Source organism: Brachyhypopomus gauderio, chromosome 3, assembly GCF_052324685.1.
Source record: "Brachyhypopomus gauderio isolate BG-103 chromosome 3, BGAUD_0.2, whole genome shotgun sequence".
NCBI classification, from domain to species: Eukaryota; Metazoa; Chordata; class Actinopteri; order Gymnotiformes; family Hypopomidae; genus Brachyhypopomus; species Brachyhypopomus gauderio.
In genome coordinates this window covers 30,159,933-30,231,873 of record NC_135213.1, presented here as the reverse complement: position 1 = coordinate 30,231,873, position 71,941 = coordinate 30,159,933, and the positions used below count along the sequence as shown (strand labels likewise).

The 71,941-nt window shown below is 41.4% G+C and overlaps 3 protein-coding genes and 1 long non-coding RNA gene across 8 annotated transcripts in view; 2 read left to right on the top strand and 2 right to left on the bottom strand.

Moving 5' to 3' along the window:
• The window catches only part of pdzd2 (PDZ domain containing 2), a 66,496-nt gene extending 48,088 nt beyond the window's left edge, over positions 1 to 18,408 (top strand). For 4 of the 5 annotated variants that reach the window (XM_077001066.1, XM_077001067.1, XM_077001070.1 and 1 more), the window contains 14 exons: positions 1 to 20; positions 1,551 to 1,668; positions 3,333 to 3,465; positions 6,509 to 6,590; positions 6,970 to 7,073; positions 7,492 to 7,663; positions 7,757 to 8,658; positions 8,863 to 9,007; positions 10,673 to 13,439; positions 14,163 to 14,280; positions 14,750 to 14,851; positions 15,000 to 15,273; positions 16,682 to 16,816; positions 17,076 to 18,408. The exon at positions 1 to 20 is cut by the window's left edge and continues 197 nt beyond it. In XM_077001066.1, coding sequence (XP_076857181.1) covers positions 1 to 20; positions 1,551 to 1,668; positions 3,333 to 3,465; positions 6,509 to 6,590; positions 6,970 to 7,073; positions 7,492 to 7,663; positions 7,757 to 8,658; positions 8,863 to 9,007; positions 10,673 to 13,439; positions 14,163 to 14,280; positions 14,750 to 14,851; positions 15,000 to 15,273; positions 16,682 to 16,816; positions 17,076 to 17,242 — 5,239 coding nt within the window. In that variant the 3' untranslated portion in view covers positions 17,243 to 18,408. The remainder of the gene's footprint in view (positions 21 to 1,550; positions 1,669 to 3,332; positions 3,466 to 6,508; positions 6,591 to 6,969; positions 7,074 to 7,491; positions 7,664 to 7,756; positions 8,659 to 8,862; positions 9,008 to 10,672; positions 13,440 to 14,162; positions 14,281 to 14,749; positions 14,852 to 14,999; positions 15,274 to 16,681; positions 16,817 to 17,075) is intronic. The other variant, XM_077001068.1, reaches the window with a different exon arrangement.
• Positions 18,409 to 33,781: 15,373 nt separating this feature from the next.
• Positions 33,782 to 64,213, top strand: parp8 (poly (ADP-ribose) polymerase family, member 8). The gene is made up of 26 exons (XM_077001065.1): positions 33,782 to 34,391; positions 35,055 to 35,109; positions 44,396 to 44,433; positions 45,994 to 46,083; positions 47,338 to 47,408; positions 47,532 to 47,600; positions 50,501 to 50,595; positions 55,746 to 55,806; positions 55,941 to 56,031; positions 56,206 to 56,272; positions 56,403 to 56,531; positions 57,343 to 57,925; positions 58,291 to 58,344; positions 58,464 to 58,559; positions 59,444 to 59,536; positions 59,649 to 59,774; positions 60,051 to 60,116; positions 60,258 to 60,325; positions 60,444 to 60,492; positions 60,847 to 60,959; positions 61,898 to 61,970; positions 62,142 to 62,211; positions 62,363 to 62,436; positions 62,548 to 62,617; positions 62,703 to 62,787; positions 62,963 to 64,213. Exons 1-26 carry the CDS (start codon positions 34,301 to 34,303, stop codon positions 63,063 to 63,065), a joined length of 2,580 nt encoding a protein of 859 aa, XP_076857180.1. The 5' UTR covers positions 33,782 to 34,300; the 3' UTR covers positions 63,066 to 64,213.
• Positions 64,214 to 66,228: 2,015 nt separating this feature from the next.
• LOC143511050 (uncharacterized) lies at positions 66,229 to 68,730 on the bottom strand. The gene is made up of 4 exons (XM_077001063.1): positions 68,482 to 68,730; positions 67,239 to 68,186; positions 66,848 to 67,065; positions 66,229 to 66,661 (listed from the first exon to the last, which is right to left on the bottom strand). Exons 1-4 carry the CDS (start codon positions 68,503 to 68,505, stop codon positions 66,592 to 66,594), a joined length of 1,260 nt encoding a protein of 419 aa, XP_076857178.1. The 5' UTR covers positions 68,506 to 68,730; the 3' UTR covers positions 66,229 to 66,591.
• Positions 68,731 to 71,316: 2,586 nt separating this feature from the next.
• Positions 71,317 to 71,941, bottom strand: part of LOC143511049 (uncharacterized) — a 4,363-nt gene continuing 3,738 nt past the window's right edge. Inside the window, exon 4 of the long non-coding RNA XR_013130135.1 lies at positions 71,317 to 71,941. This exon is cut by the window's right edge and continues 587 nt beyond it. This is a non-coding gene — a long non-coding RNA (uncharacterized LOC143511049).

Genomic DNA, 71,941 nt, shown 5'->3' with positions numbered 1-71,941 from the left:
GGAGGTCACGTTAAATAAAGGTAGCTCAATGGCCGCATCATTATGGAGGTCACGTAAAATAGGAGAAGCTTCTGCATGTTGATTTCTGTTCAGTTGTCCAGTTCTCAAAGAAAACTCTGGTAAACAGTTTTCTGGTGAGGGTAAAAACTGATGTGAAGTTAATTTGAGTTCAGTGCCTCTTCAGACTCATGCCAAATTTTGTTGGAAACCAAAGCTTGATAAAATGTGCAGTGAAATGCTTTTGCTCTTAAGTGATTTATTTTAAGTTTGACTTTAGTGGAATAACCTCACACTTGGGTGGTTATAATGACGACACACTGCACACACAAACCAATCTTACTGCCAAAGTCTGAACTTCTATTATTGGGGACTTTACTCTGAACTGAATAAATAAATAAGAAAATAAATAAATAAAACTTCATAAGCCATTGCTCATTTTATAGGCTGTAAGGAACTAAAGTTCTTATGGAGTTGTTCTCCTCTACTACACTTGAGAACTTCAGTCATTTTATGGATTCAGTCGAGAGTGTTACTTCTAACTACTGATTTGAAGAAGTGGACGCATGCCAAATTAACATGGTTGCAAATCCCTTGGCTGCCTTAACTTCAGCATGTGAATGCATGCTCAATGGGGTTCAGATCAAGTGACTTGGACAGTTAAGAACATTCCATAAGAACTTGTAGGCCCTGAAAAATGCCACAGTTGCTTCAGCTGTACGTTCTGGGCCACGGCCTTGCGTGGGAAGCACTACACACGTAACTGTAAAGCATTTATTTGTGTGGGTGCGTAGTTGTGACGCAGAAGAACGAACCTTCGGAGTGACATCATCGATGACATCATTATCAAATGCATTTATTCGTTTTGAGGAGCCTTTGACTAGAAACAAACAGTGTTTACCAATGTTATAGTACAAATAGTATTTCTAATAGAATTATAGTGTTTCATATATATTTTTCATACATATACTTTTGGTATTGGGTCTGTATAAATTTGACCGATTTACTGGTAGATTAAGTGGAAATAACAATGTTATTTCTGGCACTTTTTCATTGTGGGTGAATGTATAAAATGGGCTTATCTAATAAGCCCCAAAAGCACTCACTCCTAGCTGGTACCTTTATTGAATGCACATGGGGATCTATTGTGTCCACTATAAAAGCCAGTGAAATTTGCATCAGAATTACTACATGAACATAACTACCAATATTTTGCTGCATTTTCATTAAATGGTTTTGCTAAACCCCTCACAATGGAACGTATTCCTGCTCTAGACACCATTAAAACCTTTTGGGCCTTTTGGACTGTTGGTACTATTGGTGAATGTTTTGCACAGATTATGCAGCACACCTGGTAGAACATGATGCTAAGAGCACGAAGGTCATGGGTTTGGTCATAGGGAGCATGTACTGTCTTACTGATGAATATGTCACTGTCGTGTGTGTGTGTGTGTGTGTGTGTGTGTGTGTGTGTGTGTGTGTGTGTGTGTGTGTGTGTGTGTGTGTGTGTGTGTGTGTGTCTGTGTGTGTGTGTGTGTGTGTGTGTGTTGCAGAGGCTGGCGTGGGGCTGGGCATCGGGGTTTGTTGTTTAACACTGGACAACAGTTCTCCCGGGATCTACATTCACAGTCTGGCACCAGGCTCCGTAGCCAAGATGGACAGCAGACTCAGGTGGGTCTGCAATTCCACAACAGATTCACTCCAGAGTCTGCTAACACACAGTGGTTCAGAGTCTGCTAACACACAGTGGTTCAGAGTCTGCTAACACACAGTGGTTCAGAGTCTGATAACACACAGTGGTTCAGAGTCTGCTAACACACAGTGGTTCAGAGTCTGATAACACACAGTGGTTCAGAGTCTGCTAACACACAGTGGTTCAGAGTCTGCTAACACACAGTGGTTCAGAGTCTGCTAACACACAGTGGTTCAGAGTCTGATAACACACAGTGGTCCAGAGTCTGCTAACACACAGTGGATCAGAGTCTGCTGACACACAGTGGTTCAGAGTCTGCTAACACACAGTGTTTCAGAGTCTGATAACACACAGTGGTTCAGAGTCTGCTAACACACAGTGGTTCAGAGTCTGCTAACACACAGTGGTTCAGAGTCTGCTAACACACAGTGGTTCAGAGTCTGCTAACACACAGTGGTTCAGAGTCTGCTAACACACAGTGGATCAGAGTCTGCTAACACACAGTGGTTCAGAGTCTGCTAACACACAGTGGTTCAGAGTCTGATAACACACAGTGGTCCAGAGTCTGCTAACACACAGTGGATCAGAGTCTGCTAACACACAGTGTTTCAGAGTCTGATAACACACAGTGATTCAGAGTCTGCTAACACACAGTGGTTCAGAGTCTGCTAACACACAGTGGTTCAGAGTCTGCTAACACACAGTGGTTCAGAGTCTGATAACACACAATGGTTCTTGAGCTTGTCTGTACACACACGTTTCTGTTCAGTAAATTGGTTGCAGTCCTTCCTACTGGCAGTGCTATATTAAGTGCTTTTCTGTTTGTCATATGTGATAATTCCATTATCTCTAATACCATTGTAATGAGAAATAAGTGTCCTACTAGTGCAGTTTATTAAGAAAATGTTCATGCCTGCTAAGGGGTGGTTAAGACAGAATGGCACAGGTCTCGTGGAGGAGATGCTGCTTCTCTGTGATCTGTCAGCTGAATTCCATCAGATCTTAATTAAGGAAGGGAGAGGCAGGAATCAGTCCCCACAAGGGAAAAACTCCCAGCTGTGTAAATGTCTGTATTCCCTCTAGAGCCCACAACGTGCTTGTGTGTGTGTGCACATGCCTGTGTCTACATGTGTAAGAGCATATCTGCATTGTGGTTCTCCTTATGTTGGGTGTGTGCGTGTGCGGGTGTGGGTGCACACGTGTGTGTGTGTTGAAGTTGGTGCGCCTGTGCATGTTAAGATGAAACATCTCAAAGACTGTCTTTTTTTTTACTTAACAAGAATGCGTCTGGGTTGCCAGGCAGGCATGAATGGGTCCTTTATGGCTGTAGATAGAGACTCAGGCCGCCCGAATGTTCTCGCTGGGAAAGTGTTTGCAGCTGTCCGTGGGGGAAGATAAGAGTGCAATATACACATTCAATCGTGTCTCCCTTTCCCCACCAAGGGCGGAAGGACATTCTAAAATCTTCAGCATCCTCAGCAACATTAATCAGTATCAACCCTTTTGCACACGTTTGAGATCTTACAATTATTTTCTTTAGCAGCAGTGGAAAGCTCATGAGTGTGTGTTCTTGCATGTGTGTTCATGTGTTTGTGTGTGTGTGTGTGTGTGTGTGTGTGTGTGTGTGTGTGCGCACGCACAGTCGAGGGGACCAGTTGTTGGAGGTGGATTCTGTAAGTCTGCGCCATGCTGCTCTAAGCGAGGCTTACGCCATTCTGAGTGAATGTGGACCCGGCCCAGTGAGCCTCATCATGAGCCGACATCCCAACCCTAAGGCAAGTGTGAACGACACACGTACACACATCGTTGTATGTTTGTAAGTTTGTTTATTTATTTGTTTTTAATCTCACCCCGTGAGATCATCTAAATTCACGGGCCATGAGTCTTACGAATGCGTAGATGACTGAAGCTGTGGAGTTTGCGTAACCACCCTTGCTGCAGTAGCAGTCTGCTAGCTGCCGGATCTTTTCCCTCCCCACCGACATATGAGGCAAACTCAAACGGTCCCATCCACCTGCTAACACCCTAATTATCCCTTAGCATGCATCATGAGGTCTGCCAACAAAGTAAACAACGTTAGTTTGCCTGCGTGCTGGCGCCATGACTTTTCCTCCGCCGGCCCACACGCGTGGTGGGCGGGGCTAGCCACCTCGCTCTCACCGTGAGAGAACTGCTAATGCTAATGGAGCGTGCGTCTCAAGCTTGCCTTACCACGTGCCATGTGACAGGAGGAAAGACGTCAACAACCTCTCTATCTCAAGGGTCATTAACACCTTAAAGGCACAAGGGTGTTGGTGTGTGTGTGTGTGTGTGTGTGTGTGTGTGTGTGTGTGTGTGTGTGTGTGTGTGTGTGTGTGTGTGTGTGTGTGTGAGTGCGTGCGTGCATGTGTGCGTGCATGTGTGCGTGTGTTGGTGTAAGCTCTCATTTTATGATACACTGTGATGTATCCGTGATCCATGATATTTTGTTTGTAATAGTGGTCAAAGCTCGCAGTGTATACCGCACTGCATCGGTCATAGTTGCAGCTTGCAGCTCCTGTTTCATTTGTGTCCGTGTATCTGCAAAATGTTTGACAGGTTATCACCTTAATAGGCACAGATAGTAAAGAGAGCTCGACCTGAAAGGGAACTTTAGGTAACTGAGGAAATTTTCCTCATAGTGGACAACTCGTGATTGCACATGACACCCGCCAGCTTGTGGTACTGACATTAAAAGCTAGGTATGTCATGTCTGTCAATATGTCTCTTCCAGCTATACATTAAAGACAAAAACATCAAATGTAAAGGATGTTATGAAATTTCAGTCTGAAACTGGTTAGTGTTACCAAATGATTACCTCCCTCAAATGATTCAAATCAAACTATAAGAAGTAATTCATTTTTAGTTTTAGTTTAGTTTTCTAAGAAATATTCTAATACCATAATTGATACCATATTTGTAATGAGTACTTTTATATTTATCAAAAACAGACCAGCACTGAGATCGTATGGGCTTGTAAGCATCCTTTTATGTTATAATAGGAATATATGAAAAAGGCCATAACTACTAGTTACACTCAAGAACACAGGGTACATCACTCTTTAGATTTCTGTTTGGACATGAGTACCCATCTCATTCAGTCGCTCTTTAATTGCTGATGTATTTAAAATGATAAAGTTTATAAAGCGCCATCTAGTGGCCATAGTGCCTAATTGGCAATTCTGTTTGAAGGGAATCCCCTAAGGTGCTTTTCGACCTCTCTCCTTTGGTCTGGTTATTTCAAACCGTTTTGAATTGTTTGGGCAGGTATGAACATGTCATTCAAAGACTCGTGTTCACCAGTCCGCCACACCTAGACACAAGCCCAGGTGTGGTCGTGATAGTGTGCCAGACAAACTTGGGTGTGGCTTTGTTCAGGTGTGAATGCCGTTCAGAACCAACAAAGTAAGTGCTAAGCTTACCGGACTCTGTTTGTGGAAGGTGAGGGACTTGCTAGACAAGTTAATCGTTGATAACCCAAGATTGCCAATAGTTTTCGCAAAATGATTTAATGTGAAAATGATTGTTAGTAATTATAAGTATTCATCTTCTAACTTAGTCTATGTTATTACAGCGATATAGTGATCAATCAGAAAGAAAAGTAGATAACAGCAAAAATGACTTGATTGGGAATATTATTGACCTTTTGCAATTTACAGTGAAGTTCCAATACTTTAGTCAGTGATGGACTTCAGCATAAATATTCCACAAGGGCTGTTAACGGTAATCAAAATGATGTGCATTCAAGCCCAAGGGGCAACAAGTATTTTTCATTTTTGTTGCCAAGTAACCTGGTATAGTTTAGTAATGCTGCTTAATATAGTTCATGAAGGTAATGAGTTGCTAATGTTACCTAATGAATCTTACTAACCTCTATAAGTTAGTTAGCCTCTCACTAGAACTGATTGCATTCACCATTCATTAATATTATTATAATACTAATATAGGCCTAAATATGCTAATATCTTTAGCATATATGTTAGGTTAATATTGTGGCATGCGCAAGGAAGACTTGACAGGAGGCAGCATATTCTTATCCAACGAACACTCTTTACTGGCTTACACACTCTACAGCTCTTAAAAGCACAGAGTGAAAAACTGAATCCCTAGTGTGAAAATAGCAGAGAGGTGAATAAACATGTTAGTAACCCACTCCAAGGTACTTACCATTTTAATGCGCTAACACTATGGTAACAACTACTACCTGTAATACTTAAACAATAACACAGAGTAATTACAGCGATAGCTGCAGTTTTAGTCCAGAGAGAAACCAGCAGTGCATGATGGGAAAGACACCATGCCCTCCTTTCACACACACACACACACTGAAACTGCAGGTGCTGAGACTACAGGACGAAGGTCACCACAACATGAAGAGGTTATAGCAACTTGTTTGTGTTAGAGCAGTTCTCCCTCTAGTGCATGCACAGGATTTGTCTCAGCTGCCAGAGGACAGTTAGAGACCAGTGAAAATGTACCTTCACTCAAACAAAGTGTAGTGCAGCTAGCTCAGACGGTCCCATCGGGGAAGGCAGTTCGGTATAGTTTATTATGGCTTACAAATGTATATGGCTTACAAATATATAAATATATTACAAATGTAGAAGCACAATTTAGATTCAGATCCTCACTTTGAAGGTCTAAGAACCATAACACTCATAATCATATTGTTTTTCTCTGTAAGAGATTTTTGTTTTTTGTATAACCTTTGGTGTGTGTGTGTGTGTGTGTGTGTGTGTGTGTGTGTGTGTGTGTGTGTGTGTGTGTGTGTGTGTGTGTGTGTGTGTGTGTGTTTCTCAGGTGTCAGAGCAGGAGATGGATGATCTCATCTCTCGCTCTACCCACAGAGACAGTATGCCCAGTCACACCTCACACAGTCTGGGTAAGCTGTTCCTTATAGTCTTAAATCACCTAAAAATGGAATTGTATTTTGAACTCTAAAATGGTCTCAATTGCATCGAATTGCCCTTTAGCTTGTGGAACTTATTTAAAAGCTAGTGTGGCTGTATCTCAGGCTATTTGCATCATAAATTGTGCAGTGTGGAAATTTGGTTTTCAAAGTCTTCTTCAGTTGTCATGGTCTTATGACTGAATGGCCTCATAAAGAGGTCTGTCAGAAGTGTTTACCATTTCTTTCACTGACTAACTGGTTCGTCAGTTACTGTAAATTTCAAATGCATACTAGTTTTGTAGCGTACCCCTACATTCCATAAACAACATTGCCAATTTGTAGCTCATTTCCGTGTGCTTTGTCTACACAGGCCTGCCGTCCAAGAGCCCCTCCCCCACTGTGAGGGCTAGGCCAGCTGAGGGCAGTCCGGCTCTGAGCTGGACCATGAAGAGGTTCTTAGAGCCAGCCAGCCGGGTAAGGCACCAGCTCACACACTAACACCATAAGTTCATGTACTGCTGGAATGTGGGGAAGCCTGGGCATTGTGAGTAGTCTTATTCCTACAAATACATCCGTATCTACAGAATATAATGGACTGAAATTGTTTGCATTGACCTCTAGTAGTTTTCTCAGGTATGAAGGAAGCTTCATATTAAGAAACGTCTCAAAACAGACCAATAATAAATATTTTATGCTTTAATACATAATTTTTGGTGGATTATTAGAATGTAGATTAACTCCAGTATCCATATCATGAATGCAATGTCCTCACTTATCGTTAACATAAAGTTTTAATGTCACTATTTTCTCCAATTCCTTAGTCAATGTCAGTGTCTGAATCCCAAGCGTTATAGTCATATAGTCATATAGTATTTTGCCACCTTTCTCTCAGCAGGGATCCCTAAGCTCTGAGGCTGAGCTCTCTCAGTACTTCTCCCAACATGTGCCAAGCCAGTCTTCCCTCTCAGAAACCATGGCAATGGGCTCCAGTGATGACGACACGCTTCACAACAGCAGGAACTGCGATACTTCACTGGATGATCCGACAGCACCCCATTCACACGGCAAGCTTAGAAACCTTCTCTTTCACTACTGAAAAGAGGCTCTACTGTTAAGCAATTCCACTCAAGGTCTTTGCTGTCTCTCCTTGCTTACAGCATATAAAGAAAGCCCCTGTGCCAATGGTGGTCCTGCACACGGAGACAGCTGTGGTAAACCGTCCGACCCCGTGAGCCGCAGCGCGGACCCGGGCCGGCCGGCCAGCGCGGGGGGCAGCCCGGGATCCGTCCGCAGCCCCCTCCTCCGGCAGCGGCGGGTGGTGTACTACGAGGACGAGCCCAGCGATGAGGAGGACCTCCACCCCGACGAAGACTCGGTGCCCTTACGAAGGTTCCAGCACACCAACAAAGAGCGCAGCCACCTCCGGGAGGAGAACCCGGCCAGCGCTTCGCTGGAAGTAGACGACCAGAGACAGGACGGCAGTGTGGGGCAGAGAGCCGGTGCCGCCGAGACAGCCATCCCGCTCTACGCCAGTGCCACCTCACTCTACGGCAGTTCCCTGGAGCTGGAGGAGGCGCCTAGCGGCTCGTCCTGCGGACCGCCTCGCGAGCCGCCCGGTGCCGAGTCGCCCTTCATGCCCATCCGCAGCCTTGAGCTCAGTGCCGGAGGGGGCGGAGCCAACCTGGGCGTGAATAAGGAGCCACACCGTGACGGGCAGGAGTCGAAGCGCTCGCCCAAGCTGGAGCACAAAGCTGTGACACGGGTCAAGAGCATGATGAGTATAGAGTGTCCCAGCCTGCCACAGAGGCCCAAAGGCGAGGAGTCCTGCCCGACCACTGCTGCTTCCGCTCAGGCCAGCCAGGGCAAGGCATTGGCCCCGGGGAGAGCACATCCTCACTGCAGGAGAGGAGAGACCAGTGAGCTGGCGGGGATCTGTACGATTGAGACTGTGGTTCTGACGCGCGGCGAGACCGAGTCCTTCGGGCTGGATCTGGAGATCAAGTCATCTCCTCTGAAGGTACTGATCACTGGACTGAGACCAGGGGGCGCAGCTGAGAGGGTAAGTGTTGGTTATGAAAGAAAAGTTCCATTGCATTCTAGGTTACTTACTCTTTTGGCAGCATTTTATCTGACACAGCCCTCTTTTCATCTCTCTTTCTCTGTCTCTCTCTGTCTCTCCTTATCTCTGTCTCTCTCTCTCTGTCTCTCCTTATCACTCTCTCTCTCTCTCTCTCTCTCTGTCTGTCTTGTTTCGCTCCATTAGGAAGCCAGAGGGAGAATGAGTGTAGGAGATGAAATCGTAGCGATCGGCGACACCCCTGTGTGCACCTCATCCTATCAGGAAATCTGTGATCTCATGCATGACCTGCCTGTCAGTTTGACCTTAGAGATTAAGAAGCCAGTCTCAGGTAAGTGGGGGATGGATGTCAGTACTGCTTCTGTCCTTTGAAGTTGAGTCACTGCTTTCAAATGGCAACAGTGATGGACATTTCCCCTTTCATATGTGGAAAGACATTTGCCATTTCATTTATTACACTGCACAAATCATAATAGTGGTGTTGCTCGCACCTCAAAGGAAGCTTCACTCTATAACACAGCAGCCTGGTTCATTTCACCAAGAACATCTAGAGACTATAGCGGCTGCTGTTTAAGTTCACATGTATTCTCATGCGGCTGTAGATGTAGGTTTGTCCACTCTTTCTTAAGAGACACATTTAAAGAAATGTAAAAAGGCGAATAAGTACGTGATCACGAAAGTCTACAGTCTGCATCACCACTATAACTGTAATAAAGAGAAGAGTCTGTCTTTCCCCATGCTGCCTTTAAGATGTAGGAGTGCACCAGGCATACGCTTGCTGGCAGTCCCCCCCTCCACTTCAGCAGGAACAGCACTCAGCTGGCTTTGTATCAATGGTGACTATTTATTAATGTACTACCCTAGTGACCATAGAATCCCAGTACATACTCAGTGTGCTTTAGCCTGGGCGTAGTATGTAGACTTAGAGTTATTACTGTGAGTATGTTGAGCAGTATGTTGAGTGTCATTTGTATGTAAGAATCATTTGTGTTAGTGATATGTCTGTCAAATAAGTAATTTGTCCTTGGTGTTATACTCACAGTAATAACTCGAACAAAGAACACTAACAGAATAGTCATTTGTGCTTGACTGTAGTATGACTCTCTGTTTGTATGTATATTTTCATACATACGTTGTCCATCCTATAAATTAATAACTAATTAATAAAAATAATGCATATGCGTTAAAGTATATATATTTAATGCATGCTGAATTGTTATACATTGGGCTTTAAAATGTTGTAGTGTTGCCATTACAATATGTTGAATCCCATGATTATGTTGTAATATATATGTAATATGTAAATATTAATTTTGTTATTTTTTAAGGCATGCGCTGGAATGTCTTTAATTAGACTACTGCCTATCTATGGCTGCTTTAAAGTAACACTAAAGTTACTTTTTTAAATTAAATAAAAGTAAAATTACCCTGGAAAAGTATTTTTGATATCATATGAAGCAATACAAATATTTATCCTCTCTTAATATTCTGGCTTTGAGATGAAGTTCCACTCATTGGATTTCACTGCATATTCTCACTTAGTATTTCTAGAGCAGGTACAGGGAATTCAGGTGTTCATGTGTTGTGTACAAGAGTCCCATACACCTATGTTGGCTTTCATTCAGTTGAATCTTTTGAGTTATGACCAACACATGTGCTTTGAATTGTAAAAATGTCCAACTGTGCTGTAGACTGCAGGGGCTATGGAGTAACCTAAACAATATGTTGATATATGAGTTTGGAAGGATTTCTGAAAAATGAGAAAATATTGGCTCATTTTTTTCAGTGGAATGTTGATTAATAATATACATTGCATCAGTCTATGAATTAAATTGCGAATTTGGTTTAGATAGAAAATATAAAAATATTGCTCTCAAGTATTCTTTTCCCTTAGTACAACAATATATAATGTATATAATACAGCAGTGATGATCTAAAGCTGTACATATGTGCTGTACTTTATCTAAACCCACCTTACCTGTTTTAATGTTTGTAGCTGTAGATCAGCTCTCCAGTCTGATGATGTCTTCCGGCTGTGAACATTCAGAGAAGGTTGAAGAATCTAGAGCACCTTTCGAGGAAAAAGTCACTATTGACAAAACTTTGGTTGCAAATGAAAGAAGTTCCTTTCCAGTGCCAAACTCAAAACAGTTGCAAGCAAACCACACTGATGAGGTACCTGTCACTAATATTGATGATGTAGTAGCTGAGCTGAACATGGTGGACAACAGCGATACCTCAGCACAGACTGTTCCCAATATCACAGAGACAGCTTCATGTGTAGCACAGACCAGGAGTTTTGAATCTAAGCAGAGTCCAACTGCTATGTCACTCCAGTCCAAACCTTTGGATTTTGCTGCCTTAGATGCAGGGAACAGAGGTTGCCTTTTGCAAGTAGGGAAAACATTTCTAAACAGTTACTCCAGGAACTTCAGTCAGTTCCCACACGATGACACAGCACTTTTTGTGAAAGGGTGTGACATGAAACCAAGCATGTACGATATGTTGCATGATAGTGACTCTGAGAGTGACTCAGCCACTGACGGTGCAGTGAAAACAGAGTTGCAGGATCACGGCCGAGATCCCCGAGACACTGACTCGGATGAGGATATCGAGCTGTGCTACAGCACCGTCACTCAGCTCAGTTCGAATCAAGTGAAAGCAGAATCTCTCTCAGACACCCAGACCGATAAAGCAGTGAGCACTCATGAAGTTCTTCAGATGGCATCTGCCTCCCCCATGCAGGACATGGACTCAGAGCCAGCAAACCCTTCTGCTTCCCTGACAGTGTCTCAGGCTCTGTCCAGTCCCCAGTCCTCAGGTCTAGAGTCTGTTTTTAATGGGGACACGAAACAAATTCTTGAAAAAGAGGAGGCAACGTGTGTGACTGAAAGAACGCTGGCAAGCTCAGACCCGCTGGACTGTAAAACTGATGAGAAATGTGAAATGGCTTTGGCACATGTCACAACAAGCCAGATACCACCAGGTGTCAGTAGTGCTCATGATGCTCACCACATCACCCCACTGAGTCAAGAGAGGAAATCTAAGACGCACTCAAATGCATTGCTGACCTCAGATATCTCCACTGTTACCGAGCCCAAGGCTTTAAATCACAATAATGGCACTGGGAAAGCCTCTACTGTTCTGACTATGAAAGAGAAAGAGAGAGAAAAAACTAAATCACTTCTTTCTCAGAGTCAGATTAAATGCACCACTAACTCTCTTAGAACTTTGGGACCCAAGACCTTAAACGATAACCCAGTCTCACCTTTTCTAAGTAGCAGACTTAAACAGGATGACAAGTCAACCACCTCTAGCAAACTTAAAGGTTTAAGTATTAAAAGCAAATGTAAAGGCCAGGAGCAGTCAGTGTGCAGGCCTGCCAAGGCTGAAAGTCCATTGCCAAAAAAAGACAATTGGTCCCCCATTCAGTCTCCTAGACCAGTGGCCAAAAAAATCACCCCTACAAGCAGTCCAAAAATGAGCAGATCTCTAGAGAAGACTTGCGCTTCCTTAAAAACAAATGATCAAAGCCAAGGAAAGAGTGCTACAAATGTGCCCGGCGCATTAAAGATCAACAGTCTCAAGGCAGAACTTAGTTCTGGAACACAGGAAGGGAGTTCTTGCACAAAGAAAAATGATCTAACATCTAAATGTGAGACCACCACCACAACACAAAGGACCTTCATTGAGGTGCGACTCTCATCATGTTCTTCCCCTTCCTCTTCCTCATCTACACCCATTCTGGCACGCAAGGAGATTTCAAATAATGTTTATTCAAGCCAGCTTCAAGGAAGTTCTTCAGTGCTCAAAGACCCAGAAGAGAAAACACCAAAACCTTCCTTCGGAACTCATATCATGTTATTAGACTCTTCTGTGTCTAGACCAGAGCAAAATAATTGCAAAAATACAAATGAATCTGCTGATAACGTAAATAGCAACGTGTGCAAAGTAGACCTTTGCCTCAGGAGCAGCACCCTTGCAGAGAATACTTCTAAACCAGGCACATCTAAACTGTATCTAAGGACAGTGGACCGCAGGAGCTCTATAGGTACCAGTGGAGCTCTTGATCCTAACCCCTTTTCTGTTCGACAAAGAATCAAGTCCTTTGAGAACTTGGCGAGCTTTGATCGGCCAGTCATAAGATGCATAGACATACGGTCATATGCGACTAGGTCTAAAACTCCTCTTAACAGGAGGCTATCTGGTTACATGGATGCCGTCAACACCCAATCCAGTGACTGTCGTTTCTTGAGAAGGAGTTTCAGCTCATGTGTAGACAGTGTAAACATAGGACATTCTTCAGCTCTGCAACCACACAATTCCTCTTTGAATGTGGTTCTGAACAACTTTGAACCAACAGCATCAACTGGAACCACTGGGCCACTCACAAAGGAGACCACAACACCTGAAAATGCTGTACCTCAGTCCACTCCTGTAGCACCCGCTCCGCCAGTGTTGCGATCGCGGAATGCACGTGCCCATGGTGGTTTGTCACGCTTAAAGCTGCGGGAACTCAGGGCTCTTAGCATGCCCGAACTGGACAAACTATGTCCTGATGATTTCTCACGAGACCCTGGGAATGTCACGTTCAAGACAGAGCTGGAGATCCATCCTGCAAGGCCAACAGACCTGCCATCACACAACCTTCAGGGAACTATGGTAACCACGGATAGAATGACTAACTCTGAAACACCTGGCACTATTAGCAATGGTGGTCACTCTTACGAGCAAATCATGAAATGTTCAAGTTGGTCCATTAGGTGAGTGGCAGGGTGCTCTTTTTACTCTTATAAATATTGAATATCAGTATTTGATGGTTGATGCCCAGTGTTGTGTGAATGACTGTGTATGTGTGAGTTTATGTGATATGTATGTGTAATAGTATGTATATTGATGTGTCTTTGGTGCATGTGTGGGAAAAAAGGGATGTTCCAATATGAAAATTATATTGAATAAATGTCAGTCATGGCATGATGTCTTGCATTTAAAGAGCATCTAATGTATCACAATTCCTATGAAAATTAGTTTAAAGACTCATTTTTTAAAACCACATTAATTTGCCACTGAAGTTTGTTTGGAATGATTTAAAGTATTGTTTTGCCCCTCTAAGACCAGCTGTTCTGTTTTGTAACAGCTGTTCAGTTTTTCTTTTTCTATCAACCACACTGATGCTTCATAGGAGTAATTTTCTTGAGGAAGACTAGAACTAAAATTCTCTCTGGACGCATTGACACAATTGGTTTTGTTTATACTAGCAAATGCAAATGGTACCATATACATTATGGCTTCTTTGTGTAATTGCTTGAATGGCCCATTAAGCTTGTCAGTGTTTTGTTTTTAAAAATTCCCATGTCCTGTGCAGGTTAGCTGTTTATTTGTGCTGCTTCATACCAGACTGTTTATCAACTCTTACTGTAGACGTTTGTTGTATGAGACTCGTGGAAAGCTGCCTTCTGACTCCCATGTTCTTTCTCTCTTCACAGTCTGAAGGACCTGTCATCTTCTCCACTGGACCAGAAGAGAGTGCAGAAGGTCCTAAATTCTCTCATGGCCAATGTGGATGTCATAACTCTGATATCAGAGTTCAACGGTATTTCCGAGGTAATACTGTGTGTGGGGTCTTACACTGCGTCTAAGACATAACTGATTCTGCAGTGTTCCAGTAGGCCTGTCTCTGCACACACAGTAACACAATGCTGCATATCTTTTCATCTCGAATTATACTTTTACTGTCAGCCAAGATCAAAAGCTTGCTCGTAGACAGCTAGTACTTTGATCTTAAGAGTGGCATGATCACACACATTTGACAATCATCACTTCCTTTTGTGATGCAAGGAAGATGTGTCAGGCACAAGAAATCACATTGTAAGTGTAATTTCACTGTATGCCATCCTGATTATCGTTTGTATTTTACACTGTCCTAAGGCTTTCATTATGTGGTTTTGATTTTGATTATTTTGTTTCTCTTACAGAGAGATGTTAAATCTTGTAAATGTAAATGACAGGAAGAGATGTATTGTTGAAACTCATGCTAGAGAAAGCTAGCTAATGTTTAGACATTTTGTTTCAGGTTAAGGAAGATGTTTACTTTGTGGTGTTGGTGAAGGAAGAGGGCTCTGGACTGGGCTTCAGCATTGCTGGAGGAGTGGACCTAGAGCACAAAGCAATCAGGGTAAACTCCACAGTTTGGTTTTCAAACAAATTCGATTTTTTTTGTCACCCTCTTGTGGTTGGCATAGAAATTTCATTCTGAGGGAACTTAAATGTTAAAACTAGTCGGATGAAGACAAAGAAGTGTACAGCCTGCTTGTTTTGGACAGGTTCATCGTGTGTTCACTCGAGGCGTTGCTGGAGAGGAAGGTACCATTCATCGGGGAGATGCTGTGCTATCCATAAATGGGAGAAATCTAAGTGGGACAACCCATGGTGAGGCTCTGTCCTGTCTACATCAGACCAGGCTACCCAAGCAGGCACTTGTAGTCATCCAGAAAGGGACTGACAATGACCCTGACTCAGCCAGGACTGAACAACCCTTACAGGCCCCATCCTCTCCCTACCCAACTTATCGGAACAACAGCAGAGAGAACGGAACAGGTAGGTCACATTCACAACATTCATAACAGCACTTTGCTGTGCAAGCTTATTATATATATGGTCCACCCTTTGCAGCTAGAACAGCTTCAACTTTTCTGGGAAAGGTTTAGGAGTGTTTTATGGGGATTTTGACCATTCTTCCAGAAGCGCATTTGTGAGGTCACATACTGATGATGGACTAGAAGGCCTGGCTCTCAGTCTCCGCTCTAATTAATTCCAAAGGTGTTCTATTGGGTTGAGGTCAGGAGTCTGTGGTGGCCAGTCAAGTTAATCCACACCAAACTCTGCCATCCATGTATTTATGGACCTTGCTGGGGTCATGTTGGAAGAGGAAGGTCCAGCTCCAAACTTTTCCCACAAATTTGGGAGTATGGAATTGTCCAAAATGTCTTGGTATGCTGAAGCATTCTTGGAACTAAGGGTCCAAGCCCAGCTCCTGACAAACAACCCCACTCCATAATCCCCCCTCCACCAAAGTGTGCACTTGGCACAATGCAGTCAGACAAGTACCGTTCTCCTGGTAACCGCCAAACACAGACTCGTCCATCAAATTGCCAGACAGAGATGCACAATTAATCACTCTTCTAGAGAATGTGCCTTCACTGCTCTAGAGTCCAGTGGTGGTGTGCTTTACACCATTGCATCCGACACTTTGCATTGCACTTGATGATGTATGGCTTGGATGCAGCTGCTCGACCATAGAAATCTATTCCATGAAGCTCTCTGTGCACTGTTGTTGAGCTAATCTGAAGGCCACATGAAGTTTGGATGTCTGTAGTGATTGACTCTCAGCATCTGATGTCTCTGCTCCGTCAGTTTATGTGGCTGAGTTGCTGTCGTTCCCAAACACTTCTATTTTCTTATAATTCAGCTGACAGTTGACTGTGGAATATTTAGGAGCAAGGAAATTTCATGAAAGGATTTGTTGCACAGGTAGCATCCCATCACAGTTCTATGCTGGAATTCACTGAGTACCTGAGAGTGACCCATTCTTACACAAATGGTGCTTAATTTTATTCACCTGTGGCCATGGATATGAACATCTGATTATGATAATTTGGATGGATGAGTGAATACTTTTGGCAATATATCGAGCAATCAAAATTTATTTATATAGTGCTTTTTACAACAGTTGTTGTCACAAAGCAGCTTTACAAGTGTCCGAGTTCAAGCCCCCAGTGAGCAAGCCAAGGGCAACAGTGGCAAGGAAAAACTCCCTAATATATGTGTGTGTATATATAATTTTAAATTTGTTCTATTAATAATAATCTATATTGTTTTAAGCTTTTTTATAATATATATTTTGCTTACACAGTACAGTATATTTTATACATATACTCTTTTTTTTACAAATTTTTTTACTGTTTGCCTGTTGATTGAACCATTGATGTGCTTTGGCATATTATAGCAGTGGAGATTGGGCCAGATGGTGCGTTAAGTGTGGAGCTACGGAAGACTGCAGCAGGTCTGGGTATTAGTCTAGAGGGAGGCAAAGCTTCAGCCCACGGAGACCGACCCCTCTACATCAAACGCATTTTCAGAGGTAACTTCAGTCCATTCCAATCCACAGACCTCCAGTAGGGGGAGACATTGCAGTTGCCCAAATGGTCAACAGATCTTAATGCATCAGACATAGTACTGCCGTGACAGAAGAAAGCTAATGTCACATTAAAAAGTAGAGATATGTCATTAACTAACTTAAATGATTTGCAAGAATCTCTGGTTGTGGCTCACATTGATTTTGTAAACATGCACAGGTCCAGGGAGGATCTTACATGGTATTGTTCTTCCATGTTCCTCAGGAGGTGTTGCCGAACTGTCGGGGGTTATGGATGTGGGAGATGAGGTTCTAGCTATAAATGGAAGGTCCTTACAAGGCCTTAAACACTTCGATGCCTGGAACGTCATCAAGACTGTCTCTGAGGGCCCCGTCCAGTTAGTCATTAGAAAACCCAGGACTTCAGTATGACAGCCGACAAGTCTGTGCTCAGTCGACGTATTCTCCAAGGAAACAGAGTGCCAAATGCATTGTACATAAGAGAATCACCATCACTCCATTTTATACTTTCTTTTTTTTTTTTTTTTTTTTTTTTTTACAGCAAACCTGTGGTGCATTTTTGCTCATGGGTTTTTTACTGAGTTATCGGCCCTTTTGAAGTGATATTTACAATATTTGTAGGACTAAGACTGAGGACTAAGTGTTGTCTTGTTTTGATTGAAATCAAATCATATGAACCTGTTTATGCTTTCATTTCATTTGTTTCTTACTGGTGATTTGCTATGTGTGTGTTCAGTGTAGAGAAGTGGAGCTAAAGACTCATTCACACTAAATAATGACAAGAAACTTTCACTTGTCAGGACATTCCATTTACACATTGTTTCAAAGGAATATAATGATTTTTTATTTAAACAAAATGCTGAATAAGAATTTCCTGTTAATGGGTTTTATTTTTATTTTCAAGTAGATTAAAAGTCATCTTAACAAAACAAACAAAATTGAAATTTTGTTTGACCAGATATAAAAGCTTTGAGACTCTTAATGTGTAGTCTCTTCACTATGTCTTTTTTTATTATTTCCAGCCAGTCCCCATGTGGGAAGCCAGTAGTTTCTGCTTTCGATAGATGCTTGTTTTATTCCATCTGTTCTGCAAATTCTGTAATGTAAGAAGTGGGTTGCACAATCTATATTAGAAATATACCATACTTCAAATGGACCTGGAAGGTGTTGTTCAAGGTAACTCATGGTTAGATGAGCAAACATCTTTCCAAAAACATATTGTGAATTGCAGGCTGAGCTTCTTGAGATCTCGCAGGACTACTTCATTGCTACTTCATCCCTCCAGCTGTGAACATTTATCACTCGGAAAGACTCTTCAGTGAGCTATAACCCTGATATAGTGTATCAGTAATTCATCAACGCTATAACTGTATTTTACTTGAATTGCTATGTGTAAATATTGCTGCCTCCTCAAACAATACTTTAACTTAATGTATCTGGGCTTTTAAGCACAAGTTTGTTTATATTGCTGCATATCAAATAAGCAGTTATAAATAATAATGTTTGTATGTATTAAACTTCCATCATTCCTTGATAAAGCCCTTGTGTAAAGAGACATTAAATATTTTTAAATGCGGTGATAATCTTTATTTATACAGCAGTCAGCACCTTCACTTCACGTCACTTTAGATTTTTATTGTGTGTGTGTGTATATATATATATATATATATATATATATATATATATATATATATATATATATATATAATATTCCAGGTGCCGCGATTAAAAGTCCTCACCAGGATTTTGCTCAAGCTTGCTAGATTTTCTAATTAGCAATCCAGGTAAAATTAGTGGAATCAACACAATCCAGGAAGCCAGAGCAAAATCCTGGTGAGGACTTTTAATCGCGGCACCTGGAATTGACAGCACTAATATATATATATATATATATATATATATATATATATATATATATATATATATATATATATATATATATATATATATATATATATATATATATTAGGGGTGGGACGCGATAAAAAAATTAATCGAATTAATCAGAAGCTTTGTAATTTTAATTTTAATCGCATTTCAGTATTTAACATGAGAAATATTAATTTAAGTTTGAATGATGAATGAATCAATTATATAAGCATAAACTTCAACATCTTGTTTATTTTTCCACCAGTCTACTACACAGACCAATATATGAGTGCAGAAAACAGAGCAAACAGTTTTCAGAACACTGGAAATTCTGACCAAAATTTTTTTTTGCTCAGGATATTGGAAGAACAAGAAGAACTGAAGTAAATCAGAAGATGTTTTTAAATACCATTTAAGATGGTAGACTTTTTTCTTTAATTTCCCAGGCCTCTGCTACAGCCCTATATAAAGTCCTCTGCCACAGGCATCTCCATAGTGCCTAGAAGTGGTCTTCTGTATGCTCAAAGCAAATGACTGGATCTTCCATTCATCATCTATAATATGAGCTGTCACACCAAGATAATTCTTGTTGCTAACAGAGGTCCAGTGATCCCCAGTCAGAGCCACATTTGTGGCGCTCTTCACAATAACCTGTTTTGCTTCCCTTTCCTCATCATACTGCTGCTGGATTTTCTTCGACACTTCTGGACGGCACTTCGTAACTTGCATCAGTTGACGCAATTTGCAGCACTTCCTGTAAAGCCTGGATTATACTTTCACCAGTGACCGTAGCGCGCGACTCCGCGAACGGCGGAGGCGTTTAAACTCGCCGCGTCTTACTTAAGCCTTCGACCACAGAGAGCGGTCTACAGTCCACAGCAGTCCATCTCGCCAGTGAATTGGTCAGTTTTGTTTCTTAATTTGAACCCCGACATGTGGTCGAGTGTTGACTGGCGACACTGTTGCTCGTACTAGGAATACATTTAGCAGCTAAGTGATCATTACTGACCTGCGCGTTAGCCCCAACATGTTTTGCGTTAAGGTGGTAACGAAGGGTGGAAGTGCTCCTGTGATAAGCGAACTCCTTCCTACATAAAGTGCAATTCAAATAACCAGTGATGTCAGTAACGCGTTACTTAGTAACGCGTTACTCTAATCTTACCACTTTTTTCGGTAACGAGTAATATAACGCGCTACTATTTCCAGTCCAGTAATCAGATTAAAGTTACTTATCCAAATAACTGTGCGTTACTATTTTTATTTTCCCTAGTAAAAATATATATTTTTGCTTTCTTCTTGGCTCAGTTCTACTTTTGCGTCTGACCGTAGCGCTCGACTCCGCACGCTGCGCGCGACCCTGTGAGAGGGCGAGCGCGTTTTAGAAGTCAGTGGTTAGACTTTTTTTCCTAAAAAAAAACAATTTTTCATTTTGAAAGTGAATTTAGTCTATCATAAGTTTCCTGAGAATTGGGTTTAGACTAAAATAGATAATTTTAAATTGGTTTTATACATCAATTGTGGTATCTATGACCTACAACATGAGGCCATGAACCTAGCCTAAAAGTGCACCATTTTAGCTGTGGGGACTAATAAAGTCAAAATGGTAGCTCTGGGGTAAGTTGAGCCATTTAGCCTGGGGTAAGTTGAGCCATACACTTAAGTGTATTTTGGCTGTATATCTTATTTATTAAATCAAGATTCTGCATTTTGTATGATTACAGAGTAGACATCATGCCTCGAGAATATAAGCGCAAAACAAGCAGGGGAACCACCACTGATGTTCTTGAAAGAGCCACCAGTGAAGTGAGAGAAGGGAAGTCTATTAGAGCAGCAGCAAAAGATGACAATATACACAATATAATTGTGTATAATGAATAAAAACACACATGAATGTGAAGAAGTGACTGTTATTTAGGGAAGGAGAAGGTAAGACAGGATTGGGGTAAAGAAGGCAAGGGATTGTGGGGGGGAACAGGGATACGGCTCAACTTACCCCACTCATATGCTCAACTTACCCCATACACGGGGTAAGTTGTGCCACAAGACATCATTTTGGACATGCTATATTATACTATATAATGTTTACACTCATTCTGTTTGTTTGGAGGGATGCACAACATCCTGAAATATTTGCAGATATGTTAGTTCACAACAAAACTATGACTGCCTTGATGTAGTGATCCTAAATATGAAAAATGGCTCATCTTACCCCAGTCTCCCCTACACGTTGCGAAAGTGTCTCATGAGTTAAATGCGTTAAAATGCGTTAATTTCTATATATTTTATATAGTTATATACAGTGAGTCCAAGAAGTATTTGATCCCTTGCTGATTTTCTTCGTTGGCCCACTAATAAAGACATGATCATTCTATACTTTTAATGGTAGATGTATTCTTACATGGAGAGACAGAATATTAAAAAGAAAATCCAGAAAATAAATCTAAGGAATATATATTAATTGATTTGTATTTCATGGAGTGAAATAAGTATTTGATCCCTTAGTATTCATTAGCAGTTCTGGCTTTTACAGACCAGTTAGACACTCCCAATCAACTTGTTACCTGACCTGAAGCCACCTGTTCTCACTAATCACTTGTGTGAAAAACACCTGTCCCCAGAATCAGACAGATCACACAGATTTCAAGTCTCCAACATGGGTAAAACCAAAGAGCTGTCACAGGACCTCAGAGTCAGAATTGTTGACCTTCACAAAGCTGGAATGGGCTACAAAAAGATTAGTAAGGTGTTGGATGTGAAAGTAACAACTATTGGTGCAATTATCAGAAAGTTTAAAGAGTATAACATGACAATCAACAGACCTCGCCCTGGTACTCCAAAGAAGATTTCGCCTCGTGGGGTGGCAATGATGCTGAGAACGGTCAGAAATCGTCCTGCAACCACTCGGCAGGAGTTAGCAAATGACCTGAAGGCAGCTGGGACCACAGTTTGCAATGAAACAATTGGCAACACTTTGCGCAACAATGGATTCACATCCTGCAGTGCCCGAAAGGTACCCCTGCTGAAGAGAGCACATGTGGAGGCGCGCCTCAAGTATGCCAATGATCATTTGAAAGATGAACCAAGTTATTGGGAGAAGGTTTTGTGGTCAGACGAGACCAAAATTGAACTTTTTGGCCTCAACTCCACCCGCCATGTGTGGAGGAAGAAAAATGCTGCCTATGACCCCAAGAACACTGTGCCCACCGTCAAGCATGGAGGTGGAAGCATAATGTTTTGGGGGTGTTTCTCTGCCAAGGGTACAGGGCTACTACACCGCATCACTGGGAAGATGGATGGAGCCATGTACTGCACAATCCTGAGGGACAACCTCCTCCCCTCTGCCAGGGATCTGAAAATGGGCCGTGGTTGGGTCTTCCAACATGATAACAACCCTAAACATACAGCAAAGGCAACAAAGGATTGGCTCAAGACACATCACATTAAGGTCATGGAGTGGCCCAGCCAGTCGCCAGACCTCAATCCGATCGAAAATCTATGGAGGGAGCTGAAGGTCAGAGTTGCCAAGCGACAGCCCACCAACCTTCATGATTTAGAGAGGATCTGCAAAGAAGAGTGGGCCAAAATTCCCCCTAGTGTGTTTGCTAAACTTGTGGTTAACTACAACAAACGTCTCACCGCTGTGCTTGCAAACAAAGGCTTTGCCACTAAGTATTGAGTGTGTTTGGCAAGAGGGATCAAATACTTATTTTCCTCATTGAAATACAAATTAATTAAAATATATTATTTAAAATTATATTCTGGATTTTTGTCTTGATATTCTGTCTCTCCATGTAAGAATACATCTACCATTAAAAGTATAGAATGATCATGTCTTTATTAGTTGGCCAACGAAGAAAATCAGCAAGGGATCAAATACTTCTTGGACTCACTGTATATATATATATATATATATATATATATATATATATATATATATATATATATATATATATATATATATATATATATATATATATATATATATATATATATTAGTGTGTGTGTGTGTGTATATAAAGCAGCTGAGTGTCCACTTTATTAGCAGCACCATCTAGCAGCATGTTGGATCTCCTTTGGCCTTCAAACCCACAGCAGCTCGCCGTGACATATTTACCACCTGGTGCTGAAATCATTCCACAGGATTCAGCGCGTGCAGGCAGAATAGCTTCTCACAGTTGACACAATGGACGGAGGTACTGACATGTAGAATAGGTGCTGACATGTAGAATGGGTGTTGACATGCCCTTAACAGCCCATTCTGCCTTATCCCAAAGATACTCTATAGGACTGACATCTAGAATGGGTACTGACATGGGCTCCTCGGCGAGCACCTGGAGGCCAGGTCTCTACCCATGGGGCCCGGCTGGGCACAACCCGATCAAGATATATGGGTCCACTCTCCCATGGGCCCTCCACCTATGGGAGAGGTAGTACTAAGGGTTCGGTGCATTGTGGATCGAGTGGTGGCCGAAGGCGGGGGTCTTGGCGTACTGATCCTCGGTTACTGAAGCTGCGAAGGAGCCTGAGCTGGTGTGCGAGGCTGAGAGATACCAATTAGATATAGTTGGGCTCACCTCGACACATGGTTTGGGTTGAATGAATGAATGTTCAACTTATATAGCGCCTTTCTAGATACTCAAGGTCGCTTTACAATTTTAACACAGGTACATCTCAGGGGTTCTGGAACCAATCCTCTTGAGAGGCTGGACTTTATTCTTTTCTGGAGTTGCCCAGGGTGAAAGGCGGATGACATGAGTGGGCTTACTCATAGCTCCCTGGGTCGCTGCCTGTGTGTTGAGGTTTTCCCCAGTAGACAGGAGGTTTGCTTCCCTGCACCTTCGGGTTGGGGAACGGGCTCTGACTGTTGTTTGTGCTTATGGACCAAATAGCAGTTTGGAGTACCCGGCCTTCTTGGAGTCCTTGGAGGGGATACTGGAAGGTGCCCCTTCTGGGGATCCCATTGTTCTGCTTGGGGACTTCAATGCACACGTGGGCAATGACAGTAGGACCTGCAAGGGCATGATTGGGAGGAATGGACTCTCCAATCGGAACCCAAGTGGTGTTCTGGAGCTTGGTTCGCATGGCCAGCAGTCAGTTTGACTCCGCCAAGGCTGCCCTTTGTCACCGATTCTGTTCATAACTTTTATGGATAGAATTTCTCGGCATAGCCAAGTGGTGGAGGGGGTTCAGTTTGGTAGCCTTAGGTTCCGCATCTGCTTTTTGTGGATGATGTGGTCCTGTTGGCATTTTCAAGCCAGGACCTACAGCTCTCGCTGGATCAGTTTGCAGCTCAGTATGAGGCAGCCGGGATAAGAATCAGCACCTCTAAAACTGACCATGATACTCAGTCGGACAAAGGTGGAGTGCCCTCTCTGGGTTGGGAGTGAGTCCATGCTTCAAGTGTTCATGAGGGAGGGAAGGATGGAACGAGAGATTGACAGGCAGATCGGTGCTGCAGCTGCAGTGTTGTGGACACTTTACGTTGTGGTGAAGAGAGAGCTGAGCCAAAAGGCAAAGCGCTCGATTTACTGGTCAATCTACACAGACTCTTACCTATGTTCAAGAGTTCTTGATAGTGACTGAAAGAATGAGATTGTGAATACAAGAGGCTAAAATGAGTTTTCTTCTGGCCACCTCCCTGGGGTGGCGCTCTAGGCATGTCCAACTGGGAGGAGACCAGGGGAAGAAGTCATCTGCTGTTATAGCCCATCCATGCTAAGAAATGATGAATTGTGCTTTCAGACTCATTAGGGGGAGCACTAGAGTTGTATTTGGGTGCAGTTTGCTTGACTGTGCACCACCTATTTGTCAGGATTATTGACATCTTCTGACGTCCCCTTTTGTCAACGAGTCCACAGCATTCCCTTTTGATTTTCCTATTCTAATGTGGAATCACACTTAAACTGATACATACTGGGTGAGTAATTGCAGTATACTGCAGTAAAAGATGTAGATATTTCTAAGATTGTAGCAAAGTGCTTTTGAATTTATAGGAGGAGGAACCAGTTGATACATATGCTGTATGCTTTTATAGGGTATACTTCCCCACTGTCCCACACTTAACATGTCACTCCAGCAAAAAGCTTCTCATCAATGCTTTTGTAAATTGCTGAGACCTGCCTCAAAAATGTACTACAAAGCTGCCTATAGCGTTGCTTCAAAATTGCCCATGTGTCCTTCAATGACCTTAACTTATCCTGTTCCTTGGCAGCAACATACACACATAAACACACACAGCCTACTGTGATCAAACATCAAATCTAAGTAAATACAAGTAGATCTTATTTAAAGTCCAACAATTAAAAGTTTAACAGTTATACAAGTGTTTGCTGTTTGCTCAGCCGCTGCATAACACAATGGCATAAATCTACTGCTTCTACAATGCAATGGTGGCCAGCAAGGGAAGCATTGTTTGTATCTTGTACCTGTCCAGATGGTGGTGACAGCCCCCTGAGGTTCCAACCCTTGCTCTCTCTCTGCCAAAGGTTCATTAGAGCCTGCCAGACAGGGGGCTCTTCATAGCAGAACCCCATGTTCAGTAAATATGTCTCCTATGTTTGGATTCTCCCAAATGACCCTGGTACGACGAAGCTGCAGATGTTTTTGAATGTCTTGGCATTCCCTAATGCTCTGAGGTTTACATGCGTGGAAATGAATGGAGTTTCTTTTGCCAGAAGACTGAAAAAATGGCTTGTATCAGTATGCAGGGGTGGAAACGGAAAGCGTTGATGTAACAGTTGGACAACAGACTATTTTTACAGCATTAGGGAGACTGAAGAGGCAGCAGTGTGTCAGCAACTAGCCTCCCCACACCACACATTTGGACTTTAGTTGCTTGAAATCCAGAGTGAATTTTTTTCACACTCTGAACTTAAAGCTCAGGTCTACATTATGGAAAAGTCTTAGAACACATTATTGACAAAAAATGAAGAATTTTAGGTGAACAAAGTGCAGAGTATTATACAATTGACAAAATCCAAAACTCTACTTTTGGCAATCCTAACTTCAATGACTTCAATACGTTTTAGAACAGATTAGTTAACCCTTTTATTTCCTTTGCTTATGGTAGGCTATATTTATACCATGATGTTGTGTAAATAACATAACACATTATTTGGTAGAGAAAGTAAAATTGTAACCTACTTTATTACTTTACTTTGATAATAATTAGCAACAAACCATAAGTTGCTAATAAGAGAACGCAGTAAAAAGAAAACTCAATGATCTAGAAAATATCACAAGTTCCACATTTCAGTTTTCACACACTTCCTGTTTCTGCTCCAAGCAGTCACCCATCTCGAGTTAGCAAAACAACTTTGGTCACGGAAGACACAGGACTGTTATCTTCTTTTTTATATAGAAGATATATAAAATATAAAATGATCGTTCATTTTTATTTATATATTTTATTTATTTTTATTTATTTATTTTATTTAGCTGACACTTTTATCCAAAGCGACTTACAATACAATATATATATATATATATATATATATATATATATATATATATATATATATATATATATATATATATATATATATATATCTTTTATGTTTTTCTTTATATGCCAGTTATGCAGTTATGTGGGCATATATATGACTAGTTAAGATCTATTGAAATGCACAATTTCAGATAAATGAATATAAACAAATTGGCTTGAACAAATGTATTGAAAAAATGTGAAAATTGGACCCTGATCTGTGCTTAGAACATCTGAAGATGTGACCAATGGTCTGTACTGAATGCAGTGTAAGCTAACAGACCAATGTGCATATTTGTGTGCAAGCATGAATATGCAATATGTTTTTTGCAACCTAGCTGCTATCCTGTGCAATGTAAATGAGTGACGATGTTAGAAGCGTGGAGACTTGTCCACTGCAAGTTTTCTGTTCCTAGTTTGTTAAATTGTTATCTAAATTGTGCCTCAGACTTTTGGGCAGGCTATGAATAATAACATGAACAGAATGACTTTTGGGAAGATTGCCAGAGCTAGTACAACTTGCTTATACATAAGTGAAGCATAGTGTAATTATGTGTTTCATCCACTTTCTATCGATGAGAGTGCCCTTATTTTCACTGTTTCCTTTTGAAGTAATCTAGCATGTCGAGTTTACCTCCACCCTCTGGGAGCTTACTGCTTTCTTGAAACCTTGCTTTGTTCCAGTTTCAAAGTGAGACCATGCTTCCCATTCTACAAATTACCTTGTAATATCTTCAGTTAATTCTTTCTCAATGTCCCACAACACCAAATGTTTGTAAGCTCACCCCATTCACACACCTACACACACTCTTGGTTTTCCTTAGTTAGAAACTGAAAGGCACAAGATGGTGTATGCACCTCACTCTCCAGAGCTTCCACCCATCACGTCTAATTTCTCACTTTGCTGAGCCACTTCTGAATTATTGCATTCTGAGGAAATGGAACTGGACTGGAATTTTTTAACTATACCACCCAAGTAAGAATATATTAGTCATATCATATATCAGTTCATACTACAGATTTAAATATGCAATCTTAAACTATACCACCCAAGTAAGGATATTAGTCATATCATATATAAGTTCATACTAAATATATAAATATGTACTTGCTGTGACGCTCGTAGGAAGGAGGCACGACGAGCGTCGCAAGGTGCAACAGAGAACGTTTTATTGGACGAAACAGACGTGTAAGCTCCGAGCGTAGAGCGAGCACAACACACACTCACACTGGCACGGAACTTTAGACAAAGACGAGCACAAGACACTGCGCGAGCGCACATTAAATAGGTGATTAACACAGACCCTCGTGATCTCGAGACAAGGCACAGGTGAGACTACGAACACGCTCACAAACAACCCACACCCACGGAACTACTAATATGGACATAACAGCACGCAGACGACATGATGACACGCCCACAGGGAAGGGTCCGGGGCTGTGACCGTGACAGAACCCTCCACCAGGGGCTCGCTACTCCCGGAGCGTCCCGCGCAGCTGGAAAGCCCCGAACCAACACCAACGGGCAGGTCCGGAGCCGCCGGGTTCACGAGCCTCCGAGAGCCGTCTCCCCCGATGGTGGGAACCGCCACGAACAGCTCTAGAACACCCTCCCTGGGAAGACAGGGGAAAGTACATTAAACACGGGCACGTGGACGAACACACATACAGGAACATGAAACACAAGGGGCACAAGAGGGAAAAGGAAATTAGGGATAAACAAGGGGACTGACAAACACACAGGCATGGGCAGCCAGGAGATCGCGCTCCCCGCTTGCAAGAGCGCGGCCAGCGGCGCGAACCCTCCCAGGGCTGCAGGCGGAACCAGAGGCGGGGTCCCTTCCTTCTGCGGGACCGGTCCTCCCGCGCGCGCAGCGCTGCTTGGCGCTCCAGGCAACCGCGCACCCGCTGGCTTGGCTTTGGGCGCTTCAGGCTTCCTGGGCGCTGGCGGGGGTTTTGCCTGACGCCGCTCATTGGCCGGGGTACGAGGTGCCTCGGGGGGCAACCCGAAACACACCCCCGGGCCTCGGGTCTCTTGCGCTCGCCGGGGTAGCATCTCTTCGCCCTCTGACGTCTCCATCCGCTCCTCCTCCTCCGAGGCTCCTGGGCTCCTTGACATCGCCTCTTCCACGGAGACGTAAGGCGAGCAGTCCATCCAGCTCGCCTCAGAGCCCGAACGCGCCTCGCCCTCCGGTCTCCTCCCCTTCTCTGTACGCACGGTCATTTCTGACCGCACAGAGGAGGAAGAGCTAGACACCTCCTCGCCCTCGCTGTTGGATTCGGCGAGTGGCGCACACACGGACGGCGGAGGGCTGACGTCTTGTTCTCCCTCGCTGTCCTCTCTGGTGGACTCCGAGTAGACGGACGGGGGAGGACTGACGTCTGGATCCTCTCCTCCGTAATACACGGTGGGCGCCGAGTAAACGGAGGGAGGGGGACTGACGTCTGGATCCTCTCCTCCGTAATACACGGTGGGCGCCGAGTAAATGGAGGGAGGGGGACTGACGTCTTCACCCTCGCTCTCTCCGTAGTGCGTGCCTGATTCGGCACTTACAGAGGGCAGAGGGCTGGCTTCCTCGGTCACGAGGGGAGCGGAGTGCTTGAACGGAGCAGAGCTGGCACCTCTCTCCGTCTCCTCCTCGGAATCTTCGGAAGGAAGAGGACTCTCCTCCTCCTCGGACTCCTCGCTCCCAAACTCAACCTCGGGGGGGGCAAATGTCCACGCAGCTGTGCTCACATAGAACGGCCCAGTCTCCTCCAGGTCTGCCGGGGGGAAGGTCCCTTCCACCAGCAACTCCTCTCGGGCATATGCAGGGTGAGATGAATGGCGACGCTTGCTTTTCTTCTTTCCCTTCTTTGCCCGGGGAGCGTATCCCGGCATCTTGACGGCTCGTCTTTCTGTGACGCTCGTAGGAAGGAGGCACGACGAGCGTCGCAAGGTGCAACAGAGAACGTTTTATTGGACGAAACAGACGTGTAAGCTCCGAGCGTAGAGCGAGCACAACACACACTCACACTGGCACGGAACTTTAGACAAAGACGAGCACAAGACACTGCGCGAGCGCACATTAAATAGGTGATTAACACAGACCCTCGTGATCTCGAGACAAGGCACAGGTGAGACTACGAACACGCTCACAAACAACCCACACCCACGGAACTACTAATATGGACATAACAGCACGCAGACGACATGATGACACGCCCACAGGGAAGGGTCCGGGGCTGTGACCGTGACACTTGCAAGACTAGAATCAACCTAACCTGTATATGTGCGCGTCCATATGTGGGTGCGTAAACTGGTACCTCCTCCTACAAATTCACAAGCACTTCAGACATTTCCAGAGAAACAGTATATATATATATATATAAACAGTATATATATATATATATATATATATATATATATATATATATATATATAAACAGTATATATATATATATATATAAACAGTATATATATATATATATATATATATATATATATATATATGCGCGCGCACACACACACACACACACACACGTATGCTTCTCAAATTAACTTCTCGCTTTTGATGTCATACTTTCAGATGCATTAAAAAGAGGTGGTCAAACAAAATCCAGCTAGCCCGTCAGACTCTGCTCTGTGACAAACTGCTTACTGCTGAGTCTGCTGGGGACCACAGAGCTCCTGAAAGAGACTTGCTGGAATGTTCCAGAAGCAGAAAACAAAGGGGCAGAACTGCCAGTTATCATGCAGCCCTACGACCATGAACGTCCCAAACATGCTGCCACACTGTAGCCTACAGAATGAAGGGAAAACAAACTGAAACAGAATTGAACATCGACAATGAGCTGATATTGGGAATACACTGTTCTGTCACTCTTTCATGGCACCCTGCCTGTCAGGTACAGTGGACAACACTGGTAGATGCCAGTAACCACTAACAAAACGAACCAAAAAAAAAAAATGAATCAGTTGTCTACCCAGGATGGCCTGAGTCCATTATATTCCATTTAGACTTTGGTGTTTGAAATACTGCCCTTGTTTCAATGTGTTTCACCAGCAACAGAAAGGGAAGGAGACAATGTGAGTCTCATAAATTACTGCCAGAGAGGACAAGTGGAGGAGATGAGCAAACACACACACACACACACACACTTCTTTGGATGGAGAATGGCCTACTGCCCACTAAATGACCCTCTAATTCGCTCATCTAAGATATAAAGAACCAGTCAACATGTTAGTTTCATAGCAAAAGAACAGGAAGTTAGAGAGCTAGACAGTGTCTTCTATTTCTTGATCTTTATGAGATTAGAGATTGATAAGAATAAAAATAACATCTTATTTTGCTCATGCACCTGTATCTCTGTGTGAACACAGGAACACAAGATCATACCAGTTCCTGGAAACTTCCAGATGATATTCCTGGTGAAAGGCCTTTTTGGATAGTTTTGCCTCTGAGAATGCAGTTGCCTGCTTAGACTTGTGATCTTTAACTTTAACCGTGATCTTTAACTTGTGACCATCAACAGAAGTTGGAGAAATGCATAGCCTGAAGACTCGTTTAATTTTAGATCAGTGTTTCCTTACTGTTGAGACACCCTGTACACAGGTGAGAAGGTGAAATGGCTCATGCACTTGACTGAGATATTAGAGGAATGGGTGTAAGGTGAAGGGGATGGGGGTGTTATGAAGTTATTTTTACATTGTGTTGACTGCTACAGAGAATGTCAGAATGTCTTTGGAACATGGGCATGTACAGTTCTTCAAAATGACTCAATAATGTAGACCCCCTCTGGGACAAATTCCCTTCAGGCTAATGAAGGTTTTCAGTCATATTCATCAGATGTCTCTTTTAAAAACCCTGCATTGATGTCTGATTAAATACTTTTCTGAATTAATCCAAATGAGCTGTGTGCACTGGCTGGTACAGTTCGAAATGTTCCTCCTTCTCAAACAAACCCAATAATGCAACAAAGACAGTGTGGCCTGTACATTGGCTGTAGTAGATATTTACTGAGATTTTGGATGTGAAATTCTGTCACAGTTGATATACCTCACCTTAACTAAGAAATTAACATGCTGCATTACACGCATAGACCCATCCCCCTTCCACACACACAGCAATTCTGTATCACTGCACAGACTATTTTAGCTATCAAATATTGCACCATGAATTGCAAATGAATAGATTATAACAATTTCATTCAAAGTAAGGAAGCAATCTTTCTGGCCTATGATAAAAGGAAACAATAATTGCATTATAGAAACTGTACAACATAGAATGAAAATGAATCAGCACTACACAAGATGGTTTTGCCACATTATATTGTTCGTAAGGATATGGTCAGTTCACTCCACACTAAACGAACAAGCCAACAAAACAAACACCATTAGTAGTCAGGGCAGAGGAGAGAGTCATCGGCTACCGTATGCCAGTGCTTCAGGACATTTACAACTGCAGTGTTACGAAGTGTGCAGGCCAGATTCCAACTGACCCCTGTCACCCAGGACACCACCTCTTCCAGCCACTCCCATCGGGGAGAAGACAGGGGCATCAATGCCAGTGCTTTTGCCCCAGAGCCGTAGCAACAACTCTGCACTTTAAACAAGAACTTACTTATCGCCCTTGCTCGGGCCAAACTCCTGTACAACACAACACATCTTTCCACAACTGCACAATGTCCAGTAACTTGCAATTTGCTATAGAAAACTGTGCAACATGCACAAAACTGCAATATAATGTTAATAACAGATAATTATGCTTCTTCAGATTCTGCTCATAGACACACTCCCATCTCAGCACCCTTAGGTCTGTTACATTAGCTCTTGTAAACTTATTTATTTTTTTTAATTATTATTATTATTTCCCCTTAGTTTGACGCTTTAATTCACTTGGATACATGTGAACAGTATGGACAGTATGGTCTGCTTTGTCAAGTACGTTACACGTCATAAACATGTGCACACACCAAGACAAACTCCATGTCTGTTTTCATTTCACCAAGTATGTCAAACATACTTGGTGAAATAATGCTTGCCTGCAGAACCAAGATCATGATGAAGAAAATAAAGTGATTATTAAATTGGATCGTAGGTCTCGGGCCACTTAAACAGGCTTTATGTACCATGAGAAGCTGATGATGGAATGCAGTGAGGGCAGTGGGTATACACTGGCCCACTCGTCAACTGCCTGCATCCTTGTGAAATTGGGATTAATGAACCATATTCAACAGCCAGTCAACTCAAATGGTGTGGGAAGTATTCTTTCTCTCTGTTTGTCTTTATCTTACCCCTTCCTCTCTCATCCCCTTTTTCTTCATCTTTCTCTCTCTCTCTCTCTCTCTCTCTCTAGTTTACATATGCATTCACACTTATACTCAATACATACACTCAGTACCCACCTCCCATAACTGCCTTTAGCCCAGTGTGTTTATAAAGCCTGTGTTTCCTAGAGGACTGTGCTAATTAGATTTCACCTTACAAGCCCAATACCCTCAGCACTCATTTGTGGGCATGATAAAGCAGTATATTAAAATAATCAGAAGGCAACTCAAAGGTGTGTCGATGGGGATGAAGACCATAGTTTTGCTAAGCAATTCATCTGCTCCTTTAGCAGCACTTCAGAAAAGAAAAAGCTCTATACGGAAAAAAAGTTTCTGTATGAGTGGAAATTACCTGTGTTGTTCGTCACTCCAATTTCAACCAGACTTTCGTTTCTAAAGTGTCTGTGGTAGAAAGAGGCCTGTGTGGCTGAAAAGGGGTTGTTCACTTCCTGAAGCCTGGTCTAATACAGCAGAGCTGGATTAGCCTAACACAGCCTGGTCTAATACAACATAACTGGACTAGCCTAATATAGCCTGGTCTAATACAGCACAGCTGGACTGGTATAATAAAGCACAGCTGGACTGCTTTAATACTGCCTGGTCTAGCCTGGTTTAATACAGCACAGCTGGACTGGTCTAATACAGCCTGGTTTAATACAGCACAGTTGGACTGAACATTCTCTCTCCCTCTCTTTTGCTCTCTGCCCAGTTTACCTTGTGCTATCTTTTACAAATATTTGTTCAAACGTTTGTACAAATATTTTTTGGAAGGACCTGATGGTGATGTTGTCATCATATCTGTCATATCTGTGCTTTATACTCCAGAAGCTGGGTTTAATAACAATGATAACATCCACAATAATAATAATAATAATATTAATTAAGTAGGTCTTGTATTTCTGTTCGAAAGCATTGTGAGCTTTCGAAGTCATAATCGAAATTGTAAACACTGTAAAACACTGAGGAAAAATTGTGGTAATAAAACACTGTATTAACATAATCATTAGCGTATCATGTTAATGCTTCGTGGATGCTGATGGCTCTTTCATTGTGCTGTGTGTATACATTTTGACCGCTGTTATTTAGTTAAAAGGTATTTCATTAGGTCACAGGTTGCCGAATGAATAAATGCTTTCACACAACTACTAGCCTGATGTAGATCACTCGAGCACCATCTGAAAATGTGTTTTTTTCGACGAAATCTTATCGTTAAGTATAATGATCAATATAGTAAAGTACCAGGGCAGGTCACGTGGTTGTCTTTTCGGTAAATCGAAAAACTGAGTGGGCGCGTGGGTAGAAAAACATGCCCATGACATCATCTGGCATGAATACTGGTACCACTGGGTTCGACTGAGGATCCCACAACATTATCCTGATAACAGTTATTTTGTAACGTGGCCACGTCGATTTCGCCCGTACGTTCTCTAACAGCAATGTTAGTTTCACTTTAAGACTTGCTGGCTCCTGCTCGTGCCTCTCGGAATCGCCATTGTTGGGTTTAGCAGAGTGATGAGGAGGGTAGTACGATGCTTCCGGTGTAAAAGTCATATCTTTATGAAATCCATCGCGGAAAGGAAGCTCCAACTGCTGAAGGTTTTTTTATTATTTACGGGCACGATCTATTGTTAGACGAGATGAAACGGTGTCGCCGAACTGAAACAGCACGGTCTGTGTGACACACCTGGGATTGTTCTACAGCACACGTCCAATTACGTGTGACTGCTTTAGGTACACTGTGCCTGGGAAGGGAGAGGATATTTCGCTGTGCATTAGTAAGAAAGGCCATTTCAGTGGGTTTTTATTTCATGGGGATGTGTTCAAGACAAGAGAGAATTCAAAAAGACGTCGACATCGTAATACAAAGGTGCAAGGCAGAAAAGGACTGCCTTTTCTCCGGTGAGTTTGCTCAGCCTATTATGAAGTGTAGTGTTTTCCTTCTACCCAGCCTGTCTTCACGGTGTGTGAATAATAACGTTATTCACACACCGAATTAGGCAGACCTAAACACACCTCGTAGTTTGTACCATCCCGAATGTCGTATACTGCTCACTACATCCAAAGCACGGTTCAGATTACTGAATAAACAGCTCCCAATGTGCGCATTACATTTTTGCTTGTCGGATATTTTGCTATATTTACGAAATATGCAGTTATCGACTTTTCTTAACGGGCCTACGGAACTACCAGTCTTGCTTTGCTGTCCTTAGAATAATATAACCGTAATAAGGCATTAATATGCCTGTCATGCAATTAGCAAGTGCTCTCTGGGGGTATCAAAATGGAAATATTTCCATCATCAAACCGACATACATATGGCCTTCGCATGAGTCAGGTGAAGAACCCAAATAGCCGGCTGAATGAGCAGAGGCTAGGTAAATATTTATTAGCTATCAATTTGCTTCCTCAACATCCCACGTCAGTGGAAATCCCTCTTGATGTTGCCATGGAGACTACACTTGTTGAGAGGGACTTTTGATTGTGGTCCCCTCCATTGTAAGTGGTGCAGGTCCTTGTCGACGTGGTCACATATATGACTGTTTGATCTTCTTTGGCTTTCAGATTTTCGATACACTGACGCCACCTTCACATTTACCTATTCAAAAGGATGTAGAAGGTAAAGATGTTTACATTGATATCATGCTGTTGTCAGAAAGAGAACACCAGATGTTAATCAGATGATGTATTTCAAAAAGCTTTGGTAATAGTGCAAGTCTGTAACTACACGTGTGTACTATATGTACACTGCATACATGTATGTGCATTCTTTGTGTGCATGCAAGCTTATATAAATCTAGACGAACTGCAAGTTGGGTCAGTTAATCACGCTGAAGGTAGTGAAACACCTTAGTTGTGCTGCCTGCAGTTCAGCTCCATTTGGTTAGCATGCCTGGCTCGTGAAACAAAGCTAAGTCTGCTGTAGGCTGTTCCTGTGCTCCATAATAAGGTCAGCTTGGCGTTTTGCATACAGCAAGTCAACTGCATGCAAATTTAGTAGGAAGAAGAACAATATAGTCTGGCTATATACTGTAAATGTGATAAGAGGGACAGTCAAGGGAGCTGAAAACAAGAATGAAGTCGAGGTCTGATTCATACTGCCGTACGACGTTATGTTTTGGAGACGCACTAGTGAATTGCGTGGAGTGCTCGTTCTTCGGAAAGCACCTACTGACAAGCCTCCAGGAAACACAGAGAGACTGGAGTCCAGCCAGCTCTGCCCTCACACTGAGTCCTATTATGTCTATCTAAGGGAACCGCAGTTTTACTTTTTTCTTTGCTTGAAGATCATATGTCATTCAGGGTGTCAAAAGGCAAGAGAGCTCAATACGCAATAAGGTGTTTTATATACATAAATAGAATGAACTAAGTAAAGATTACAGTTCTTTTTTTGTTACAGTAGGATGTTGTATGTCCATCTAGAAGAACTTACCTAGTTTTCTGTTCAGTGGAGCTGTGTTGGGTGATGTTCTGCATAATTTGCTGTTTCAATAAAATGCATGATCATTAATGTTAGGACATTTTCAGAAATGTCACCTGTGGATTCTGGACTAGCTATGTCACAGAAAGTCAACTTGGTTTTAAGTTTGGCCCTGAATTTCGACCAGAGTGATTAATTTTATTGTACATTCTATGTACATCCCTATGTAATTACCAACACACATTTTGGGGTTATTTGCATGGTATTAAGAGCTGTATAGCCACATTTTCTCATTGTAATTTGTGGCCAACAGCCTTAAGAACCATCACAGTTATTTCTAATACTCAGCTCAAATTATGACGGCTTACCTGAGGGCATTTGGATGAATTTGTTATAGTACTTCCTTCGCCACAGTCATGCAAATACCTTGATAAATATGGTAATTAAAACGTAGGTGTCCAGGAACGCGCATTTCGTTCATTGGAGCAGCACCAGCACCGATAAGCAAATCCTGAGAAAAGATTTATGAATGCAGAGTGGGGGCTCTGATATTTCAATTAATTCTATTTTAATTAGGGCAGCCCCTGGCTTAGACTGCAATCTCTCTAGGCCTCTACTGAATAATGACCTTACGCACAATTAAAGCTTCACTTACTGCCAGTGGTGTTGGTATTGGGCTGTGTGTGTGGTGGAATACATTGACTACTAGACTGGACAGTAAACAGGCTTCTGTAAATAATGTTTAGAGAAATTTAGGATTTGTAGTGTTTCGGATTTCCAGATCACACAACATACCTTCAGGATATCTGTATTTATAATCTTTATATAGACCTAAAATCTAGTTTACCTCCTTCTTCTCTTGAAAACTACATTCACCATCAGTATATATATATATTATCTTCTCACCTTCTATACCTTCTAAATCAGGGGTTCCCAAACTGTTTTGGGTAACCTATTCCAAATGGACATTATACATTTTTGGGGACCCCAATACTTTTTTGACAACTTTACCTGTTATACCAAACTTAATTTGTGACTGCTATATAGAATAGAAAGTTTAGTTTTTTTGACGTGTTTATTATGACTTGTCTGTAAATGTCTTGTGAGCTTACTTGGCCTCTCAAAGGACACTTCCAAACAAAAGCCATTTTAGTTTCTCTTTGTTTTGTATTGTCAAGCTTGTGAATCCATATTCGAGAGATGTTCTGGCACATTGTTGTTGTTTAATTTATTTACTTTTGACTGCTCTCCTACTGAATCACAGTCACTTAATTTTGATGATGAAGTAGTGGGGGTAGATGGACAGAGAAATGTGTCTGTTCTTATTGCTGAAGTGCTGTGTCACTGTAATGGTACAGTCTCAAAAACACAGGCGATAGCGTACATACACTTCTGATAGCACCTTGTTTAACTCAATGACATTTCAAAATAGTAGTTCACAAAACCCTCACATAGTTAAAACAATATCTGTAATATTAAGTTTGAGGGGTAAAGAGAGTTCCTCCCGTTTGTAAATCAGGGACCCCATGTGGAGTCAGAGCCCGTAGTTTGGGGAATGCTCTTCTAAACACTCAAACCCTTTTGAGTTTATTTTTGAAAATGTCAATTCATGAAAACAAATGCATAATAGACTAATTGTTTTTGTTTTCAAGATGAATGCAGCAAACTAGGGTGTTATTCTAAAAACATTTATTTATGAATTATTATTAGAATCACTAAAACTGGGTTTGTGTAGGCTGCATGTTTTAATGTTTAATAATTTAATATGAACACCCTTTTGCAAAATTAGGCAGAATATCGAGCTAATCTCCTAAAGGCGGCAGGTTTTCTGTAAAACAGTGACTTCATCCCATTGCTGTGTAGTTTTGGGTTTAAGAGTCATTGTCTGAATAGTTGATGAATAGTGTGAATAGTTGATTAATTTAATTTAATGACTCATTCAGATTCTTTGCTTTTCTGATGAATTGCTGTGTATGGCGCAGGCCGTACAGACATGTTGCATCATAGCTAAGAAATCAGTTTATTGTTACTGTTTAATGGTGCAAAGCTTCAGTGTGGGAAAAGCCTGTTATCATATTAAGCTTGATGTTGGCTTATTAACTTTAGGAAATCACTGAAGTGGTTTTAGGTAAATCAGGCTTACCCCAAAAATATCAAATGTAGATGTTGAGAGATTATATGCAAATTGTTGTGTGACCATTGCAGGATTATTATTATTATTATTTTTTATTAAACCTTTATTTTACCAGGCAAGACATTAAGAACAAGTTCTTATTTACAATGGCGGCCTGGCAAGTAGCAGAGCCACTTGATAAAAATAATCCACACTAAACAACACAAACACAACAGAAAATAACAGACACAGTAAAACATAATACATACACACATGCACACACTCATATATATTTTACAGGATGGTATGTGAATAGGCTGGCAATGTTTCAAATATAACAGCAGATTGACACATAAAGATTATGAGGTAATACAATTAAAATAAGGTAAATTAATGGGTTTTTGAACGACTTACTTCTGCACTGTTTTGGGTAAATAGAAAGAAGACTCGATATCATGTTTATCCTATTTTATCCTATATTGTTCTTCAAGGTGTGTCTTTAGTGTTCTATATACATTTATTGATATATGATATAAAAACTGACTTTATCATAAAAAAATTATATGTTCTTTTTAGAATAACAGCATCCTGTTGGATTAGCAAAACAAGCTGGTGGTGGGGCTAAGGGTGAGAGTACCTGTCTCAAATGTATAATCAGATGAAAACTCATGCAAAATCCCAAACCAGTATAAACAAACAGTGTAAGCAGCATAATTAAAACCAAATAAAATACTAGCTTATGATCCTATGATCCAGTAACATTTTTGGAGCTCCTAATGCATCTAAAAAGTGCCTGTTGTACATAAAGTTGAAAAGCATAAAAAGTAAAAAAAAAAAAAAAAAAACTCTTCAAAATGGACGGAATCAGGAGGCTGTTTGTCATTTGTTTTGAACTGGGTCTGCAAATGTCACGCTTGTTCGTAAATGAGGCAGCATGCATTGCAATCAGGACGATGGCTTTCGATGAAAACTTTGTCACTGGGGCGTGACAGAAGTGAAAAGGAAGCTGTGAATTTCCTGTAGTTCTCAGCGTTGCGGCCCCGCCTGCCGACTGGGGAACACGCCGTTCCTGCTGCTCATGTAGACGTGATTAATTAAATCCAGTGGTTCGCTGCTCCGTACCACCACTACACCACTATTCCCAGTACGCTTTCTTGTTGAAGCTATAAAGAAGCATCCCTGGTAATCTAGGTGATTGTTGCAGGTGTATGACCAAAAGATCTAGTCATTACAGTGCTTCTGCTGAGGAACACTGGCTTCATCTAGTCACCCTTTCTCATCAGTTTCAAATATTCCAAGCTGCAGATGATTAACATCAGGAATTCAAATGGGACTTTTTTACATAGTCTCTTAATATCTTTATTTGTCAGTGCCGGTGTACAGTGGGGAATATCTGTGAAGTCAGGTCTGTATCTGGGGGCTACTAGATGCTGTAAATTGTGTGTCATTAATACTGAACTGGGGTGCTACAGTATAATGATTTTGAGCTCTCCCCACAGCTTTAGAAACGTGACAGGCACTGAGGGTTTCTGATACTCAAAACATCCATATCTGTGATGACCGCTTGAAATCTTTAACTTGACCTTTTTTTTTAGTTTATATATTCATTTAAACAAAGGAAGTGTAGGTCAAACAAATTCTGCATTTGCATAAGTGGTAACATGATATTGCATTATGTGACAAATAGAATGGACTATAAAAAAGCCTAATTGCTGCTTCAAGCTACAGAACTACTGTCCAAGCTCTTTAATTAAGTTTTACAGTATTGATGCTCTACTAGACTTTCACACATGATGTGTGGGTGTTGCGCTTGTCTGAGTCACAGCCAGTAGGCTTACCAAATGTTAAGACACTGGTGTATCAACAAAAACTGTCTCTATTTTCAGTTGTTTAATACTGTTCCAGCCCTACAGTTAGAGTTGTTGTTCTATGAATCATCTAAGAATGTATATGTATAACGCTTTTTATATGTATGTATTTTATCATATATGCATACATAAATAAGAATTATACATACATTTATGTGATTTGAACTAGTATGAAATGCTTTTAAATACATAAATGATCCTTTGAAGAAGTCCCTATGTCAGTTTACACAACAGTGACATGAGTACAGAGCTCCACTCATGGTCTTTCCAGAGTGGCCTAGTGAGCTCTAGCCAAGCACTGACAGACAAAAGACATATTTCATCAGTGCATTTTATGGGGTCTCACTGAGCACTAATTTCATCAGGTCCCAATGTGGTTGCCGTTGTGAGCTTTGGATCCTATGGAGCTCTGTATTATGAATTAAACTATAAAGCTCTAGCTTAATGGCGGAGCCCCGAACAGGGAGGAACAGCACCTGCAGAATAAGACGTTTTGTGAAGGGTGCCAGACAGCCCAGTCCCTTCCCAACCCAGCAGACCTCCTGATGAACGGCCATCACACCAACACAGCACCATCAGCAAGAGGCTGTGAAGCCACCAGAGTGGGTGAGAAGGCTTAATCAAGCCACACTGAATATATACCACAGCTTAGAGCTACCAAAATGAGTTTGTTTTACAAATGATGAATTATGTTGGGTGGGAGGTGGCAAAATTAGATCAAATATGAACTGGGGGGGGGGGGGGTGCATAATTGGATCTTCTGTCTCTGAGGATATCTGGAAAATTTCAAACACATTCCCTGCTTCTCTACGCACTTTACCATGATGACATTTTCTCACACAGTGAAAAGGTACAAGTGAAGTGAAGCAACTTCAACTTTCAGACTTCTAAAAACACCTACTTTGTAAGAATGAGGAACTTGCAAAAAAAAACTTGCATAAGCAATGGTGTAAATTCACATGTTCTCTTTTTACAAATTTAAAAGGTGATAATATGAAGGAAAAGTAAAGCTTAAAAATAGATGTAGAACAAAGTAGAACAATTATAAATATCCTTTAATTAGATAGTGTTAACTGTGCAACAATATAATTTTCAGTTAAACTTTAATTGGTTTGCAAATTGTTTTACGAGTGATGAAACTTGAAAGCATCTTTGTTTTCCACAGGTAGGTCTATGGCTTATGAGTCTACTGTGAATCACAGTAAATGAATCTACGGTGTCTGAATAAAATGGCCAAACACACTGGTCTATTAGCTTTAGTATGAAAATAAGAGCTATGAAACCCTCATTCTGTATCTGTTGGATCATATGCTAACATTAGCCTAGCATCAGTGTGATGGAGACCGTCACTTAGGAAGCTTAATGGCTGCTCTGGCAGTTAGGGAGATGGCTCCTTGCTCAGATTTCCAGTTTACCTCCTTTTATCCCTGGATTTGAGTCCTGGGTAGGATACTACAAAAGTTTGCATATTGCACCTTTAACCCTGATATATTGCACCTTTTATTTCATTTCAACACTAACCCCCTCATCCAGGACCCCCACCTCCAAAGTGGCTTCTGGTTTTGGCTTTGTCTTCAGCCTCATGATCTCTTCTATCAGGCACTGGGACATATGCAGCTAGTGAATTAACTTAATGCCTCATGGGTTTTATGGAAAAGAGTGCAGCGTTGAGCAGCTCTGTCACTTTTGGAGTGGTGTATGGAATCTGGAATATCGCATGGCAATATTGAGTATCGCAGTTTTCCTGTGGTATCTTTGAAATCAAATTATTATTACGGTATTTAAAGTCTTGAAAATGTGAACCATTAAAATGCTGCTTCAGGGTACTACATAGAAGTTGCCATTTTGTCAATGTGTATATTCATAACCCAAAGACCAGATGTGGATCAGATCAGATTGTAAATACTGATAATGTCTGTTGTGCAATCTAACATAAAGAAAGCCTAGATAGATTATCATAGCAATAACAAATCAGCATTATTATTAAACCTTCTGGTTTATTGTAAACACTGTGCTCTTTTTAAATTGATAATCGATAATAACCAACAGACGAACTTTCAACCAGTGCAGACATCGAATATTTCATTTAAGGTTTTCACACTGCCACCCCATGGTCAGAGCTCTGTGTTAGTACACTGTACTAAGTCAGTATGTTTTTAAGTTCCTGTGAAATCCCTTAAATGTCACTTAAGACTTGTTTCATTTGTTCCCGGTCAATTAGGCCCATGTTCAGTCGGTTCTGTCATGGACTCGGGTCCGAGGACCTCTGCTCTTTGTTTTGCACCAGTGAAGGACATGCACCGGCATCCAGCCACCCAGGGGCAGAGGTGCAGAACTCCTGCCTCTGTTCGCTTGTCTTTCAGCATCACTAGCGCGGGAGGTCGGCGCAGAATTCCCCCGAAAATCAAACCCACATGCCTTGCAGTTCTAAGAGGCCACAAATTTGATTTTAGTGAGAGTGACATAGATGTGGTGTAAGGCAGTTTCTCTGCCCCCACCACCCACCCTCCCCTTCCTCAAATGTAAATCTTGCTGATGTCAGCAAACTAAAGCACTATACATTTGGACCCAGGCAGATTCAGCAGAAAGAGCATATTTTGACATGTTTCTAACTGGAAGAAAGGAGTTTGTGGCCATTGTTTGACTGCTGTCTTTGACCGATTGCATAGCCACTTTCCCACTGATGGATTACAAGCAATTTGCGGTGGATGATGTGATGTGTATTAATCTAGACTAAGCCATATTAATTTTTTAAACACAAGAACTTGAAAGTGAAATAAGCTAGTGTCAGGCGTGACACAGCCCAGTTATTTTTAGCTCTTCTCAGATGTTACTTTGAATAACTGTTGGAGTGCCTCCACCCTGCAGAAACGTCAAGAACTCTCAGCGGGACTGAGTTTGAGCAAACAGCTTTTTCTTATACTGCATGCTAGCTCATTTTATTTATTCTGCACAATACCTAGGTACACGCCTCTCACTTTCCAGGTCACATGTAATCACTTATACGCACTTAATATGATCTAAGTGTTATAGGATCTATAGATAACATGATTTGTTATTGTAGACTATATGATCTATAGATAACATGATTTGTAGATTATATGATCTATAGGTTACATGGTCTAGCTAATGTGATATAAAGATTGCTTGTCAGCATGTATCATCACTGGCAAAAGCTACTGTGGTTATTACTGTAACAATTGCTTGCAGTTGGTAGTTTTTCTTCTTCTCTAAAATACTAGACAGACCTCACACATCATTTTGGAAACTCATGTTTCGCACATCTTTTGGAAACCTTTATATTTTTCCAACTGAATTATCAGCCCTTGGGTTGGTTCCAGAACCAAAGAAACGTTCTGATGATGCAGGGATTCGTTCAGCATTCTAAGACAGCAGAGCATAAGAACTATCTTGCATCTCATTAGACCCTTCAGTCTTCACAAACTGCTGTCTTCAAACATAATAGTTATCAGCTACACTGACCAAAGGATCTTCTACTTGTGGCTGTGTATTTATTAACAGTGGGAGATACTGCATACCCTTGGAACCATGATTAGTGCACATTTAGTAAATTAACATTTAATTTTACTTTGTACTTTTAAAATGTATTTAGTGGGTTTTGTGCTATTTTTGCAGTCACATTTACTTGATCACAGAAGTTGAAATTTTTTTTATAACCTTAGGGACTGATACATTTTAAGGACTTCTGGACTATGGCCCCCCTCCTGCAATATATAAACTGAAATGTTTGTCTCTTATTTCTTTCATTAGCCACATCTTAGTCATTATTGTGATAAACTGATTAGAAAATGTGTTCGCTGCCATTTAATGTAATTAACATCACATTTGTGCATTGTCTTCAGTTTGGGAAGTTCTTGAATTACCTTTATCACAGAATCATTGTTATTATATTATATGAGGGTAACAATGTATAATAAAACGTGAAGTGTAACTCACTCGAAACTTTAGGGCAGATGTTCCAGTTATATGATCTAAGAGCCAAATGTGTTGGGTTTTTGTGTGTAGGCTACATCATAAAATGTTTTATTATGGCTTTATTTTCAGTTATAGCACTGATTGGAAGTATGCAAAATGTCATTTCTGCCAAGGGCAAAGACAAAAACAGAACTTGGCAGTGAAGTGTAACTAAAGGATGTCTGCTACCACACTCAGCTGATTTCACTGTTACTCTATTAAGGAGCTCCAGTGAGAAACGGTGCTGAGTCGAGCAGAATCAGTGATTGGGTGATTTTATTACAATAAGATTTGCCTGGGTCAACTGTGAAAACCAATTCCCAGAATTCATCTTTATGTTACATACTTATCTTACCTCTTTATAGGGGTATTGATTCAGGCTCATTAATTTATGATTACCTTACACTGAATTGACCATAACTACATAGTCATGTGAAACTTTATACCTCTTGGAACAGTGGAGAGACATTGTGTTGTCTTTGGACTTCTTTATTCATGTGTATAATTAACTTTCCTGTTGTTTGCTCAGGGTATCTTACTCCGTACATGTCTCTGATGATTACCCAGGTAAAGTACCATTTGTACCATATGTTTTATTACATTAACAGTTCATTTTTCCAACATTCAAGGAATGTGTCAGTTGATTGTGATGAATTGCACCTGATTTCTTAATTTTCCATACAGAAGGTCAGTCATTTTTATTAAACAAGTATTTAACCATGTAGATAAACTCTTAACACATATTTGTTAACCGTTGTAGTGTCTTTCCTTTAGTTTATAATGACATATTAAATGGCATATTTGGAGATCCTGTAGAATTCAATTCCGCATGACAAGGAGCTTGGGGACATTTATACAGGTTTTATTTCTGGCAGTGAACTAAAATTTGCATGACAAGAAAACTGTTGTGGGCCACCACACAAAGGGACTGTTAATGTGGCCACGTCAGACTGCCCACATCCACAATGGGAGAGCTCTTTATTGCTGCTGTTACCAAGGGGGTTGGCTTAAATAGACTTCATTTTCTCTCACCCTGCTTAAATTCCACTGGCACATCAGGTTTGAGCAGGTATGGGTATTTCTTTTCGGGTATTTTTAAAGATGGCAACCTGCTGTTCCCTGGCATACCTGTATAATTCCTAGTACTAGTACTGACATGAAGAGCTAGGCTAATATACAGCCTATTCCCTTTAGGTAGAGAGGGTTTGTGAAACTGAAATGATCTCTGAGTTGGGGGCAGTTGATTTTACAGTAGATTTAAGGACTTTTTTTGGTCTAGTCAGGTGAGATGCATTTGGTGTTTTTACTTCTCTGGTGTACTCAAACTGGGTAATTAAATGACGTGTTAATTCAGGCATGTCACCAGTTTTGTGGATTGTAGTTTGGCCTCTCTAGGTTATAAAGTTTGGGTGTTGCAGAAAAGGTTAATGCTACAGCCATCATGGCCTATGTTATAAGCTGACGTTACCACAGGGGTGCTGTCCCTGTAGTTGTGGCTTCAGTAAACACCACCACCCATGTTAGCATCACTCTTCTAAAGGGGTTGACGAATCACAAAATGCTAAATCTTATACGTGGGAAAAGCTGGAGACTACAGAAACGTTTGTCTGAGAATGACCTTGATCCAGACGAAATATCTAAAAGCTTTTCTCCTACCGAAGGCCAGGGGAGGCAGACCTCCTGTAGGCCTGTGCGCTGGGTTTTAAGTGCCTCTAAAGTTCAGTGGTAGACAGAGGATATGGCGTGAAACAGTTCGGACGTCCCTGGGCCAGACTGGGACGTAGCTAACGAAATCCACACAGCATGCAAGGACAGGCCATAAACAGCAGATTGTTCAAAACTCACCACAGAATTGTGGGAATTATCGTTTCAGTGACATTAATAGTGGTGATGTCAACGACAAGTTTCCTGTATTAAGCCTTGTAACTTTATTGGTTTCTTCACTGTTAAAAAAAAAACAACAAAATTGAAATAAATATGAATTAATCCAAGGATTGTGTTTAGTCTGACCATTACTCTGTTTATGTAAATCAAATCAGTCTGACAGATGTTGATTAAATGTAGCTATTACTGCTATTTAGTTTGTGATTTTTTGCTGTTAATATCTGTGTACGTTTTCCCTTTCAGACAACACATATGTCTCTAACTCTGAGAATGATGATGAAGTATTAGTCACACGAGATCCTATACCAGTGATTTTCCACAGAATAGCAACAGGTAAAGGCACTGTATAATGAATATTACTTTAAAGGTAGGAAGTACATTCCATTATTATCCATTATTAATTATAACGTCCATTATAAATGGCATTAAGATTTAGTTGAATTTGAATCTTTCTTCAGTGTAAATGTTTTTAACCACGTTTCTTCTCTCAAATACATGCATGCAAATGATACTGACAAATGCATCCATGAACTGCAAGTGAAATGCATTCATCCTGAAATCCTCATTCACACTGAGAAGCACTTCTCTCTCTTCCCAAATGAGAGGGTCCGTCATGTCCGTTAGATAGAGCATAATTCTCAGAACCTCTTATGAAGAGGAGTGGTTAGGCTTTCAGAAATATATCATTCATCAAGTAGTTGACTTATAATATTATCAGATGTGTCTGCATTTATTATTAATATGTATAGATCAGACATGTCTTCTCCAACTTCATCCCAACAGAATGTCCAAAATGCTTTGGAACATTTTTCTTTCAAATTTCATGTTGTTTTCTTCCAGTTTTAAATCTGAAATACGTAAATCCCAAACTGCATCCCTTTTAATTTAACACGGCATCTATTTTGCTTTTCACACTTCATAACCTTGCACAGGTCTAATTAAAATGGTTGACATTTCCCTGCAGAGTAGGTCAGAACCGAAGCGTATGCCTTTCCAGTTTTGCAGCTTTGACCTCTCTTCACCACAGCTCGCCACACGTGTTTGTCAGCATAACATCAGCGAGACAAAACACGAACTCTCAGCAGTCTCACTTTATCTTTGGCATGACTGTTATAGACCATGTGCCAGACTGTTCTAATTATTAGCAGTGTGCCTAGGCCCACAGAAGGTGCTGGAACACCAGCGCCTCGGGCCCTGGAGGCCCTGGAGCACTGGGGGCTCAGATCCTGCTAGTGAAGACAGGTACAAAATGAGAGGTTAGGCCAGAACCTGGTAACTGCTGAATGAGACGCGTATTAGTTATTCCTGGCTGTTGCATGGCCTGCCCTTGGGAATGGCACATGATACCTGCCACTGGGGTTCTGGAGTAGAACTGATCTAGCCTATGTCCAGCCATGCTTTTGGCAATGAAATATGCCGCCTTGATTAGACTCGGTGTACCTATTTGACACAGTTTCTTTAATATGTTTAATGCCTCAATTGGCTACACGCTGACAAATGTGCGCAATATGTAGAAGAGAATATGCTAATGTGGATCACTGCCTCATTCTGGGCTGATTATCATGATTGGTTTCGCATTTTCTGCAGAGATAAGGATCAATAATGATGCCACCAGCTGTCTTTCCATCAAGTCGAAGCTTCAGATCGACAAAAATACGGTAAGACAGATTTCAGTCTTTTGCGCCTTCAGTCTTCTTTTCATTTGTCAATTCTATGCACTGCGATGAACTGAAGTGCGGATGAACTGCTATGAGAAATGACTGTGAGCTTTTATCTTGCAGTGCCACTATGCCATAGAGGAGGACTCGGAGGGTGATAATGACTCTGAAGAGTTCTACTATGGTGGTCAGGCAAGTTCAGATGACCCTCACTGAAACATCTACATCTAATTGGAGACATTAAAAAATAAATGTTTGCTTCACAGAGCAGGGATAAACCATTTCAGACAAACCCAGTGAACCCAAAAGCTCTTGACTAATAAGAGCATAGAGTAGGAGTTGGAAGGAGTCAGATGACAGGTGACTAATGACAGGTCTCTCTCACCACCTGCAGTCTGACATTTGAAATTTTGAACTCAAGCTTAAACTTTAATATGCACTTAGGTGCCCAGCAATGTGAATGTGAAAAAAGAAAACGGATTTCGTAGCCAACCCCGGCCAAGGACACTTTGAATTTCATGCTAAATTTCCCCAGTGCCTTAAATGGCTCATATAAAATAATTTTGGGCGCTCTTTGCTAGAGAAGGCCATTGGCCCATTCATCAGGGAGGGAGAAGGAAAGCTTCCGTCATGTGAATGAATGTCTGCACAAGTGAGTCAGTCATAAATGACCCATATGCTGACTCACTGGAGGAGATCCATTATGGCAGAGCTCGCAAGACTGAACTCGATTAACCCTCGGTGGGCTGGACCCATGGCGGTCGTTTCTGACTGATTGGCGGCCTGTCGTCCGAATGGTGATGCTTGCCCTAATGTCCTCAGCCGGCCTGTGAATGCACACTGGTGCTCACTCAGGGCAGTGTGGCCCCATTAGCACTGACAATGTTCTGGGAGCGCTCTGTCACCACAGACCTACCTCTGTGGCACACCACCCTGCCCAACCTCTGAGAGAGTGGTCATGCCTTGCCTTCAGTCTGAGGGGGAGATTGACACAGTGGGTCATTTAATACACAGATATGATACTGTATTTGTGACAGACCTGTGTGTTAATCTTTACCTCCCTGTCTTGGTGTTCAGCAAGAATTGAGGTTGATTCTCAGGGGCCTTCCTTAACATTTAAATGTGTTTAACTCTTTTACAACAGTAAGTTTAACAGTCAACTTTTACAACAGTCAGAGCCAAAGATTCTGTTTTTTTAAGGTTTAACAAAAAATTTCTGAAAAAATAAATTGTGAGTTGGTGGGGGAAGACACTGCTTTGGCATCGTTGGTGTGATGAAGAAAGTAGCTTTAGTAATGTGTTACTAGCATCTGAAATGTCCAGAGGTCTGAATTAACTCTCAGAAAGCTTGCACACGTTCAGTCAGACAACACTGTACTACCACTGGCATCTCCAGTGGCCTCGTCCATTTGCTCCATACCACACTTACTTGTGCTGAAAGTCAGACTATATGCTGAAAGTCAGACTATGTGATGAAAGTCAGACTATATACTGAAATTCGTCAGACTATATGATGAAAGTCAGACTTTATACTGAAAGTTGCTAGACTATATGCTGAAAGTCAAACTATAGGATGAAAATCAGACTATATGCTGAAAGTCAGAATTTATACTGAAAGTTGCCAGACTATATGCTGAAAGTCAGACTATATGATGAAAATCAGACTATATGATGAAAGTCAGACTATATGCTGAAAGTCAAACTTTATACTGAAAGTTGTCAGACTATATGCTGAAAGTCAGACTACAGTATATGATGAAAGTCAGACTATGATGAACGGCAGACTGTATGCTGTATCTCTGGCCATAAACCTGTGATGCTGGAGCATTCTGATATGTGGATTTTGTCATCCATATGCAAATTATTTTTTCCAAAACATTCGAGGGCCACATACTTTGTTGTCATTTTGCTGGACTGCTGTACAGTAGTCAGCCTGTTGGTTGCTTTCAGATGTGCGTTGTAGCAACGGTCACAGCGCATAAGGTCTGACGCTGCTGGTAGATAATTATGGTCTTAGTTGCAGTAACACTGAATCAGCTGCCAAGGAGAATGACACAAGACACGTTCAAAGACCAGAAATTTCAACTCCCACCCAAAGAAATCTTTAACAGTCTGTGACTGTCATGTACAAAGGCATAATCATCATGATAATCGCGCAGTGTATGCCCGACTTAACGTTGACCAGACTCTTTAGAAAATATAACTACCATGTTTAATCAGGTGTTTCAAAACCCGTGCAGTGTAAAGAAGGAAAAGGACAGTAATTACCAGGCTGGACGATTGTTCATATTAAATCAAAATGTTAATTATTTTATGCCTGATCTCTGTTATGAGTCTCTTAGTTTCAGAGAACAGAAGGTGAGTTAGGGAGGCAGTGCTGTGTGAGTTACTTGGTGAGATAAAACTCTCATTCTTCCAGAAGAAAGAGCTTTGGTGCTTGCAAAAGAAAGTGTTAAAGTATTCATGAAGAATAAAAGTAGGTTTGCACTCAGTCAAATCCAACTACAGGGATTTAAATGCTGAAATGGCAATGGATATTTGTGTTTATAATATTCTCTCACTTTTGATATTTGGAAGCAATGTTACAGTTACATTAACCAAAGCATCAGAGTCAAACTAGCAAAGCTATCGTATTGTGTTATTAGTTGGTATTTTATCACTTCACAGATTGTTAGGAGGTCTTGTTGATTAGGCCCTGTTTGTCATTCTCTGACTTAAAATATAACAGCTTGCAGTTTGAGGCATCCAATGACTAGCTTTGAACATAAACCTCATTCATGAATCTCATGAGAGATTCTTGGTACACCTTCCACATTCGTTTCTTCTAACTGTTGAACTTCTGTCTCTTTCATTATCTCAGTGATGTTTTAAAAAAATCACTCTCAAGATGGCAGATCAAAAAATGTCACCTGACATAAGATAAAGTAGAATTATATCAAGGGACGTTTTGTGACTGTGTCCCAAGGTTGACAAAATCCAGGTTCCTTGGCCAAAACTGAATGACAGTCTTGCTATCTATACTTTGCTGTGTGTGCCCATAGCATTATGTGTGGCTGACCTGTGCGTGCGTCTGTGTGGTTTGTCCCTGACAGGTGAATTATGACGGAGAGCTTCACAAACACCCCCAGCTGGAGGCTGACCTGTCAGCCGTGAGGGACTTATTTGGTCATCATGCGGTATCTCTCAGGTACCTGTCCTTACAGTCCGGGGGCCCCACCTTTACCCAGTTACACACCAGCTCACACTTCACCCACTCTTTCACTCACACTCAGGGCTTCATGGCTCAAAACGATTTGGATGTCTTTTGAGTATTCCCCACAGTTCCTGCTGGTTTCAGTTTAAAAAGTGGAGATGAACAGAGCTTTTTAAAACCACCCACAGGAAGGACTAATCGAGCGGAGTTGCCTTTCTTCCATCAATATCTGCACTGATGGAATTTAAGGAGGCGTTACCACCAAATGCCAAAGAAGTGGATGTTGAATGAGAGCTCAGCCGTTGTCTGTACGCCATCATTAGCGAGCTTAGCATTCCGGGGTGGAGTGCTCGTCTGGCCGCGGGCAGAGAGGGCTTGTGACGGCGAAGCTCTAAATCATTGTGAATTCTCTGCATCCTGCTCCCAGAGAGCTGCCGCATCACAGGGTTTGGCACCCTCCCTACATAAGCACATCCAAACAAACGAAGCGGTTGCTAATTAGCTTGTGCATGTAGGGCTTCTCCATGACTGAGTCTGGGAAATACTGTGCCGTGGAACTCCCTTTTTTACTTACAAGCAAAAGGAGGTGGATCCTATGGGAGGTGGATCCTACGGTAGGTGGATCCTATGGGAGGTGGATCCTACGGGAGGTGGATCTTATGGGAGGTGGATCCTACAGGAGGTGGATCCTACGGGAGGTGGATCTTATGGGAGGTGGATCCTACAGGGGGTGGATCCTATGGGAGGTGGATCCTACGGGAGGTGGATCCTACAGGAGGTGGATCCTACGGTAGGTGGATCCTGTGGGAGGTGGATCCTAAGGGAGGTGGATCTTATGGGAGGTGGATTCTATGGGAGGTGGATCCTACGGTAGGTGGATCCTGTGGGAGGTGGATCCTACGGGAGGTGGATCCTACAGGAGGTGGATCCTATGGGAAGTGGATCCTACAGGAGGTGGATCCATATGGGTCACGAAGAACACAACGTGACATTGGAGAAGCAGGAGCTGGAAACATTTTTTGCAATGGAAAACATTTCAATTATATCTCACTTTTCATGAGAAAACTAAACTCCATCACACTTTTCAAGAGAAAATTCTAAACTATATAATTCTTTTCATAAAAAAAAAAACTTTTTTAGTTGTAGTTTTTTTTTGTAGGGGAAATCTGAGGTGTAGGTTTTTGCAAGAGGAAGCAGGAGCAATTATCTCGATTTTTTTCGATTTGCTTTGCGACCCTCTTGTTGTCATGCAGCTCCTGAAATTTCCGCAGGCTCCACCCTCACCCTCCGTGCTCTTCATCATGAGCGAGGAGTGCATGTTATTTCTCCCCGGCACCAATGAATTATAGAAACCCAAAGCGGAGAAACGTAACAACAGCATTATGCAGACAGGTCCGGAACGGTTTGCTCTGCCACTTCCAAGTAAACCACTGAAGAAGTTGTTTAAGCATTCGAATTGCGCCAAACGAGAGAGCTGAAATGTGTTACTTACTCTCAGCGCCTTGGGAGAGCCGCTCACTCAGAAGTCGACGTGTTTAACTCCATCAAGCCCGGCGGCTTTCCTCTGTGGCTGCAGCTGTGTGTGTGGGGTAGAAGGATACAGCAGCGTGCCATGGCACGTCCCCCTTCACTCCACCCTTCACTCCACCCTTCAAGCAGCTTGCCCTTGCTCTGTGTCACTTAGATAAATGGACATGGCCTGGATGTCCTCCTCACGCGTTTCTGTGCCTATGCACCGTGGGGCCATGATTTATGGGTTGTGGCACCCAGAGCTGTCCTCCCCCCACCCCTCCACCTCCAGCCCAGTGGAGGGGTTAGCGCTCTGAAGGTCAGGCCATGGTGAAGTCCAGCCCTCTCAGCTCGAAAGCATCCACCTGCCTGGTCTGTCGTCCCTAAACAATGGAAGGACACTGCTGAAGGTGTAGACTCTCTCTCTCTCTCCGCTCTGGGGACTGCAGTCGGGTGGTGCTCCCAGCACTTCTATACGGGCAGGCTTGTCACGCACCTGTTTTATAATCAGCCTCCAACGACTGGCAGAGATTAAGAAAATGCTGTTTCAATGCTCGTCCCTCTGCACGCCTGATAACACGGGCTCGCTTAGTGGCAAACCAGAACAAGCAGCTGTCCGTAGCAGCCCGGGAAAACGTGAGTGCTTGAGGACACAGGCTAAGAGGGAATCATAACAAATGGGGCCAAGCTGTTACTAAGAAAATGATTCATCTCGAAAATCTGCTACTGGGCTTCAACACCGACTCCAGGCTAAAACATCTATTAAAAGCATGTATTTTGAATACTGGGCCTTGATGACCTGATTTTGAAGACTGCAGGCATCCAGACACACACATACAGCTAAACACTCAGTTTTTTGCTTCAGACATTTTGCTGACTTGTCTCACTTAGCTGTTATGCATGGTTGACCTTTGCATTGTAGGCAAAGACTGTACTGAGATTTGGGTCTGACTCCAGCGCATGGAAATGTGATGTAGTTGGTCCATCCTGTGTCCTCAAAAATATGTAGTTGCTGTAAAGCCTTTGCAGAGACTTTGAATTAATTTCTGAGCCACAAGCATTAAATTGTCTGATTTCAGAGCTGGAGCGGTTGAGAGTTAGAACAGAGGAATAATTGAGTGCAAAAGAACAATTTCACAGTTAACCTAATATGTTATCCTAATGGTTGTAAATTATTTTTTTTTATTCAAGGGATTGCATATATGTGAATGTGTGTGTGTGTGTGTATATATGCATGTGTGTAAACACGTTTAAAGGTTTTTGAGGTAGAAAGATTTTTATCTGGCATACCCATATTTTGCACATGTCTTGGTTGTTAGCGGTTTATAAAATGATGTGTAACCATGGCAACAGTTCATTCCAAGCATCACTACAAAGTCATCGCGATGATCTTATGATCACCTAAAATAACTCGAGCAGAAACAAAATGCCACAGCCGAATGAGAATTCATACATGCAGGCATGTCTGCCAGCAGATACATATAGCTGAGAGACAGATACATATATCCCCATAATGACATAGCAAAACCACAGGGAATCAGAAGCCAGAGATACAGTGTCCAACCAAACAAGACCACATTATGTACACAGGTAAAATAGAGGTAAACGAGACAAAGTTACAAATACTGATGGGTGAGGGTAAAATACTACAAGAGCACAGACAAAATTACAAAGAAATCCAAAACAAAACCACACGGTGAACCACAGCAGATCCACTCCCTTTAACGTGGAGATGCTGAAGAGAGATCTGACTACTGGACCAGGACTAGGGACTGGTGGAGCTGGGAGCAGGACTCAGGACATGTTCGGTCAGGAACAACTATGGAGCAGGATCAGGAACTGATGTGGGAGTCAGGGCAGGACCTGAGGCTGGATTTGGCGCAGGGTCAAGAGCCAGGACTTCAGGTAGAACATGGTGCTAGCAACACCAGTGTTATGGGTTCATTTGTCATGGGTTATACCTGCTGTCATACTGATAAACATGTAAGTTGCTCTGGAAAAGGGCATCTGTTAAATGTCACGAAGGTATAAATGTATTGGGACAGGAACGGGAGCTGGCACAGGAACAGGAACAAGAACCAGGACAGGAATGGAAATTGCAGAGGGCCTATGAAAGATGCTGGTAGGTCCAGGAGACCAGGTCAACTTACTTGGCACTGAAGGGATGAGACACTGGAGCAGAAACATCAGTTTATACAAAAGGAGTTGAAAGAGCACTGGCAATCTGCTGAAACTAGAAGTCCCACCAATGCAGAGGCTAGGGGAGATCTGAAGGGAAGCTCAACCCCCCCAAAAAACTCATGGAGTCAGGGAGGGGAGCAGGGCTTGAGTGGGGGGGTGGCTGGGACCATGAGCAACGGGGCAGAGAAGGTTGGGAATGTGAGGACCTGAGTGAAAGAATCTGGGAGCACAGCCAGCAGAGTTGGTTTGGCCAGGACATTGGTGCTTGAGCAGCAGAACCTGAGCTGGCCCAGGTTGTATCAGATCAAAGCAATTAAATTACAGGAGGAGAAAACCTTTGCAGGTGTCTGCCAGCTCGTCCCTCAGCACAGTGTGAGTCCATTCACCAGCTGTCCTGGTGAGCACTCCCTCCATTAAAGATAAACAAACCTCGTGTGCCGTCAAGCACTCTCCAGCGCTGGCATCAAAGAGAAGGTTCACTTACCTGGAGTCCTTCTGACGGCGACATCCAGCGAGGGGTTCCCCGCAAATGATCCTTTTGGATGCTGGATTCCTCCAGTGTGAAGGAAATTGCTCTTCCCATTAGGCAGTGTTGGGCGTGGCTGAACACTTGTTGCTGTGTTAAAGCAGCCAGACTTTCACGCCACACAGCGATAAAGACACGAATGTAAAGATGAGACACACTTACAGAGGGCATTTTCATATTGTGGAGTGTGAGAATAAGATGTTTACTGAAGACAGTGTAATATTGTGGAGTGTGTGTGGATGAGACACACTGAGAGCAGTTTCATATTCATCATCACATGTACCACTCCACGTCTGAAGAACCGGGAGACGGATACATATATCCAGTAAACATATTCGCACCACAACTCCCCATGTGAGCATAACACACAAGGGAGAATTCACCTTTCCACCGCTTTTCTTTGGCCTGTAGTGTCTTTCTGGGTCCTCTGCGTAAACTCGTGAAGAGTGGCAAAACACAACCTCACTTTCCTACGCTTGACGCCACTTTTGTCTGCTGTTGGAGCAGGGGAACTGGGCCCATTAGTGTTCTTGCCGACAATACACCAAATAGTTGTGTCATCAGTTTGCTGGCTTTCACATGAGTTTATATGTGTGTGCATGCTGCAACAAGCAAAGATGAATTCATTTACTTCAAGTATTATACAGCAGTGATCAACTGTCAAACGGATATTGTGTTCCTCATCCATAACCTTTAAAGGCAATTTTATAACACGCAACCTTGTGATCTTACCAGGCTTGTATTGCTGTGTCTGTGATTTTTGGACAGTTAAGTAGGATTTTGTGAGATGGAAGTAATCTAAATTCTTAAAAAAGGACTCTAAAATAGCTGGATGACTTTAATGATAGCCTCTATATGCTTTGTATTATAGACAACTTTAGTTTATGTTTATCAGAAGCCATAGCAATTCCTGTTTTTTACCTTTTAGGGAATATGGTGCAATTGATGATGTAGACATTGATCTACACATTGATGTCAGTTTCCTAGATGTAAGTATACCATCTTATATTAAATAACTTAAACTGGGTTGTAAAATGATCTGTAATGATTTGGAACTGTTTAGTGTGTGTGTGTGTGCATGACAGCCCTGTCAGAGTGCAGATCTGGAACTATTTTTCTACAGGAGGAAATTGCTCTTGCCTGGGACGTGATCCGGACAGAACCTGTTATTGTACGTCTTCACTGCTCCCTTACACAGTACCTGAATGGACCAGGTCAGACCTCTCCCTCACTTTGTCAGGCTCAGACACACACACACACAGTTTGATATTATATAGGAAAATTTAATATAAACATGTCTCATGCACTTGGGCACAGGAGGGCTTATCAGTAAGAGAAGCTTTAGTTAACCCTCAGTCTCAGTTCTAGTTCTGCGATGTGCTTCACAGTTCCCACCGTTGATGTATTTCAAGTGTCCACAAAAGACAGGTTTGGACTGGGTCATCAGCTGAAAAAGTACGATTTTTATTTTTCGTTTTTTAATACATCCTAATACTTGTTTCGAGTGACATTTTATAGTGTTCATTTCCTAATAGATCCTAGACTTCAGCCTTGTCTTGTTCACACGTTTCCCTCTGTGTCCCAGGATAATGCAGACCTTTGTCACACAGCAGTGGAAGCAGCATACTAAAGACAAGCTCAACCGCCCGCACAGCAAAAAGCTGACGGACAAGAAGGTGAAGTCCCCCCTGCACATCTTCTCCACTCTCCGCAGGTAAGAGCAGAGGTGCTGCACCATAGCTTCCGCGCGGGTGTGAAATGTAATGACCCGCATCTGGTGGTGATGAGAGTGGGTGCTCTTGGGTATCTAAGGCCGTTCTGCCGCTGTCTTTGTTCCTCGTATAGCTGCTGCGTGCTGGTTAGCCAAGACGCGCAAGTTAATCCAGGAGGAGAGCTTCATTCAGACCTGGTTTTTGCAGTACATTGGCTAGGCTTATTGACTTGTTGGAGTTCATTATGTACTGTGATGGAGAGAATAGCACCAAGATCTAGTGGTCGATTCCCAGGGAGTGCATGTACCCTCATAGTGAAAAATAAGTACGGCACTCTGGAAGATAAGGTTGGGACATGAGAGAATATGGGTAGAGGGGCAGGTAAATGAATCCTCAGATAAAATGTTAGATTCCACTAAAGGACATTGATGAGTGAAGACATCATACCAGAAGAATTCTGGGAAATGTATTCACCAATTCCGATCCTCTGAAAGATCAAACCACAACAGCTTTGTCCCCACAGTTACTGAGAAACTCAAATTAGCGCTGACATGCGTCAGAGATTCTCATTAATTAATGTCTTGATTTGTGTCAAGAATCCTGTCTTGTGGAATAATGGTTTGTCTCTTATTATCTCAGAATTTAATGGAAAGACTGGTTTCGTCTGTAATCAGTCTGCAAATTATTGCCCAGTGAAGACAGATTTCAAACAAAAAATTATAATTTCTGTGAGATTCAGCTCGAATAACCATAGGAGAGAATTTTCCCTCATTTACATTTTCTAATTACCCATCTGTGCTGGTGCTGCTTGAGGTCCCCTAGCTATCCCCCTCCCGGCTGCGTGAAGAACAAAAAGAAGCTGAAGCCTGAACCAGACGGCGTCCCCAAGCCGCACCGCCTCCTCCGCCGCACCTGTGCGGCCATGACCAAGCCCGAGGCCGACGGCTGCGTCGGCAAGCCGCGTAAACTCCTGGGCCCCTCGCTGTCGGCCGAGCCGTCGTCGGTCCTCAAACCCCCCGGCCGACTCCCACCCAGGCCGTGCCCCGGGCCGCCCGGGCCCGACGAGTGCGCCGGCCAGAGACCCCACCGCCCTCTGCCCCGCGGCGGCCCCGGAGAGCACAGGTGCGACCCCGGTCCTGTGGTGGGCGGAGGGCCCGACGGAGGAGGCATCCCGAAAGCCCACCGTCTCCTGAGCCGCTCGTGCTCGGGCAGCACGCGCACTGAGGAGCTGGACGGCCTGAAGCACCACCACCGCCTGCTCAGTCGCTCCTATTCCAGCAGCACCAAGGCGGGCAAGGGTGAGGGGCCCAGGGAGCCGGCCGGAGAGAGCCGCCGCCTCTCGCTTACCTCAGGGCTCATCGGCATCCTGGCCCCAGCACTCTCCTCCACGCCACCGGTGAGGAGACACACTTCCACACACTCACACTTTATGTACGGCAGAGTTTCCAAGGCTTACACCATCTCTGCACCATTATCGCTGTTTTTCTGGACCGACAAAGCTGAATAAGATGTTTACTTGCTAACATATGCACTGGAATGTCAACCCACAATTTTGGATCACTGATCTGTAGTAATGAATACAAATTCCACTGTCTGTGTGTGTTACCAAGCAAAGTTAGATTCACTCGCTACTGTCATATTGAGTTTATAAACATTTTTTTTCACTTATCTCTTAATTATCCTATCCTAAAGAAATTGACCATGACTTGAATTAAAGTAATGTAAAGTATACAATTGTACATTTCTCTTGTTGTTGACTAGCCAAACAATGGAGCCAAGTCTATACCACCCAGAGATCGCGGCTTTCTTGTCCAGGTGATCACTGACCACCACGCATACATTCCAAATCAACAAGGTGGTTGGAATTACCAGTTGTCTGATGAGCAGTTAGAATTCTTTCAATGGTAAAAGTGTGACTTGTGGTTCCATCCTAGACTATGGAGTATGCAGAACAGAGAATCCCAGTCCTGAACGAGTTCTGCGTGGTGTGCGACGAACCTCACGTGTTCCAAAATGGACCCATGCTGAGAGTAAGTGTTCGTGTGATGGGCGAGGAGTGCAAAATAAAAAGTACAAAGACATTCAAATGACCCTCGGGTGCCGGGGATTTTAATAGGCCCCGCCCACCTGAGGGATGAACACAATGCACCAACAACAGAACACCAAACTACTGCCGCTGTGGACGGAGGCGGATGGCAGGGGACCCCTGTATCGTGACAGTTCATATCTACAGTATGAGCAGAGGAGCTCACACACAGCTGAAAGTCACTGCAGGATGAACGCTGAACATGAAATATTAGATATAGAATTACAGTCACAGAGATTTTTGGCCACACGAATTGGACCTCACCTCCTAATAATCTAAAATTTTTTATGGCCCCTGTCAGTCAGTCATGCCATATGACTAAATTTGTAATTACAGTTGAACTCCAGAAAGCACATGCATGTGAACATGCACATCAGAACACAAAACCTCAAGTGCGAACTTAGGGATGAACAGAGTATTTTACCCTTAACCCAAAGTTGGTCCATCTCTGTTTTAAATGTGTACGCATATGGCACAGGTTGCCATTGATTTTGAGTATCCAGGATGGGTTAATGACACGAGTTGTTTATATAGCTGTACTTTATTATTTTTTTAATGGAGGACAAAGCGATACTTGACAAGTGTAACACATTTCATTTTTCTAAGTCCTCCATGTAAGCCCTAAGTCATGAATTGCAACATTTCTTTAGAAGTGTTATCACATGATTTGTATTTTTCAAATAATAATTTTCTAGTAAAACCCAAGATTTTAAATCTTAAAATCTCTTGCTGAGAGTTTTAAAACTGAAACGTTATGTTGTATGCCAGCATATTATTGCTAATGAAGTAATTGTGTGTGTGTCTGTATGTGTGTGTTTGTGTATGCAGCCCACAGTGTGTGAGAGAGAGCTGTGTGTCTTTGCCTTCCAAACGCTAGGGGTCATGAACGAAGCTGCTGACGAGATCGCCACAGGTGCCCAGGTACATGCTCCAGAATCCACACACACACGCAATCACTCTCACACAAACATTATTTTTAGCTATTGCTATGAGCATTCCTTTGATCATCTGAGTTATGTTAAACTAACCATAGGTCGTCGACTTGCTGGTCTCCATGTGCCGCTCTGCACTGGAGTCCCCGAGGAAAGTAGTCATTTTTGAGCCATATCCCTCTGTGGTGGATCCTAGTGACCCTCAGACCCTGGCCTTCAACCCCAGGGTACGCTTTAATACCTTCATCTGCACCATTTATTACATGCACATAATGAGAATGAAAACTATAGCATTTGTGAGGTCTGCTATAATGCGCTAAGAGTGCACTCTGTGCTGTTTACTGAGCGGTGCAGACCAAACAGTCTGTACACTCAGCTGACAATGAAAACATAAAAACATTCTGTCTGTCTTCTCAGATTGCCTTAGTGTTCCACTACTAGAGGACATTATGCTGTACTTCTACTGGGAACTCACTCTATTATCACCCTGTGCTTTCTCTTAGAAAAAGGACTATGATCGAGTTATGAGAGCCCTTGATAGCCTCACGTCCATCAGAGAAATGACCCAGGTATCCAAAAATTGTCCCTTTCATAAGGTCTCAAAGTTTTTGAATGATCATTTAACATACCTTAGACAAAAACTTTTAACATTCAGCAAATGATGACCTCCTGGGGAAAGTTCACTTTGGTGTTGAAACTGTGCCAAATAGGCTCCATATTTAGAGATCAAGAAGCAGATGGACAGAGTTGATCCACTGGCTCACCCACTACTGCAGTGGTAAATGCACCTCCTCTGGCTTTGCTGCTTCTACTTCCTGTTTCTAATGCAATTTTTACCACCAGAATGATGGACTGCTATCATGTATTTATGTATTTTTAAATATATTTGTTCACAGGGTCATATCCAGTAACAGGTCTCACATAGTGAAGCTACCGGTGACAAGAGTAAGCCTCCTTAATTCATACACTCACCTGAAATCTGTACAAAACTCAAATTAAGTAATTATTTCTTGAGGGCTGTTCGTATATATGGCGACAAGCCAGTTTCTGGAACCATTTAAAGTTCTAAAGTGTACTACTAATTAATATTTCTGGTACAACCCCAGTGCTTTGCCTCTAGTTGAGGGAACTATGAGTCAGCAAGAGAAATTTGCAACACCAAGCCTAATTTTTCACAAAATCTCTGTAGAAGCTGAAATCCTCAGACCATGACTAGACCCGCATAACCACCGAGGAAGAAAGAACACAGATGAAAGCTTAGCGTCCTAGTCCTCTCATATCTTCTTTCTGTCATAACAGCAACTGAAGTTCATGCACACCCCCCACCAGTTCCTCCTGCTTAGCAGCCCACCGGCCAAAGAATCCAATTTTAGAGCTGCCAAAGGCCTCTTTGGAAGTACTTTCGCTTTCCAGTAAGTTCCACCCATGACGCCATCACCATTACTGTTTAGGCGCTCCATTAAAGCTTTTGTAGTTGATGCTTTGCTAAGTTCTGTCAGAAACTTGGCCAGTGAAAGATTTTACTAGCACCCATCAGTACTGCCGCCTCCGCCCAAACCCCTCACCTCAGCCACTCCCTTCTATATACTGCCTGTGTGCATGTGCATAATGGCTGACAGATAGCAAGGACCTGCTCCTTATAGAGAAGCTTCCTTAATGGCTACCAGAGCTGGACCATGCTGAAATGTTTAGTTACAATTTACAGAGGTCATGGCTGTCACTCCGACATTTTGGTGACAGCTATAAGAATGTAAACACTGTAAATTTTGCCAAGGTGGTAATTGAATGGATGACATCAGCTATAATACCTCATTCTGAGACTTTGCTTACAAGGATGACTTGTTACTTCATCATGCTTACACCTCTGGAAATGGCCTTTACATTTCAGCAGGTATATATTAAGTTGCCAGTATAAGAAGACTTTTATGAGTTAAGCTTGCCTAATATCAGGCAGCATTACTCAATTGTGTACATCCATTGTTTTGTTATATATTTTCAAAAAAATTTATTTGAATTTGTATAAATGCTATCTACTTTAGTCAGTTAGTGTTTAATTATTATTTTACTTTATTCTTGTTACTCTTGATTTTTAGTCTCTTAAATATTGCCAATACTATTTGCTGTATCATCTGTTTTTTTCCTTATCATCTTTATTGATCTACAGTTGTATATTATATTGTTCAGCGTCCTTGGGTCTCTTGAAAGGCGCTTTATAAAATAAAAGTATTATTATTATTAAAATTTAATGTTTAATAAACACCAAAAATGATCAGATTACAAAAATGTAAATATTTGGTAAATAAAGAACTGTAATGTGTCTGATAAATAAGAATGTATTGGTCTTTTTTAGTGGATCGCATATAGAGAACTGGCACTCCATTTTGAGGAATGGACTGGTTGTTGCATCCAACACAAGACTCCAGGTACACAACAGTAAGATTGAATGTGTTCGGCCATGCCAACAACTGAATATGGGAATATGGATAAAGTTGTCTTGGAAAGACAGGATGCATGGTCACCACAAAGTCCACAAACAATACTTGCTCATTCAGCAGATATGAACCGTCATCCTGAATTGTTTTGGTTTTTTGCAGCTCCATGGCGCCATCTATGGGAGCGGAATCTATCTCAGTCCTTTGTCCAGCATATCCTTTGGGTACTCAGGTAATGTGATTGTTTTGCTTGCTCTAACCTCAACCAAGTGATTACACTGATGATTTGTGTGTAAACAGTTGGGGATACTAGCAGTAAATAGTAAAAGTATTAGTAATAATTGTAAAGGTCCATGCAAATATTTTACTTTTGTTCACCACAGGGATGAATAAAAAACAACAGAAAGTTACATCAAAGGATGAGACTGCTACAAACAAGACCAACATTCATCTGCAGGTTAAACATAGATTTTCAATGAAAACAACACACGCAATGAAATCTAATTAGGTTTTAGGTCAATGCTTCTGGCAGAAGCTCATAACTAACCATGATCTTTATCTGTTGCAGTCACAAAAAAAAGGTCAGCAGCCACAGTTTCTACAGAGTCGTAATCTGAAGTGCATAGCCTTATGTGAAGGTACGGCCGTCTCCCCCCACAGCCGTGACGATCTGTGTATAGACTGGCTGTGTTCTTCTAAATGCTGTGACTTTCACCCCCACAGTTATAACGTCGCCGGACTTGCACAAGCATGGTGACATCTGGGTAGTTCCGAACACAGATCACGTCTGTACGCGATTTTTCTTTGTGTAAGTAAATAGAGCAGACTCAATTTCGTTCACTCACTTGCTTGCTTTTGTGGCCCTAGATCTTCTAGATCTAGTCCAGAGTGCTTGCGGCACATCTCCAAAACCTGTTACTTAGGTCTCCTAAGCTTATTTTTGTCTTTAGTGATCTTCTGCTCTTGTTTGGTTTGTGATCTAGTTACGAGGACGGACAGGTGGGAGACACAAGCATCAACACACAAGATCCCAGCATCCATCGGGAGATCTTACGAGTGATCGGCAATCAGACTGCCACTGGCTGAAGGACTGCGAGTGCAATACTGCTGCCTTCACCTGTCCTCCTGTCTCAAAGCTGGATATTTGAGCGTAGGAGGTCGACCCATAGGTATTTTTGGTAATCACAGAACACAGTATAGAGAAGAAGATTATTTCAGATCTACAGGATTAGCTACACTATTTATACCCCATGGATACCCTTGTGTACACTGGCTAATCAAACTCTTGCCATTTTGCTAAGTTTATTAATAAAATGTACATTTTCAAAGAATGTGGTAAGTCTCTCAGTTCAACTGACAGACTTCCTATTTTTTGTAAAGAAAAAAGGTAATTCTTTGAGTAATATTTTGACACTTTTACCGGACGTTATTTGGCCTTTTTGGGGAAAACAAGATGTTCCTTTGTGGTAATTCGCCATCCTGCATTGTTTACTAAGAGTTGTACTTTTAGAAGTATGATACTTTGTGTATACTGAAGTGTTGATATGCACTTTATTTTTCTTAATGTGAGTCTTCAGTTCAATCTTCATCATCTTAAAATGCCTTTTAAAGACAGGATCTATTATACATTAACGCAAGCAATTCCTGGTTCCAATAAAAGCTGAACGATTGTTGTGTTTACAAATGACTGTGACTTTTCTGCTACATGGTATAGCTGTTGGTTTACAGTTTCCAAAAAGAAGTCACAGTTAAGATCTTATCCATGCTGTTTCCACTGCAACCCTATTTGATCTGTTGTTTCAACCAGACTACTGTGACATTAAGTTACCAATTTGGTAGAATTGCCGGTGAAAAAAAGATTAGTATTTAATATGTATTTGGGCATACTGACAGAAAATAAAATGCATGTAGCTTTCCTTATATCTTCAGTTAATTTGTGACATGTTAATAGCAGTTTTATAAAAGAAAAACTGGCGCCCAGTTGTAAAATGTCTAAGTATTTGAATATGAATCTTTTTGTAAAGGTGATTTTAAGGCAGAATAAGTGTTTGCAGCTTCTTGTTTTTCAAGATTTCAGATGTGAGAGTACAGACCCCTATTGCTATTTTTGTTTTTTGAGAGGTGGGGGTTGGTTGTTTGTTTTTAATTTTTGTCTTTTTTTTTGCAATTGTTCAAAACATCACACACCTGTGTGTAATTTGCTTTTGAAACATCAATTAAAAATGTTGTTAATATTTTTTGAGAGACTGATAATCCCTTCACAAAAATTACCTCAGTAACTGAAAGGACTAAAGTACTTCATATTTTTAGTTTTACTTGATTGAAGTATATATTAACCACATCAGCACAGAGCACTACAGCATTCACCATTCATTGCCAAATCACTGAATTATGGATTTAAACATTAATCATCATATCCAGTCACTGCAATTTTTTCTTAATGGGTTTTAAATTAAAATAGTAGGTTTTAGAAGCCTTGGACCTGGCCTGAGGTTATTAATACATTTTCCATACTCCAAACCTTTGTGCTTCTTTTTCCTAGCTGCTACAGTGTCAAATATTTGTTATTTTATACTATGAAACTCAGTTAATAAAAGCCATGACATTCAAATTAATTTGTTCAATGTACATTACCGTTTTAAAATACTGAAGTGTATTTCAGTATATTTCAGTAAATACTGAAGTGATAGCAATTTACGTAAACTAAAATATTTGATTAATCTTTCATATTAATTTCAGACAAGGACTATTTGGCATGTCATAAGTCTCTTGATAATTTCTGTAGTCAAGATTATACTAGTACAATATTGTAGTTAAAACAAACTGAATCAAGTATTAATGCTCATCTTTTTCCACATATTAAAAAATTATTTTAAAACTGCAAGCATAATTTTTTACATGAACTGCACTGAGTGTTTTGTTTGTATGGTTTTGTACATTTTAGTGACAAGTATCATGCTACTTAGCATTTGGTGCCTTACAGATGAGGATTATTGGCAAATATATAAGAATACTGTACATACTGTAAATACTTCCAGGATAACCTGGAGTCCAAATATTTTCTGTATTCAGTTTTTACTTTTTTTTCTTTTTACAAGGTATGGAAATAGTAGCTTATGTACCTGTTTATCTTCATTAAATTTGAATTTGCCTATGAATCCCACATTTTTTGTCCTTTGTAAACACATCACTGGGCTTCTTTACAGACATACCTGAAGTCTGCATATTCGATCAGAAGACGAGGTATGTGGCAGAGGTGGTCAACTATACCAAACTGCAGCATCCTTTAGATTTCCTTTTGCTCTTAACATTTTTGAGAGTTTGGGATGTAGAGAAGTGGATGCTGTCATCAAAGGTTATTTTATGTGTATACTTTTGTCAAGTTAACATCACATGGTTTTTTTCAAACCCCACGTGATTTAGCAATGTTGTAGGGACCGGTTTCACTAACATTACATACGTCATTGTATATGAAACTTACTTTAGAACAACTTGACATTGTTGTGGAATAACATCAACATGATACATCATGTAGATGCCAGCTGAGAAGGACCACTAACAAACCCAGTTTTTCATGCTGCAAGACAAATATCTCTCTGTATAGAACAAATAACGACTGTTTTAAAATACAAATGTTTTTTAACATTAACCCCACTCGTTTCTTATTTCCATTTAGTCAGCAGTTGTTGCGATTATTATGGCTTTCATATAGGATGGTGGATTCTAGGCTGTCTGCCACTGTCTAAGATGTCAGCTATATTGCATCCATATTCATAATTCAGCCACAGGCCTACGTCTCAAAACATTCACAATATACAATGAACAATAGCATGGTTAAAATGACTTCATTTAAGCAGTTTTACTTTGACACATGACTTTGCCTACATTTTCTTGAACTTTAGATCAGATTCTTTTAAAAGTTCCTTTGATAATGGTATGGGTACCTTTGGCAAACTGAATAAAGTAAAATTGGATCTGACAAAACCCATTTTATGATTCTTAGTTTAACTCTGGAATGGTGAAACAATGTTTGGTGAAACATTGAAAGGCTCATTTGGTCAATCTTAATCTTGAAATCATTCATGACTCCATCCGAGAGCTTGGCCCTGATGTCATCTGATGCCTGTGAGATCATGTTTGTTTACTCTTACCTTGTGACTAAGGTGCAGCAGCTGTGCTTCAACAGGCTAGGTGTACTCCACTATAAAGCAGAACTAAGAGCAGCATACATGGCTTTGAGTAGTATCAGTGATGTTTAAAACATTTTATTCATTCATTTTATTCATATACATATCTGTTTGAATGGTATATGCCTGTGGTACCATATGCCTATGGTATCTTTTTTAAAGAATTTTATTTAAATTTGTGATTATTAGCCTAGTAATACAATCACAAATAGTATTTATATATTGTAGAGCATATAGTGTCAAAGATAAAATCTCAAGTATAATTAAACACAAAATCTGCACGTTTCTTTTGTACTACTTTTGTATTTGTTTTAATATTTAACCTCTGGTAAGACATTAGCCTTAAGGTATTATTAACTGTTGTTCTTAAGACTTGTTACTTGGTAGCTCCTTAAAAACCCCTCAGTGCACACCAACAAAACACATCAGTAGATTCCTTTTACTTGTAACTCCTCTTGTACCCGTTTCAGGTAGTCAGGATCTGGATAACCATAACTAGACAGAAAGGAGAAGGCATTTTTTCACAAAACAAAAACATTTATATTTAGCAGACGCTCTTATCCAGAGCGACTCAAAAAAATATACATATTTCTGAAAATAATAGTAACACAAAGTAACAGGTGTCATAATACAGAAACGGCCTTCTCAAATCTGTGAGTGGTTTCTACACACTGGGCTTACCTGGTTGGCCCACCATAACAAGATGTCTTGTGATGAATATCATTCCAGGTAACCACATCGCTCTGTCCAGTCGTTGAGGAGCGTCCGATCGTGAAGGTGAGTCTCTGGTCAAACGCCCGTGTTAGCAGCTTCAACACTCTCCTTCCCTCAGAGGAGTCCGGCAAGTAGGCAGTGCGTGACGAGCCTTTATACGGCTCTCCTGGGTTCGGGTGCTCGTCCTCCATAATTAAACAGGAGTAAGATTAATGTGTGTCTGTCAACCACAACAATAGTAAAGGGTTGGGAAGCTTACATGCTTGTATAACAAACTTCAGAAAAATTCTTGTATTGCATAATGTACCACTGTCACATTATAGTACCATGTCAAGGTTTTTTGCATCACCATACTCACCCCTTGTGTTCCACTTGGAATGTAATAGTTAATGACAATTGTCCCATATTTTTCATAACCTGGTAAGTGAGACGCTTTCACTGTAGTCTTCATTACCCCTCCTTTGGGTTGGGTGCCTTTCAGCGCACCATACATTACTCCACACGTGGGACAAACTGGCTTGATGGCGAAAGCCCTTTTTATGCAGTCGTTACAGAATGAGTGGTTACATTTCTCCAGAGTCTTAACTTGTAACTTCACCAATGATTCCAAACAAATAGAACAAATTTCGTTTTTGTCCTTTGGCTTACTTTGTATTGTTGGTTTCTGAGACGTTTTGGGTCTCTGTATAAACTGTTCAAATCGTTCTAGATCAAGGTAGCTCCCAGTCAGTGTTACTTCATGTTTACCTTGTTCAGTCCTGGCTAGAAGCTCTGGGAACTTTGTGAGCAACGCCTGATTTTGGCTGGCATTTAAATCATATGTCTTGGTTTGAAGTGCTGTTGCAATCTTTTGGTAAAACGTTACAAAGCGCTCTCTGGCTAGTTGAGCTGCTATTCTCTCTCCTGCCTTCAGTGGACGAAAGGCCACGTGCTTTCTATCTATTTGGACGTCGACCCCGGCCCGTTTTATTTGATCAAGTTCAGCGGCGTGTTTTTCTTTGATGTAACGAAAGACAGAAACGTCGACTTCAACGGGTTCCACTGGTGTACTGCGAGGTGATTTGGGTTCTGGTGAGGTGTGGTGATTCTGGTTGCTCCATTCTTCATGTGCTCCGTTTGGTTTTTGATTCCTCCGCATGCTTGACAATTTCACAAAAATGTCCTTGATAGATTTTAAAGGTCCAGTAACCACTAAACAGGATTCGTCGCTTCGTCGCTTTACTCTCGCGTTTTGAAATTCTTTAATAACTTTATCTGGCTCCCCAAACATAGATGTATCAACAATAAGATTCACGTCACCGAATATCTGGAAAAAGGGAAGTCGGAAATTTAATTCACGTTAAGTATAATGTGGGTGGACGTGACAAACGAATAGTGCAGGTGATTTATTTGGTTACTTCAAAACAGGAATGGTTTACCGTTCAAACTTCATGCTTAAAAACATTCATTTAAATTAAGACTTCTATCGCTTTGGAAATAGTCAAATTAAGTTTTTTGTTTAATTAGTATTCACATACCTATTATATGCAGAAGGAACAGGATGAAAAATCTATTTAACAAGTTTAACAACAACTGAAATATTAAAACGTAGTCAAACTCACCTCTGGTAAGCGCCGGATTGCCATTGTGCAAACTGAACTGCGCAGCGTCTTTGCGTTGCTCCGAATAGCAAAACAAACACAACTTTGTAGTCTTCCAGTTATTGCTAACAGCTTAAAAGGAAAATTGTACAAATACTGCAGTGCTTATGAACAGATAACATACAGTTCAAAAGATACAAAAACACCGAACTCGCTGTGGTGTTCACGTCATACTTTCGTTTTTGATAAAGCAGTCAAAACAAAGTCGTAATGCGCGCAATATATGCGCGTTTGGATTGGGAAGATGATGTTGCGTGTAACACTTATTTTGGTCATATCCACGACAGTCCCGATAGCTAAGTTTGTAAAAATGTAAGCCGTTACGGCATTGCTCCATCATTAAACCAAAATCTCAATAGGCTATTTTATTATATTACTGTAGCAGGTGGTGAGCAGTATGCTCTCTTTTTCTTTAAAAAGAGTACTGGCCCTTTAAGACTCACCCTACCTAATTTAGACGTCTTAAGACGTAACTCTTGTACGTCTTAAGAAATTTTAACGTCTTAACACGACAAAATGTATGGAACCCCGTTTGGGTCAAAACGTCTAGAATGACGTCCGTGTTAACACGTCAAATTTGGACGTCTTAAGACATACAAAAATGCCGTGTTAAGACGATACTTTTTGACGTCTTAAGACGTCTTAACACGACGTTTAAAATTGGGTGCTACCACTTCATCAACCGCTGAGGGGAGAAATCCAAACACTGCCAAAAAGCCCCGCCCCCATTGTGAAAGCAGCAAATAGAGCAAAGAGGACACAGAACCCCTTCTCTTTAACCCCATTCAGACCCGAATTATGTTCCAGTAATGAAAAAAAATATACAAATGCAACTCCAAAACAAGACTCAGTAAAAAAAATTAAATATAATACTTTTATAGTAAAATACTTTTTATGTCCACTGCAGTGGATGGTGGGTCTTAACAGTTGTAAAGCAATGCTATACAATATGTATAATTTTATGGTTTGTTTGTTTTTCCCTTTTTGAACATAAACCTGATCAATAGACTAAAAATGCTATCCAAGTTTTGGGAACATCTCTTATTATGAAAAAGTAATATATATAACAAGGAGAAATTAGTTGAAATTATGGCTGCATGTACGATTCCCAGTACATTCGCAAACCTCAGAACTCCCATTGCAATGTGCAAGCCTACAAGGGCTTCTATTTCATGCACTGATGCACTGCCATCTTCAGAAGTTTTCTGATGACTCTGCAATAGTTGGTTGTATCAGCAGGGGTGAAGAGGATGAGTACAGGACAACGGTGAAGGACTTTGTCACATGGTGTGAGCTGAACCATCTACAGCTCAATGTGATAAAGACAAAAGAACTAGTGGTGGATCTAAGGAGGAACAAGGCACCAGTGACCCCTGTGTCCATCAATGGGGTCAGTGTAGACACTGTTGAGGAATATAAATATCTAGGGGTCCACAGCGATAATAAACTGGACTGGGCTAAGAACACTGACGCCCTTTACAAAAAGGGACAAAGTCGTCTCTAATTTTTGAGGCGCCTGAGGTCCTTTAACATCTGTCAGGTCATGCTAAAAGTCTTTTATGAGTCTGTGGTGGCGAATGCTATCCTCTATGCCGTCACATGCTGGGATAGCAGACTGAGGAGGGAGGATGCCAACAGATTCAATAAATTAATACGCAGGGCCGGTGATGTAGTGGGTGTGGAGCTGGACTCTTTGGATGCAGTCTCTGATAGAAGGACGCTGTCTAGACTGCATGCCATTATGGACAATGTCTCCCATCCACTACACAATCTATTGATGAGACATAGGAGCACATTCAGTGCTCGTCTCATCACACCAAAATGTACCACAGAGCGTCACAGGAGGTCATTCCTACCTGTGGCCATGAAGCTCTATAACTCCACCCTCAATACATGACACAATACAGGACACTACTGTTTATTTTCAGTTTATTTTTATTTTATTTTTAATTTAATTTAATTTCATATTATGTGCAATACCTACTTATTTTACATTTTATTTTAAATTCAATATTAGGATGTTTATTCTTTATTATTTTGTACATATTTTTATATTTTATAGAGGTGTTTTATTAAAATAATATGCAAATGGTTGCACTGTAACAAAAGCAATTTCCCCCTGGGATTAATAAAGTATTCTGATTCTGATGCATGTTTGCCCCTCACAGCAGTTTTTTCAGCATAGACATTTGTCATGGTGGTCATCAGCTCAAACATCTCTTGTGGAATGTATCATTTGAAGTAAGCATATGGAGTTAATGGTTCAGTGATGTTTGTGATAGGATCTTCCCAAGTAGACGCCACTGGACGTTTGTTCTTTGTCAGGCTAGCATAAGGATCACCTTCACAATATAAAACAATCTCTTCCTAATTTTCCTGCCCTGATCCTTCCTCATCATGTAGTATCTCAAGAACAACGTCTTGTCCTATCACTGGTACTTCCTCATCTCCTGGAATAAATAATAAAAGTACACTGTAAAAAAAAAAAATCGTAAAAAAACGGTAAACGACTGGCAGCAGCGGCTGCCAAACAAAAACTCTAATTTTAATGTAAAAAACCCTGATTTAAATTAAGTGGAAAAACAATAAATTTACAGAAAAATTCATTAAACATTCTGCAGAGAAATACCATTATTTTACAGATTTTTCCTGGATTATTATAATTTAGCACTTTTAATAAAGTGACAGCACTAATATTTTTGCAGAGAAATATCGTTATTTTACAAATTTTCTCTGAATTACTACAATTAAGCACTTTCAATAAAGTGACAGTACTAAAGGTTTTGCAGAGAAATACCTTTATTTTACAACTTTTCCCTGAATTATTACAATTAAGCACTTTCAATAAAGTGACAGCACAAAAAGTTCTGCAGAGAAGTACCGTAATTTTACAGATTTTTCCTGTCCATATTCATCGTGACTTCCAGGACAAACTCAAATGTGGAATGCAAACTGCAAAGTTATTTTATACAAATGAAAAAGTATATTATACCAATGTTGAGCACCTCAATGTCCTCTATCATCACTTTTAATCATTTAAATCCCCAGGACTGTACTCAGTGTCTTTCTCTATCACCAATATCAGTAGCCTGAACACAACTACAAACACATAACACTGATGTGACATGAAAGATACACTCCTTCTCATTTACATGTAGGGCATTTAGCAGACGCTTTTATCCAGAGCGCCTTACGAAGTGCTTTGCCATCTGTTCACAGAATGAATTCTAAATAGTACGTAGATAGGTCAGAATTCAAGACACCCTCGAACCAGAATACTACTAAACTACAGAAATCAATGCAAATACCTAGAAGTACACAAAAACATAGGCTGAATATTGCTAAACTACAGAAATTAAATTGGATACCTACAAGAAATGCAAACTCACAGGTACTATATCATACAACGGAAACAACTATG

Coding starts and splice junctions, on each gene's coding strand:
- parp8 (XM_077001065.1), top strand. CDS start 34,301: ATGGGGATGTGTTCAAGACAAGAGAGAATTCAAAAAGACGTCGACATC. Junction 58,345..58,463: donor ATCGCGGCTTTCTTGTCCAG/GTGATCACTGAC, acceptor GTTCCATCCTAG/ACTATGGAGTATGCAGAACA. Junction 61,971..62,141: donor CATCCAACACAAGACTCCAG/GTACACAACAGT, acceptor GGTTTTTTGCAG/CTCCATGGCGCCATCTATGG.
- LOC143511050 (XM_077001063.1), bottom strand. CDS start 68,505: ATGGCAATCCGGCGCTTACCAGAG. Junction 68,187..68,481: donor CAATCCGGCGCTTACCAGAG/GTGAGTTTGACT, acceptor CCCTTTTTCCAG/ATATTCGGTGACGTGAATCT. Junction 67,066..67,238: donor TTCCAAGTGGAACACAAGGG/GTGAGTATGGTG, acceptor TTAATTATGGAG/GACGAGCACCCGAACCCAGG.